The following is a 72089-nucleotide window of genomic DNA, read 5'->3' as shown; positions in this document are numbered from 1 at the left end:
TGTCATTTCCATGACAAAGCTGTGTAACATGAAAATGGTCAAGCCTCTTTCCGTCACAGGAGGTTGGTGGCACCTTAATTGGGGGGGACGGGCTCGTGGCAATGGCTGGAATGGAATCAGTGGAATGGTATCAAATACATCAAACACATGGTTTCCATTCCATTCGCTCCATTTCGGCCCTTATTATGAGCCGTCCTCCCCTCAGCAGCCTCCACTGCTTTCCGTGCATGAGTTCAGACTGTTACTGGGAAGCATCTGTGGATCTTATGGTGAACCCAGTCACTGAGGACAAAGAGCTGTAGTGATGATGATGGTCTATATGAAAAGGCCATTGGATTTTAGAGAGGGATGCAAAGTGAAATAGTGTTGAGAAAGAGAAAGAGCACATGAGGCATGTTAAGTCATCAAGCAGTCATCATCCCCTTCAAGTCATCAAGCAGTCATCATCCCCTTCAAGTCATCAAGCAGTCATCATCCCCTTCAAATAGCCCTGAAATGCAGTTTTATTGAAGTCTTCTCAATGTGAGATTTGTGCCTAAGAGCTACAATTTGTATGCACAGAGCTGGGGTAGGCCGTCATTGTAAATTAGAATTTGATCTTAACTGACTTACCTAGTTAAATAAAAAGGTTAAAGAAGAAACCTTTTGTGCACAACATTTTAGATAAATAAGCTTTTTGTGCATAATGAAAATATTCTGGGATCTTTTATTTAAGCTCATGAAACATGGGACCAACAATTTACATGTTGCATTTATATATTTTGAGTATAAAGTCATCAGGAATGAGCAGGGTCAGCTGTACCATAAGGACCCCTTATTCATGTCCTCATTGCATATAGTGCAACAAGACCACTCATGGTCTGGAAAGTTCTCTACTTTTGATAGATTTAAAAAGACAATATTGGAATCACCATGGTTACAATCATAAACTGTCAACATAATCTGCCTGCCTGATAGATAAAAATAGAATATGAATTTTGGTTAAAATATGTTACATTTAATTAGGTTTAAGAGTCATAAAGAAATGTAGGAAAATGAAGGTAAGAGACCTAGTCAAAACTAAATGGCTACTGTGGATACTACTTGAATGAAGAAGAAAAAGGTCAAAAAGGCTTCTTAACAGCTTCTACCCCCAAGCCAAAAGACTATTGAACAGTTAATCAAATGGCTACCCGGACTATTTGCCTTGTCCCCACTCCACCCCCCATTTTTACGTTACTGCTACTCTCTGTTTATTATCCATGCATAGTCACTTTACCTCTGCCTACATCTACAAATGACCTCAATGACCTCCGCACATTGATTCTGTACCGGAATCCCCTGTATATAGCCTCGCTACTGTTATTTTATTGTTGCTCTTTAATTATTTGTTATATTTCTATTTTAATTGTATTTTTCTTAAAACTGCATTGTTGGTTAAGGGCTTGTAAGTAAGCATTTCACTGTAAGGTCTACATCTATTGTATTTGGCACATGTGACAAACAAAATTTGATTTGACTGATTTGAAAAATGCAACTTCTGTCAACTCCATAAAACCAACTCAGTCAGATTTTAGTCTAATTTCAACTCTGTCAGAGTGCTGAAAGATCTGATAGAATGGTTGTTTTTATTGGGGCTTTTCAAATGAATTATTTTCCATATTTGACAAATGTTTGTATTTAACTTTTATTTTTAGAGGCTGTTTTGAGTATCTGTTGTCTTCTCCGTCAGTGGCTTATCAACTCATTCACTGATCGCTAATCCCCTAATGATGGATTTTTCTTGTCAATATTCAGAAATAAATATTGTATTCACTGTTCTGAAATGATTACAATAAACATTTCCTGTGCTAGACCTAAGGGGTCATGTTAGCTTTATAAATGTTGTTTTATGCTCTATATCTAGAAAAACATGCCAAACGCTAAAGAAATTATCCTGGAGCATTTAACAGTGTTATAAATCATAAAGAAGTTTGGAGATTTGTATTACATATTTTAATATTCTAATGTTTGAATTAAAATAATCTATGCCTTTAAACACTTGTTGGACAATAATTGTAAAAATGTAATGGTGTCTGACAGAGTTGACATAAATCCAGTTAGTTCTTATTTAGTAAATAAATAAGTTGTTCCTTTACACGGTGAGATAGCTGATACTTTGGTCTATCAAAATATATATTTCACATGTTGTTAATAAATACTTGTGAGAAAAAAATTGGAGGGCCCCATCTTTCAAGAATCCCTGCGCTCTAAAACACAACATATGCTGTATGTATGCAGTTTCATGTCATTTATGAAAGCGCTACAATGTGATATACATTGAAAGAAGATTCTTACTTCTTCGAAGAGATGTCAAACAGCTCTGACATATTTAGTCTTCCCTAGAAGAACGACCAGAGCCCACAAGGCCTCCTATTCGCTTAGGTTCATATTAAGCACTGCAGTGATGTATGACATTCCTGATCAAGACAAAAGCAGTCAATGAGGCACTACTAATATGGCTGAAATAGACCAATGTAGCATTCATTATCAGATCATACAAAAATCCAAACATACTGTAGTATTGGAAATGTTTTTGTGATTTGCTTGGCAACATGATGCTGTACCGGCTTAGTATCGACCTAGACTCTGCTTCCACCATGTGGCTAAAGTATATAACTTAACATTTTACTAAGAACTGCATGGAAATCAAATTGTTTTTGCATCTCATGAAAGTATACTGATAATAAATGCTGTCCTTGAAAATTAATTCAACGGGATTTGCTTATTGACAAAACTACAGTTATTGCATTAATGTGTCTGTGCTTCCGTCAAACAATCCCACTAACATCTAAACCAGTGGCAGAACTATAGTTTTAGACATGGGGTGGCCAAGTCTAGACCATGACAGAAAATGAGTGTGTAACCCTAACCTGGCATCTAAGGAGCATGAATGAATCCTATGATTGCTGATTGGAGGTAGAAGTGATAATTCACTTAACCCGGAGTTCTTCAATGTGACAGATAGTGTGGTCCAAAAGGGTTATTTCACTAGAATTCTTTAACAGTGTCTCTACCTTAGAACTGCAGCTCAATTTCTCTCTCTCTCACACACACACACACACACACACACACACACACACACACACACACACACACACACACACACACACACACACACACACACACACACACACACACACACACACACACACACACACACACACACACACACACACACACACACACACACTCTGGGTCACTCTGTTTTCATGAATATATAATCTGGGTCTATAAGTGTTGAACATCCACAATATTTTCAGAAAATAAAGCTCATGCACCAAGCAGATAAGATAAATGACATAAATTGCATAGTTTATTTATAAAAAAGTACAATTACAAAAAAACACACTGCAATTTCACATACCAGGTAACAAGCAGAAATGGACTTCAAAGATATAAATAATGTTTGTGCCCTTCAATATTACAAACTTAAATTATCATAATAATGTGCATATATATTATGTTAAATAATAGCAATGAAAAGTTTTAGAATTGGCCTAATCAAGACCAAATTAAACCTGTGTGACATGATACCCTTTTAGATTTATCATTTTAGAATGTCAGTGTACTAGCTAGGACAGTGCAGGTTTAAACATGACCAGAGGGACCGCCTAAGAGCCAAATTGTCCTAGACAGATTTAAAACTGCATAATTCTGCGGTTCTGGTGAGAACTGGCAAAATGTTTCACAAACTCATCCATGAGCGTGCCCTCCTTGACACAGCACTGAGAATTCCGAGGTGACTTAACCTGTCATCAACCATTGTTGTCCTAAGGTGGGTTTTAATCCGTTTTAAAGCTGAGAAGCTTCTCTCGCAAGAAGCACTGCTGACTGGTGTAACAACAGAAATCTTACAAAGTCGAAATAGCTCATGGAAGACCTCTTTATAAGGCTCTAGAAACACAACAAAGTCAAGGACAGTAGATGGTCTGTCCCTTCCACTTTTCTCTCTCCTATCAAGAAGCCGCTTGGTTTGATGAATCTCATGTTTGAGGTCCTCTAAATCTGACTCAAATGTCTGAGCAAAGGCAAACAAAGGCTCCTCATTCAAAAATGTTGTACTCTTTGGGTTGAGAGACTGGACCCCTTGCATTATCTCGCAATTCTTCTTTGAAAAACGTCTCCGCAGCTCAGCTGTGAGACTGTCAAGCACCTGATAAAAGACAGCTCTTTGGAAGCTCTCACCATCACTTTGGTCACTATTTTTCTGTTCTACAGTGCTCATCATCAATGAGTTGTGCAATCTTAAGCTTGTTTTAGGCTGTCTTTTACACACTGTTTGTACACTTATTTCACAATGCTCTGCCATCTCTTCAACCTCTTTCCAAAGTTATCCAAAATAACCCTCACTTCTGTAGTCCTGTACTGTGTCTGTAAAGGCACCTACTAGATCCACAGCCCTTGCTTGGTCTAGAGAGCTTGATTGGAGCATGTCAGAAAGACATTTGGCATCACCAAGCACTTTACAAAAGGTAACCAAAAGCCCTATGAAATGTAAATCTGAGAAAGAAGGCCCCCTTGCGTCCACTGATCTACCACCACTATTTTCAAGTGTGAGATCCTGTAGCACTCTCAGAACTGCTGGAAGCCTGTCCTTCAGATTACAGCATGCCATGTACAGTTGAAGTCAGAGGTTTACATAGACCTTAGCCAAATACATTTAAACTCCGTTTTTCACAGTTACTGACATTTAATCCTTGTAAAAATTCCCCGTCTTAGGTCAGTTAGGATCACCACTTTATTTTAAGAATGTAAAATGTCAGAATAATAGTAGAGAGAATGATTTATTTCAGCTTGTATTTCTTTCATCACATTCCCAGTGGGTCAGAAGTTTACATTCACTCAATTGGTACTTCAAATATGATGCCTTCACCAATCATGAAAAGAGCTTGTGGAGCTGTGGAAATATTCTCTATTCTTCTTCTGTATGTTCTTCTTCTTCTGTATCTTGCAACCAACGTTAATATTCTCTCTTCCTCGTCCTCGATTTGAAAAATGCGCCACCAAACGTCAAAATAAATGCTCTTTCAATAAGAGGTGAAATGAGATGTCAATCAGCATGAAACTACCAGTAGCGAATTACATTTTGGGGTGGCACCCCGGACACCCCTCTGGCTCTGCCCCTGATCTAAACACAGTATCATTCAGAAGTGCTTGTGTGCATACCGGTATGTGAATGCAAACAGTCAGCCACCTAACTGTACGTTGGCTATACCCAATCTTAGGGTTGAACTTTACAAGGACTCTGAAGCACTTGGCTTGATCTTTGATTGCTTCAGGACTCTCGCCCATTAAACACGATATACGATTTCAGTTTGTGAGTGTGTAATATGGGGGTTGGAGACAGAGAGAAATACAAACTTGTATAAATAACGGCAACACTTTGATCTGAGCCTTGCTGTTGGAAAACCACAGTGTCTGACTTTCAACTGTTGTACCACCCCTGATTTCACACCTCGACTTTCGTCTACAGTCGGTTGCTTAAGCCACCCTTACCACTCAAACGTGCCCACTTGTATGACCTAATGGGGCGCCAGGTCTATTTCTCATACCAGTGAAGCGAATTCAGGGGGGTTGTGTACAGGTGTCCCCAAGCTAGCTAGCAGCCTCAATGGCAGTGGGCGTGACATGTAGTGATGCGTAGTGGGCGCGGGAATGTAGTGGGTGCTTTACTACTCAAACGAGCCCACTATTGGTCTCGTTCCCCTGCTCAATTACATGCATCTACCAATGGTTGCATGCACGTCATAGACTGCTTCATCAATTGACAGATTTCTGTATGATGTGGTTAGCTGATACATAAAATACCTATCCAGCCATTGTAACGCCTCGCTCAGACCGACAGGGTCATTGCGTTTTGGTACACCAGAAGAAGTAGTGGTAAAAGGACCCAATTGTCATACTTTAGTAAAAGTAAAGATACCTTAATAAAAAATGACTCAAGTAAAAGTAAAAGTCACCCAGTAAATACTACTTGAGTAAAAGTATATAGTTTAAAATATACTTAAGCTCAAAAGTAAATGTAATTGCTAAAATATACTTACAGTAAGTATCAAAATTAAAAGTATAAATGATTTCAAATTCCTTATATTAAGCAAACCAGATGGCACCATTCTCTTGTTTTTAAGATTACGGAAAGCCAGGGGCACACTCCAACACTCAGACATAATTTACAAATGAAGCATGTGAGTTTAGTGAGTCCGCCAGACCAGAGACAGTAGGGATGACCAGGGATGTTCTGTTGATAAGTGCATGAATTGTACTATTTTCCTGTCCTGCTAAGCATTCAAAATGTAATGAGTACTTTTGGGTGTCGAAGAAAATGTATGGAGTAAAAAGTTAATTATTTTCTTAAGGAATGTAGTGAAGTTAAAGTAAAAGTAGCCAAAAATATAAATAGTAAAGTCAAGTACAGATACCCCAAAAAAACTACTTAAGTGGTACTTTGAAGTATTTTACTTAAATACTTTACACCACTTGACCAGAAGTAATTTCCAAAAGTTTGGACACACCTTCTCATTCCAGTGTTTTTCTATATTTTTACTATTTTTGACATTGTAGAAAAATAGTGAAGACATCAAAAATATGAAATAACACACATGGAATAATGTAGTAACCAAAAAAGTATTCAACAAATCAAAATATATTTTATATTTGAGGTTCTTCAAAGTAGCCACCCTTTGCCTTGATGACAGCTTTGCACACTCTTGGCATTCTCTCAACCCGCTCATGAGGTAGTCACCTGGAATGCACTTCAATTAATAGGTGTGTCTTCTTAAAAGTTACTTTGTGGAATTTATTTCCTTCTTAATGCATTTGAGCCAATCAATTGTGTTGTGACAAGGTAGGGTTGGTATACAGAAGATAGAACTATTTGCTAAAAGACCAAGTCCATATTATGGCAAGAACAGCTCAAATAAGCAAAGAGAAATGACAGTCCATCATTACTTTAAGACAGGAATGTCAGTCAATACGGAACATTTCAAGAATTTAGAAAGTTTCTTCAAGTGCAGTCGCAAAAACCTTCAAGCGCTATGATGAAACTGGCTCTCATGAGGACCGCCACAGGAAAGGAAGACCCAGAGTTACCTCTGCTGCAGAGGATACGTTCATTAGAGTTACTGTAACTGCACCTCAGATTGCAGTCAAAAAAGTTATTCACAGAATTCAAGTAACAGACACATCTCAACATCAACTGTTCAAAGGAGACTGAGTGAATCAGGCCTTCATGGTCAAATTGCTGCAAAGAAACCACTACTAAAGGACACCAATAATAAGAAGAGACTTGCTAGGGTAGGTGAACAGATGATCTCCGCATGTGTGGTTCCCACCTTGAAGCATAGCGGAGGTGTGATGGTGTGGGGGTGCTTTGCTGGTGACACTGTCTGTGATTTATTTGAATTCAAGGAACACTTAACCAGCATGGCTACCACAGCATTCTGCAGCGATACGCCATCCCATCTGGTTTGCACCTAGTCGGGCTATCATTTGTTTTTCAACAGGACAATGAACCAAAAACACACTTCCAGGCTGTATGAAATCTATTTGACCAAGAATGAGAGTGATGGAGTGCTGCATCAGATGACCTGGCCTCCAAAATCACCAGACCTCAACCCAATTGAGATGGTTTGGGATTTTTTTAGATTTTTTATTTAACCTTTATTTAACTAGGCAAGTCAGTTTTGTTGACTCAACATCAACAAAACAAAGGAGATGATCGTGGATTTCAGGAAACAGCAGAGGATGCACCCCCCTATCTACATCGACGGGACCACAGTGGAGAAGGTGGAAAGCTTCAAGTTCCTCTGCGTACATATCACTGACACACTAAAATGGACCACCCACACAAACAGTGTGGTGAAGAAGGTGCAACAGAGCCTCTTCAACCTCAGGAGACTAAAGAAATTTAGCTTGTCACCTAAAACCCTCATAAACTTTTACAGATGCACAATTGAAAGCATCCTGTCGGGCTGTCTCACCGCATGGTACGGCAACTGCACCACTCCCAAATGCAAGGCTCTCCAAAGGGTGGTGTGGTCTGCCCAAAGCGTTACCAGGGGCAAACTACCCACCCTCCAAGACACCTACAGCACCCGATGTCACAGGAAGGCCAAAAAAATCAACAAGGACATCAACCACCCGAGCCACTGCCTGTTCACCCCGCTATCATCCAAAAGCCGAGGTCAGTACAGGTGCATCAAAGCTTTGACCGAGAGGCTGAAAAACAGCTTCTATCTCAAGGCCATCAGACTGTTAAACAGCCATCACTAGCACATTAGAGGCTGCTGCCTATAGGCATAGACTAGAAATCACTGGCCACTTTAAGGAATGGAACACTAGTTACTTTAATAATGTTTACATATATGGCATTACTCATCTCATATGTAAAACTGACGAATCATCCAGCGATCATACACTGTTTACCAGGGGGCAGGGCTACCGACGTTAAGGCTAATCTGAAGATGGTGCTGGCTAAAGCTAAAACTGGCGAGTGTAGAGAGTATACAGATATTGTTATCCACGTCGGCAGCAATGATGTTAGTATGAAACAGTCAGAGGTCACCAAGCGCAACAAAGCTTCAGCGTGTAAATCAGCTAGAAAGATGTGTCGGCATCGAGTAATTGTCCCTGGCCCCCTCCCAGTTAGGGGGAGTGATGAGCTCTACAGCAGAGTCTCACAACTCAATTGCTGGTTTAAAACTGTTTTCTGCTACTCCCAAAAGATAGAATTTGTAGATAATTGGCCCTCTTTCTGGGACTCACCCACAAACAGGACCAAGCCTGGCCTGCTAAGGAGTGACGGACTCCATCCTAGCTGGAGGGGTGCTCTCATCTTATCTACCAACATAGACAGGGCTCTAACTCCTCTAGCTCCACAATGAAATAGGGTGCAGGCCAGGCAGCAGGCTGTTAGCCAGCCTGCTAGCTTAGTTGAGTCTGCCACTAGCACAGTCAGTGTAGTCAGCTCAGCTATCCCCATTGAGACCGTGTCTGTGCCTCGACCTAGGTTGGGCAAAACTTAACATGGTAGTGTTTGCCTTAGCAATCTCACTAGGATAAATACCTCCTCCATTCCTGCCATTATTGAAAGAGATCGTGATACCTCACATCTCAAAATAGGGCTACTTAATGTTAGATCCCTCGTTTCAAAGGCAGTTATAGTCAATGAACTAATCACGGATCATAATCTTGATGTGATTGGCCTGACTGAAACATGGCTGAAGCCTGATGAATTTACTGTGTTAAATGAGGCCTCACCTCCTGGTTACAACAGTGACCATATCCCCCGTGCATCCCGCAAAGGCGGAGGTGTTGCTAACATTTATGATAGCAAATTTCAATTTACAAAAAAAAAATGTTTTCGTCTTTTGAGCTTCTCGTCATGAAATCTATGCAGCCTACTCAATCACTGTCACGAATCCCACCGAAGATGGTGCCTCTTCCTGTTCGGGCGGCGCTCGGCGGTCGTCGTCGCCGGCCTATTAGCTGCCATCGGTTCCCTTTCCTTTTGTTTCTGTTAATTGGGTCTAATTGGGTACACCTGTTTTGAGTTAGTTTTGTTTATAGGCTATTTAAGAGCACTAGGCCCGTTGGGTATTGTGCGGGTTTGTTCTCTGTTTATTTGGTGTTGGTGTATTAGTACGATCGCTATTTTTCCGGACAGTTTTAGTCCTGTGTATTTTGGACGGGTTGTTTCATGTGCCCTTGTGTTTTGCATGTCCATGTCTCCTCTGTCATTGGAATAAAGATCAACGTACAGAATTACCTGCTCTCTGCGCTTGACTCCTCCACTCACCATTCATAGAAGTCGTAACAGAAGCCCGCACCACCTGAATGGAGTCAGCAGGAGCAGCGACCACTCCTCTACCAACTATGGAAGAGCGCGTACAACATCATACAACTGTCCTCCATCGGATCGGTTCAGCGATGGACCAGATGATGGAGAGGATGGAGCGATGGGAGAGGAGTGGTCTACCGACGTCTACCCCAGCTCCCCTACAGACGACGCCACCCACTCCACCTACGTCATCGTCTGGGTCCAGCACATTGCGTCTCTCCCCCCCGAAGGAGTACGATGGAGCGGCAGCTGGGTGCCAGGGATTTTTGCTCCAGCTCGAGCTCTACCTGGCTACCGTGCGTCCGACTCCCTCGGGTGAGGAGAGTGTGAGCCTCCTCGTCTCCTGTTTGTCGGGTAGGGCCCTGGACTGGGCCAACCGCTGTCTGGAACAGCCCAGACTCGGCTCGGGACCACTACCCGGAGTTCACCCTCCGTTTTCGAGCTGTGTTCGACCACCCATCAGAGGGCAAAGCGGCGGGTGAGCGACTGTTCCACCTCAGACAGGAGACGAGGAGTGCGCAGGACTTTGCGTTGGAGTTCAGGACCCTGGCTGCTGGTGCTGGGTGGAATGACAGGGCCCTGATGGACCATTACCGTTGCAGCCTCAGGGAGGACGTCCGCCGGGAGCTAGCTTGTCGGGACACCACACTCTCCCTTGATGAACTGATAGACATGTCGATTCAACTGTACAACCTGCTAGCTGCCCACGGGCGTTCAGAAGGGGTCCTGTCAATTCCACCTTCCAGAGAGGACACACTTCGGACCGGTGCTGGAGGAGTTCCTCTGGGAGTCGAGCTGGCAGGCGGAACACTTTTCGGCCACCCCAGGTGAGTAGGCACCAAACTCACTCAGAGCTTCCTGTTGGTCACATGTTTTTGTTTATTTTTTTTCCTGAGTTTTTTCCCTCTCTCCAGCATAAGGCGCTAGTCGATTCAGGCGCAGCTGGGAGTTTTATGGATCGCGGACTCGCCCGTAAGTTGGGTATTCCATTAGTGCAGATAGACCCACCTGTCCCCGTGCACTCCTTAGATAGCCGACCGTTAGGGTCAGGGCTGGTCAGGGAGGCCACGATTCCGCTGGATATGGTAACGCAGGGGGATCATAGGGAGGAGATCAGTTTCTACCTTATTGATTCACCTGGATTTCCAGTGGTGTTGGGGGTTCCCTGGCTGGCTATGCACAATCCCCACATTTCCTGGAAACAGGGGGCTATTCAGGGGTGGTCAGACGAGTGTTCAGGTAGGTGTATAGGAGTTTCCATCGGTGCCACGACGGTGGAGAGTCCAGACCAGGTTTCCACCATGTGCATTCCCCCAGAATATGCCGATTTGGCTATCGCTTTTAGTAAGAAAAAGGCGACCAAATTACCACCCCATCGACGGTGGGATTGCGTGATAAACCTCCAGGAGAACGCTGCACTTCCCCGGAGTCACGTGCACCCATTGTCACAGGAGGAGACGTTGGCTATGGAGACATATGTCACGGAAGCTCTGAGACAGGGATACATTCTGCCCTCCATGTCACCCGTCTCCTCAAGTTTCTTTTTTGTGAGGAAAAAGGAGGGAGGACTGCGTCCGTGCATTGATTATCGAGGTCTCAATTCGATCACAGTAGGATTTAGTTATTCGCTACCTCTCATCGCTGTGGCGGTGGAATCATTCCATGGAGCGCGTTTCTTCACAAAACTGGACCTCAGGAGCGCGTATAATCTGGTGCGTATTCGGGGAGGAGACGAGTGGAAAACAGCGTTTAGTACCACATCAGGCCACTATGAGTACCTCGTCATGCCGTATGGGTTGAAGAATGCTCCAGCCGTCTTCCAATCCTTTGTAGATGAGATTCTCAGGGACTTATCTCAGATTTTTCGCTGGGCGCGCAATATCAAGTACTCTTATAGGCTATTTTGTGTGGTCTCAATTAAATCCAAAGCCTGTAAGCTAGAGGCTACGAAGTGCATGCATGGAGAATTTGGAGCATGACCTATACGTCAAGGCTGAGAAATGTGTGTTCTCCAAACAAGCCGTTTCCTTCCTGTGTTATCACATTTCCAGCTCGGGGATGGTGATGGAGAGTGACCGCGTAAACGCCGTGCGTAATTGGCCGACTCCGACCACGGTACAGGAGGTGCAGCGGTTTTTAAGGTTTGCCAATTACTACCGGAGGTTTATCCGGAGTTTTTGCCAAGTAGCAGGTGCCCATTACCTCACTGCTGAAGGGGGGGCCGGTGCATCTACGGTGGTCGGCCGAGGCTGATGGAGCCTTCAACCAGTTGAAGGCGCTGTTTACTGAAGCTCCCGTGTTGGCGCATCCGGACCCTTCGTTATAGCATTCATAGTGGAGGTGTATGTGTCCGAGGCTGGGGTTGGAGCCGTGCTGTCACAGCGCACGGGCACGCCACCCAAGCTCCGTCCCTGCGCTTTCTTTTCCAAGAAGCTGGGTCCGGCGGAGCGGAACTATGATGTGGGGGACCTGGAGTTACTAGCTACGGTAAAAGCCCTGAAGGTGTGGAGACACTGGCCAGAGGGGGCTAAACACCCTTTCCTCATCTGGACTGACCACCGCAATCTGGAGTATATTCGAGCAGCGAGGAGACTGAATCCGCATCAGGCTGGGTGGGCCATGTTCTTTACACGCTTTAGATTTACGATCTCTTACAGACCAGGTTCCCTTAACACAAAGGCCGACGCACTGTCCCGTCTCTATGACACCGAGGACCGGTCCATCGATCCCACTCCCATCCTTCCAGCCTCTCGGCTGGTGGCCCCGGTGGTATGGGAGGTGGACGCAGACATCGAGCGGGCGTTGAGGGTTGAACCTGCGCCTTCACAGTGTCTGACCGGTCTTAGGTACGTGCCGCTTGGTGTCTGTGATAAATTGCTACCTTCTTCGGGTCATCCGGGGATTGATAGGACAGTGCGGAGTCTTAGGGGGAAATACTGGTGGCCCACCTTAGCTAAGGATGTGAAGCTCTATGTCTCTTCCTGTTTGGTATGCGCTCAGAGCAAGGCTCCTAGGCATCTGCCTAGAGGGAAGTTACAACCCCTCCCGGTCTCATCTCTCGGTAGATTTCCTTACTGATCTTCCCCCATCTCAGGGGAACACTACCGTTCTGGTCGTTGTGGATCGGTTCTCTAAGTCCTGCCGTCTCCTCCCATTGCCTGGTCTCCCTACGGCCCTACAGACTGCTGAGGCTCTATTTACCCACGTCTTCCGGCACTACAGGGATCCAGAGGACATCGTATCTGATCGAGGTCCCCAGTTCACGTCCCGGGTTTGGAGTGTAACAATCACTTTTTATAGCTACTGTTTACCGGCCTCCTGGGCCATATACAGCGTTCCTCACTGAGTTCCCGGAATTCCTATCGGACCTTGTAGTCAAAGCGGATAATATTCTAATTTTTGGTGATTTTAATATTCACATGGAAAAGTCCACAGACCCACTCCAAAAGGCTTTCGGAGGCATCATCGACTCAGTGGGGTTTGTCCAACATGTTTCTGGACCTATTCACTGTCAGTCATACTCTGGACCTAGTTTTGTCCCATGGAATAAATGTTGTGGATCTTAATGTTTTTCCTCATAATCCTGGACTATCGGACCACCATTTTATTACGTTTGCAATCGCAACAAATAATCTGCTCGGTCGTTTTGTTAGTTTGTTTAGTGTTCGTCTTCATTAATAAATAGAAGATGTATTCATATCACGCTGCGCCTTGGTCTCCTCCATTCAATGAACGTGACAGAATAACCCAACATGAAAGGACCAAGCAGCGTGATAAAGAGGAACAGGGCTTTGTGGAATCGAGGACTCGGGACGAAATACTGAAATCCTGGAAGGAGGTAATGGCAGGGAACAAGACCCTGCCATGGAAGCAGGTGGAGAGAGCACAGGAGGAACAGCGACGATATATGGGTACACGACTAGCACGGAAGCCCGAGAGGCAGCCCCAAAAATGTATTGGGGGGAGCACACGGGGAGTGTGGCGAAGCCAGGTAGGAGACCTGCGCCAACTTCCCGTGCTTACCGGAGAGAGAGAGAGACCGGGCAGGCACCTGTTATACGGTGAGCAAGTTGTCCCGTGCTGTGCATAGCCCTGTGCGGTACATTCCAGCTCCTCGTATCGGCCGGGCTAGAGTGGGCATCGAGCCAGGTACCATGAAGCCGGGTCTACGCATCTGGTCTCCAGTGTGTCTCCTCGGGCCGGTGTACATGGCACCAGCCTTGCGCATGGTGTCCCCGGTTCGCCAGCACAGCCCAGTGCGGGCTATTCCACCTCGCCGTACTGGTCGGGCTACGGGGAGCATTCAACCAGGTAAAGTTGGGCAGGCTCGGTGCTCGAGACCTCCTGTGCACCTTCTCGGTCTGGTCTATCCGGTGCCACCTCCATGTACAAGCCCTCCGGTGGCAGCCCCCCGCACCAGGCTTCCTGTGCGTTTCCAGAGCCCAGTACTTCCTGTTCCTGCTCCCCGCACTCGCCCTGAGGTGTGTGTCTCCAGCCCGGTACCACCAGTGCCGGCACCACGCCCCAGGCCTATAGTGCGCCTCAGCAGTCCGGTACGCCCTGTTCCTCCTCCCCGCACTCGCCCTGAGGTGCGTGTTCCTCAAGGTTCCGTTTTAGGACCACTATTGTTTTCACTATATATTTTACATCTTGGGGATGTCATTCGAAAACATAATGTTAATTTTCACTGCTATGTGGATGACACACAGCTGTACATTTCAATGAAACGTGGTGAAGCCCCAAAATTGCCCTCACTAGAAGCCTGTGTTTCAGACATAAGGAAGTGGATGGCTGCAAACTTTCTACTTTTAAACTCGGACAAAACAGAGATGCTTGTTCTAGGTCCCAAGAAAGAAAGAGATCTTCTGTTGAATCTGACAATTAATCTTGATGGTTGTACAGTCATCTCAAATAAAATTGTGAAGGACCTCTGCATTACTCTGGACCCTGATCTCTCTTTTGACGAACATATCAAGACTGTTTCAAGGACAGCTTTTTCCATTTACGTAACATTGCAAAAATCAGAAACTTTCTGTCCAAAAATGATGCAGAAAAATGTATCCATGCTTTTGTTACTTCTAGGTTAGATTACTGCAATGCTCTACTTTCCGGCTACCCGGATAAAGCACTAAATAAACTTCAGTTAGTGCTAAATATGGCTGCTAGAATCCTGACTAGAACCCAAAAATTTGATCATATTACTCCAGTGCTAGCCTCCCTACACTGGTTTCCTGTTAAGGCAAGGGCTGATTTCAAGGTTTTACTGCTAACCTACAAAGCATTACATGGGCTTGCTCCTACCTATCTTTCCGATTTGGTCCTGCCGTACATACCTACACGTACGCTACAGTCACAAGACGCAGGCATCCTAATTGTCCCTAGAATTTCTAAGCAAACAGCTGGAGGCATGGCTTTCTCCTATAGAGCTCCATTTTTATAGAATTGTCTGCCTACCCATGTGAGAGATGCAGACTCGGTCTCAACCTTTAAGTCTTTACCGAAGACTCATCTCTTCAGTGAGTCATATGATTGAGTGTAGTCTGGCCCAGGAGTGTGAAGTTGAACGGAAAGGCTCTGGAGCAATGAACCGCCCTTGCTGTCTCTGCCTGGCCGGTTCCCCTCTCCACTGGGATTCTCTGCCTCTAACCCTATTACAGGGGCTGAGTCACTGGCTTACTGGTGCTCTTTCATGCCGTCCCTAGGAGGGGTGCATCACTTGAATGGGTTGAGTCACTGACATGATCTTCCTGTCTGGGTTGGCGCCCCCCCTTGGGTTGTGCCGTGGCGGAGATCTTTGTGGGCTATACTCGGCCTTGTCTCAGGATGGTAAGTTGGTGGTTGAAGATATCCCTCTAGTGGTGTGGGGGTTGTGCTTTGGCAAAGTGTTTGGCCCTGTCCGGGGGTATCATCGGATGGGGCCAAAGTGTCTCCTGACCCCTCCTGTCTCAGCCTCCAGTATTTATGCTGCAGTAGTTTGTGTCGGGGGGCTAGGGTCGGTTTGTTATATCTGGAGTACTTCTCCTGTCTTATCCGGTGTCCTGTGTGAATTTAAGTATGCTCTCTCTAATTCTCTCTTTCTTTCTCTTTCTTTCTCTCTCTCGGAGGACCTGAGCCCTAGGACCATGCCTCAGGACTACCTGGCATGATGACTCCTTGCTGTCCCCAGTCCACCTGGCCGTGCTGCTGCTTCAGTTTCAACTGTTCTGCCTGCGGCTATGGAACCCTGACGTGTTCACCGGACGTGCTACCTGTCCCAGACCTGCTGTTTTCAATTCTCTAGAGACCGCAGGAGCGGTAGAGATACTCTTAATGATCGGCTATGACAAGCCAACTGACATTTACTCCTGATGTGCTGACCTGTTGCACACTTCGACAACTACTGTGATTATTATTACTTGACCATGCTGGTCATTTGTGAACATTTGAACATCTTGGCCATGTTCTGTTATAATCTCCATCCGGCACAGCCAGAAGAGGACTGGCCACCCCTCATAGCCTGGTTCCTCTTTAGGTTTCTTCCTAGGTTTTGGCCTTTTCTAGGGAGTTTTTCCTAGCCACTTCTACACCTGCATTGCTTGCTGTTTGGGGTTTTAGGCTGGGTTTCTGTACAGCACTTTGAGATATCAGCTGATGTAAGAAGGACTATATAAATAAATTTGATTTGATATGTATATACTGTTTTCAATTTTATTCTACGGTATCTCAGTTACTTAATAATGTTTACATATCTTGTATTACTCAACTCATATGTATATACTGTATTGTATACTATTCTACTGTATCGTAGTCCGTTCAGCTCTGGCATCGAACGTCCATATGTATATAGTCTTAATTCATTCCTACTTAGATTTGTGTATATTGGGTATCTGTTGCGTAATTTGTTAGATATTACTTATTAGATACTACTGCACTGTCGGAGCTAGAAGCACCTGCAATAACATCTGCTAATCATGTGTATGCGACCAATAACATTTTATTTATTTGAAAAACAAATTCTTACTTACAATGACGGCCTACCAAAAGCAAAAGACCTCCTGCAGGGGCGGGGATGGGGGCTGGGATTAAAAATGAAAAATTATATAAAAAGATAGGACACACATCATGACGAGAGACCCCACAACACTACATAAAGAGAGACCTAAGACAACAACATACCATGGCAGCAATACCGCAGAGTGAAGCAAAAGCAGCCAACGAGTGCTCAGCATATTTGGGAACTCCTTCAAGACTGTTGAAAAAGCATTCCAGGTGAAGCTGGTTGAGAGAATGCCAAGAGTGTACAAAGCTGTCATCAAGGCAAAGGGTGGCTACTTTGAAGAATCTAAAATATATTTTGATTTGTTTAACACTTTTTGGGTTACTACATATGTGTTATTTCATATATATTCTACAATGTAGAAAATAGTTTTAAAAAATAAAGAAAAACCCTTGAATGAGTAGGTGTGTCCAAACGTTTGACTGGTACTCTATATCCAGCAAACATTTTTGATTACATAATGAAAAAAGTTTTACTGCAGAATTTATTATGGCGCATGATGCAATGACACAGGTGTCTGATCCAGGTGTAAGATCTGGCAGGCATCAGCAAACCCTGGGCAGAGGAACTGGGCGTATTTGAGTGGTAAGGCGAAAGCAACCGACTGCAGCTGAAGGTGGAGGAGTAAAGTGGAGGAGTAAAGTCGGGGGAGGAGCATCTGGACAACCAAAAGTCAGACACTTTTGTGGTTTTCCAACAGCAAAACTCAATGCAACATGGCAGTACAAGTTTTTCTTGTAATGTCAAAATAAACATTCAACTCCCATGTCACAAACTGGACATATATGTGTGTATATTTTACTATCAATTTGTGAGAGAGCCTCAAATAGCACATACATTTGTACACTATATTCATGAATCATGGCAAAGTTGATTCCGCTTTCATTTGTCTTTGGTGACATTCGGTTAGCGTGGGTCAAACAGAAACACCCCAATGATTGGTTGACAATAGAGCCTCCCACAATGCAAGTGGGATGAAGGATGAAGTTGATGAAGAGCAACTGCAGAAACTTGCAGTCGACTGCAGTCAAAACTTCATGAGCTTTGATCACATGGTTTTTGTAAAGTTCATGCATGCGACTTCTAGGTCGGTTATTTGTTTTACCCCATAATACAACACACTGAAAAGTGGTGACCAACGATAGTCACGACTTAACAAAAATGATTCGCTCAAACGCGCCCAATGTTTAAAGTCGGCTGCAATGTCAAATGCGCCCCCTGTGATTGGGTAACCAGTCCGTCCATCATCTTTTCCTGTTCTCAAACGTTTTGTGATTGATGAGAAAAAGGACATGGTGTAGTCCTCCTATACAATTGGTTTAGAAAAACTAGGTTAGTAGTGCGGCAGTCATGACAGAGGGGCTAAAGTAGGTCACAGACTGAGTACCGTATATCCCAGTTTTTGAAACAGAGGGTTCTATCATTGAATGTAGATGGCCTAGCTGATTTATCTAATGTAAGTAAGTCATGTTTTCTTATGCTTTATGTTCATTATATCATGATGACAAATGGGTAGTTGGTTAGCTAGCTAGCACAACAACGACTTGTTTTTCCTGGTCATACTAATTTTCTAGAGGGGCATTAGGTAATGTTAGCAACCTAGCTAGCCAGCCCAATACAATAGCAACGTTATCGTTCTGCAGCCCCGCAGCAGTAGGCTGTGACTAGAACTAGCCTGTCTCTAAAACCAATACTATCGCCAGCTACTGGCCGTGGTTACCACATACATGTGAACTCCTTTTCTTTCCTAGATTCCTTTCCTTCTTAATTTCCTCTCTACTTGCCGTGGTTAATCTCGACCACATACATGTGAACGCCATGGTTGGGTGAATTCCATTTCAATTCCAGTCAACTCAAAAAGTTAACCAAATTCAAAATGTTCCTAAATGAAAAACATTCAAGAGAATTTGAATTCTAGTGTACTTACTGAATTTAAATTGAACTGACCCATGTGGCTCAGTTGGTAACGCATGGCACTTGCAACGGAAGGGATGTTGGTTCGTTTCCCATGGCGGACCAGCACAGGGAGAAAAAAAAAAGTGTGAAAATGTATGCACTCACTACTGTAAATCGCATTGGATTAGACTGTCTGCTAAATAACACATGTAATTGACCCCAACCCTGGTGAATTCCTCCTTTTCTTTCCTAGATTCCTTTCCATATTTCCTTTCCTCACTCATGTCATAGATTCCTTTGCTAACTTCCTTTCCTCTACTGGCCATGTGGACTGCTTTTCTTTCCTAGATTCCTTTCCTCTCTCCTTTGTTTCCTCTTTTCCTAGCTTCCTTTCCTACTTTCCTAGCTCCCATTTCTTGTTATTTTCCTTTATTTCCTAGGAAATTTTCCTTGTGCCCTTCCTCCTTTCCTAGCTTTCATTCCTCCTTTCCTAGCTTCCTTTCCTCCTTTCCTAGCTTCCTTTCCTACTTTCCTAGCTCCCATTTCTTGTTATTTTCCTTTATTTCCTAGGAAATTTTCCTTGTGCCCTTCCTCCTTTCCTAGCTTTCATTCCTCCTTTCCTAGCTTCCTTTCCTTCTTTCCTAGCTTCCTTTCCTTCCATACCTCCTTTTCCTTGCCTCATCCTTATTTCCCTTTCCTTGTGTTCTTTCCTTTCCTAGCTCCTATACCCTTTCCTTGCTCCCTTTCAAATTTTTGGGGACCACCTTTGGCAGTGGACTCTACTTTCAGAACTACTGGCTAAAAAGTATACAAAAGTACCAGAGAATATCAGTCATTAGAGATGAAAATAAAGTTAGATGAGGGAAAGAAGGGGAGCTTGGAAATGAAGAAAGGAATTTGGAGAAAGAAAAGGAGTTGTTCACATGTACAGGTTGTGGTAGGGATGAACCACAGCCAGTGGAGATGTATCTCATGTATCATGTTCACATGTATCTGGTAGGGATTAACCACGGCCAGCAGATTGAATTTAATAACTTTATTTTGGCAAGTCGGATAAGATAAAGCTATATAGTGAACATAAACAGCAACATTTACACATGACAGATACCAATTCTTAGAAGGTATATTGGTTTCCATGTGCCATATTTTTCAATTGTACTGTGATGTTTTACATTAGTTTTTTTAACCTTTCTAATCGTATAGTATCCACAGATTGTGAGCTAAAGATGAAAACCTTTCCTACGACTATTATTATATTATTTATTGACTATGGCTTTCCAAATCGCCCAACACTGCTATTTGTAAGGTTAATATTATGTGATTAAATATATTTTTTTTTATACCATTCCTAAATAAATAATCTATTGATTCTGTTTCTTCACAGCAACATCTACAGAGCTGAGATTGTTGTATGCCCCATATATATAGCATTCTGTTGGTGGCAAGAATTGTATATAATAATTTAAATTGAAAAACTAAGTGTTGAATCAAGTGTAGTTTTTTTTTGTACTAATTCATAAACCATATGCCGTGGAATGCGTACATCGAATATCTCTTCCCATTTATTTTGTAACTTACATGGCGCAGCTGTCAACATTTTTGTTCTCAAATGAAACTGGTATATTTATGCCAGTTTCTCTCAGTCAATTTGTATCTTTTAATATATGGCAGGCAAACAAGTTCCACTTGCCGCCTCCATTTTTATGGTAGTGCTGCAATCAGTTGGTTGTAAATGCAGATTGAAAAGATATTCCCATATATTTTTGATAACTGCATATGTGACAACTCCATTTCTATTCATAATATAAATATTCCATAAATCATTTATTTTGATTTTATTAATCAGTATATTTGAGTTTAACCATAACATTTGTTGTAATATTTGTTCTAATCTTTTCTGGAGGATAAAACTGAAATTGTAACCACCTTTGTATGGCTTGTTTAAGAAAGGGCGATACTTTAAACAATTTCATTTTCAATTAGTTGGAAATGAGAAGTTGTAATCTGTATAAAGGCAACAACAAAGGATGAACCTTTCTTAATAATCTACTGGAGAACCATTTTGGGTTTAAGTATCATTTATGTATGAGTGAAGCTCTCTGAGAGGTTTAAAGCTTTAATATTTAATCATTTTAGTCCCCCAAACTCATATTCATTATATAAATAGACACGTTTAATTTTGTCTGGCTTAGCATTCCAAATAAATTGAAATATTTTTAGCATTTATGATTTAAAAAGAGTAATCTGGAATAGGCAGTGCCATTAATAAGTAAACAAGCTGATAGGACCAAAGAGTTAATCAACATGATTTTTCCTCCATATTTACCTCCATAGTTGCAGAATCGTATCTATTTTTACTAACTCTATTGAAATGAATTTTGGTAAATTAATTTCTTTAGTTGTGAATACCAAGTATGTCTACTTCACCGTCCGCCTATTTGTTTGGTAAACTGCAAGGTAGTGTAAAGACCTTTTTTTTTTTAAACAATCCAATACGTAATATGGTACACTTGTCATAATTAGGTTTTAATCCAGAGAGGCTAGAAAAGTGATCAAGATCTTCAATGAGACTGTGCAGGGATCCAGATTGGGGACTTAAGAAAAAAAGTCATCGGCATACATTGATACTTTCGTTTTTATCCCCTCGATTTCTAACCCCTTGATGTTCTTCTTGGATCTAATTTTAATAGCTAACAATTCAATTGTCATAATAAATAGATATGGAGACAGGACAGCCTTGTTTTACTCTTCTTAAAATCTCAATACTTTCTGAGAAGTAACCATTATTTACTATTTTAAATCTGGGGTTGCTGTACATAACTTTAACCCATTGTATAAGATATTTACCAAAATGTAAAGTAATCCAGGCATTTATATATAAATTCTAGTCGTACTTTATCAAACGCCTTTTAAAAATGTCTTCGATGTTTTATAATGTTCAGTTTCAAGTAATTGTCATATATTATCTCCAATATATCGTCCATGTAAAAAACCTGTCTGATCAGGATGAACAATATCTGATGAAACCTTTTTTTAAATTCTATGTGCTATGCATGTCGCCAGGATTTTTTTTGTATCACAACATTGAAGTGTTCGAGGCTTCCAGATTTTTAAAAATTGACTGAATCTTTATACTTACTACCTGAGTCCTGTTTTAGTAGTAATGAAATCAGACCTTGTTGAGTACCTGAAAGTCTACCATTTGTATAGGAGTAATTAAAACATGCTAATAATGGATCTTTGAGTACATCAAAAAAAGGTCTGATACACATTTGAACTCGGAAGTTTACATACACTTTAGCCAAATACATTTAAACTCAGTTTTTCACAATTCCTGACACTTAATCCTAGTAAAAATTCCCTGTTTTAGGTCAGTTAGGATCAACACTTTATTTTAAGAATGTGAAATGTCAGAATAATAGTAGAGAGACTGATTTATTTAATCTTATTTCTTTCATCACATTCCCAGTAGGTCAGAAGTTAACATGCACTTAATTAGTATTTGGTAGCATTGCCTTTAACGTCTCTGGGATATGTGGGACGCTAGCGTCCCACTTAACCAACAGCCAGTGAAATTGCAGGGCGCCAAATTCAAAACAGAAATCTCATAATTAGAATTCCTCAAACATTCAAGTATTAGAAACCATTTTAAAGAAACTTCTCTTTAATCCAGCCACAGTGTCTGATTTCAAAAAGCTTTACGGCGAAAGCACACCTTGCTATTATGTTAGGTCAGCGCCAAGTCACAGAAAAACATACAGCCATTTTCCAAAGAAGGAGAGGTGTCACAAAACTCAGAAATAGCATTATAAATATTCACTTACCTTTGATCTTCATCGGAATGCACTCCCAGGAATCCCAGTTCCACAATAAATGTTTGTTTTGTTCAATAAAGTCCATCATTTATGTCCAAATACCTCCTTTTTGTTTGTGTGTTTAGCCCAGTAATCCAAATGCACAGTGCATGAGCAATTAGTTCAGACGAAAAGTCAAAGTTATATTACAGTTCGTAGAAACATGTCAAATGATGTATAGAATCAATCTTTAGGATGTTATCATAAATCTTCAATAATGTTTCAACCAGACAATTCCTTTGTCTTTAGAAATTAAAAGGAACGCAGCTAGCTCTCACGGCCGCGCGCCTGACTGGGCTCATGGCATTCTGCCAGACCTCTGACTGAAACAGCTCTTATTCTCTCCCCCTTCACAGTAGAAGCCTGAAACAAGGTTCTAAAGACTGTTGACATCTAGTGGAAGCCATAGGAAGTGCAATATGACCCCATAGACACTGTATATTGGTTAGGCAAAGACTTGGAAAAACTACAAACCTCAGATTTCCCACTTCCTGGTTGGATTTTTTTCTCAGGTTTTTGCCTGCCATATGAGTTCTGTTATACTCAGACATCATTCAAACAGTTTTAGAAACTTCAGAGTGTTTTCGTTAAAGAGCTGTGCTATAGACCTTTTTTAGAATGTAAACAATAACAAAACCCTTTAGAACGCCAGGCCCCACTACATCCGGCTAGCTAACTGCCTCAGAGAACTCAACATGTCAAGTGCATGTTACAAAAATGTTATTCCCCACACGTTGTCCTGTATCAACGAACCCCAACACAGCACTCGACCCTTAGCTGTCCCTAGTAGCTAAAGATGGCTAGCTAGCTAAACTTCTTCTTGTTGCAGCTTTCCGGCAGACTAGAGGCTTTGTGGCGTATTACTGCCTTTAACATGTCAGAATGAAAATTACTACACAGTTGGGATGCAGAAAAAGGAGAGGGGAAGGCAAGTTGGCTACAACTTGTTGACGGCGGTCACAACAATTTTAAAAAATGCAGCGCAACAGGAAGTGGTCAGGGGCCAAGATTCAACAACCATGGTCTATACAAGATAAATCACACAAATGTTCACTTAAAAGCCGCACTGACACTAGTACACTGACACCGCACTGACACTAGTACAAAACTATTAATCCTTAATTCTATTGACGCACCCGTGCATCAATCTAAGTAACATAATAAAAACACCCCGTCAAAATCTGTCAGGTTTTAAGCTAGATGTTTTTTGTTGTTGCATGGGCTGCGTCTCAATCCGCCTATGTCAGCCTTCTGCATCTGCGGTGGAAGGTGGCTGTGTTTTTCAGACCATGAGACATCACGAAAATGTCTGTAGCGTCCAAATGGTTTGGCCTAAACTAATATGAACATTCTGGAAAGATGAGACTCATGAACAAGATGGTGTTCTCTGTTTTTTTTTCTACGACCCCCTACAAATGTCACGGGACTCGCCTGATGGTAACCCATACAAATTTATGGAAATATGGAGGTAGTTTTGTGCCAACAAAAATAAGGGGTCCAAAAAAACAAAAACATTTCCTTAGCTTTCTTATGTCCTAGATCTAAGACAGACACTTCAAAACATTAGTCAAAAAATAAGTAATGTATTTTGCCATTTTATGAATGTTATTCAATGCATTCCTATGGGACAAGCATTTCGCTACACTTGCATTAACATCTGCTAACCATGTGTATGTGACAAATAAAATTTGATTTGATAGTAGTAAAGGCCAAATCAATTATTTTGATACCTAAAGGGGTCCTAAAATTCAAAATAAAGTAGCTAAATGATCCATGGTATGACCATCTTAAAACAATTCCATATGTTAGCTTAGTAGAATTTCCCCACTCTCTACAGTTTTCTGACTTGCCCATGTGACGGAACCAAACCAGGCAACTACACTAAATGTTAAGGCAGGTTCAATAAAACATCTGTAAAAGGATTAGAGGTTGACCGAGTAATCGGAATGGCCGATTTAATTAGGGCTGATTTCAAGTTTTCATAACAATCGGTATTTTAGGACACCGATTTGGACGATATAAAAAATGTAAAAAACGTTATTTAACTAGGCAAGTCAGTTAAGAACACATTCTTATTTTCAATGACTGCCTAGGAACGGGGGGTTATAACTGCCTTGTTCAGGGGCAGAACAACAGATTTTTACCTTGTCAGCTCAGGGATTCAATCTTGCAACCTTACAGTTTAGTCCAACGCTCTAACCACCTGCCTCTCATTGCACTCCATGAGGAGCCTGCCTGTTACGTGAATGCAGTAAGAAGCCAAGGTAAGCTGCTAGCTAGTATTACACTTATCTTATAAAAAACATTCAATCAATCATAATCACTAGTTAAGTACACATGGTTGATGATATTACTAGTTTATCTAGTGTGTCCTGCGTTGCATATGATCGATGCGGTGCGCATTTGCGAAAAAGGACTCGTTGCTACAACATGTACCTAACCATAAACATCAATGCCTTTCTTAAAATCAATACACAAGTATATATTTGAAAACCTGCATATTTAGTTAATATTGCCTGCTAACATGAATTTATTTGAACTAGGTAAATTGTGTCACTTCTCTTGCGAGAGTCCGGGTATATGCAGCAATTTTGGCCGTCTGGCTCGTTGTGAACTGTGTGAAGACTATTTCTTCCTAACAAAGACGGCCAACTTCGCCAAATGGGAGATGATTTAACAAAAGCGCATTTGTGAAAAAAGCACAATCGTTGCACAACTGTACCTAACCATAAACATCAATGCCTTTCTTAAAATCAATATACAGAAGTATATATTTTTAAACCTGCATATTTAGCTAAAAGAAATCCAGGTTAGCAGGCAATATTAACCAGGTGAAATTGTCACTTCTCTTGCGTTCATTGCACACACAGGCTATATGCAACAGTTTGGGCCGCCAGGCTTGTTGCGAACTAATTTGCCAGAATTGTACGTAATTATGACATAACATTGAAGGTTGTACAATGTACCAGCAATATTTAGACTTAGGGATGCCACCCGTTAGATAAAATACGGAACGGTTCTGTATTTCACTGAAATAATAAACGTTTTGTTTTCGAAATGATAGTTTCCAGATTCGACCATATTAATGACCAAAGGCTTGTATTTCTGTGTGTTGTGTTATGTTATAATTAAGCCTAATTTGATAGAGCAGTCTGACTGAGAGATGGTAAGCAGCAGCAGCAGGCTCATAAGCATTCATTCAAACAGCACTTTTGTGCATTTTGCCAGCAGCTCTTCGCAATGCTTCAAGCATTGAGCTGTTTGACTTCAAGCCTATCAACTCCCGAGATTAGGCTGGTGTAACCGATGTGAAATGGCTAGCTAGTTAGCGGGGTGCGCGCTAATAGCGTTTCAAACGTCACTCGCTCTGAGACTTGGAGTAGTTGTTCCCCTTGCTCTGAAAGGGCTGCGGATTTTGTGGAGCGATGGGTAACGATGCTTCGAGGTTGGCTATTGTCGATGTGTTCCTGGTTCGAGCCCAGGAATAGGGGGCGAGGCGAGGGACGGAAGCTATACTGTTACACTGGCAATACTAAAGTGGCTATAAGAACTAGAAGTCGGCCGATGATGGTTTTTCAATACCGATACCGATTATTGGAGGACCAAAAAAGCTGACACCAATTAATAGCCCGATTTATAAAAAATACAAATTTAAATTAAATATTCAAAAAATGTATTTGTAATAATGACAATTACAACAATACTGAAGTAACACTTATTTTAACTTAATATAACACATCAATAAAATCAATTTAGCAGCATTTTAGCAGCATTACCAATCAAATCAAATCAAATGTATTTATATAGCCCTTTGTACATCAGCTGATATCTCAAAGTGCTGTACAGAACCCCAGCCTAAAACCCCAAACAGCAAGCAATGCAGGTGTAGAAGCACGGTGGCTAGGAAAAACTCCCTAGAAAGGCCAAAATCTAGGAAGAAACCTAGAGAGGAACCAGGCTATGTGGGGTGGCCAGTCCTCTTCTGGCTGTGCCAGTTGGGGATTATAACAGAACATGGCCAAGATGTTCAAATGTTCATAAATGACCAGCATGGTCAAATAATAATAATAAGGCAGAACAGTTGAAACTGGAGCAGCAGCACTGTCAGGTGGACTGGGGACAGCAAGGAGTCATCATGTCAGGTAGTCCTGGGGCATGGTCCTAGGGCTCAGGTCCTCCGAGAGAGAGAAAGGAGAGAATTAGAGAACGCACACTTAGATTCACACAGGACACCGAATAGGACAGGAGAAGTACTCCAGATATAACAAACTGACCCTAGCCCCCAGACACATAAACTACTGCAGCATAAATACTGGAGGCTGAGACAGGAGGGGTCAGGAGACACTGTGGCCCCATCCGAGGACATCCCCCGGACAGGGCCAAACAGGAAGGATATAACCCCACCCACTTTGCCAAAGCACAGCCCCCACACCACTAGAGGGATATCTTCAACCATCAACTTACCATCCTGAGACAAGGCTGAGTATAGCCCACAAAGACCAATGCAGAGCAAGGGAAACAACCACCCCAAGGCGAGTGAAGTTTGAAACGCTATTAGCGCACGCTAACTAACCAGCCATTTCACTTCGGTCACACCAGCCTCATCTCGGGAGTTGATAGGCTTGAAGTCATAAACAGCGCAATGCTTGACACACAACGAAGAGCTGCTGGCAAAACGCACGAAAGTGCTGTTTGAATGAATGTTTACGCGCCTGCTTCTGCCTACCACCGCTCACTCCGATACTTGTATCTTGTATGCTCAGTCAGATTATATGCAACACAGGACACGCTAGATAATATCTAGTAATATCATCAACCATGTGTAGTTAACTAGTGATTATGATTGATTGTTTTAAATAAGATAAATGTAATGCTATCTAGCAACTTACCTTGGCTTACTGCATTTGCGTAACAGGCAGTCCGTCTCCTTGTGGAGTGCAACGAGAGAGAGGCAGGTCGTTATTGCGTTGGACTAGTTAACTGTAAGGTTGCAAGATTGGATCCCCCGAGCTGACAAGGTGAAAATCTGTCTTTCTGCCCCTGAACGTGGCAGTTAACCCACTGTTCCTTCTTTAAACATAAGAATGTGTTCTTAACTGACTTGCCTAGTTAAATAAAGATTGAATAAAGGTGTAAAAAAGAAATCGGCGCCCCAAAATACCGATTTCCGATTGTTATGAAAACTTGAAATCGTCCCTAATTAATCGGCCATTCCGATTAATCGGTCGACATCTAATAAGAACATCCAATAGTCAAAGGTACAGTGGGGCAAAAAAGTATTTAGACAGCAACCAATTGTGCAAGTTCTCCCACTTAAGAAGATGATAGAGGCCTGTAATTTTCATCATAGGTATACTTCAACTATGACAGACAAAATGAGAAGAAAAAAAATCCAGAAAATCACATTGTAGGATTTTTAATGAATTTATTTGCAAATTATGGTGGAAAATAAGTATTTGGTCACCTACAAACAAGCAAGATTTCTAGCTCTCAAAGACCTGTAACTTCTTCTTTTGAGGCTCCACTATCCTCCACTCGTTACCTGTATTAATGGCACCTGTTTGAACTTGTTATCAGTATAAAAGACACCTGTCCACAACCTCAAACAGTCACACTCCAAACTCCACTATGGCCAAGACCAAAGAGCTGTCAAAGGATACCAGAAACAAAATTGTAGACCTGCACCAGGCTGGGAAGACTGAATCTGCAATAGGTAAGCAGCTTGGTTTGAAGAAATCAACTGTGGGAGCAATTATTAGGAAATGGAAGACATACAAGACCACTGATAATCTCCCTCGATCTGGGGCTCCACGCAAGATTTCACCCCGTGGGGTCAAAATGATCACACGAACGGTGAGTAAAAATCCCAGAACCACACGGGGGGACCTAGTGAATGACCTGCAGAGAGCTGGGACCAAAGTAACAAAGCCTACCATCAGTAACACACTACGCCGCCAGGGACTCAAATCCTGCAGTGCCAGAAGTGTCCCCCTGCTTAAGCCAGTACATGTCCAGGCCCGTCTGAAGTTTGCTAGAGAGCATTTGGATGATCCAGAAGAAGATTGGGAGAATGTCAGATGAAACCAAAATATAACTTTTTGGTAAACTCAACTCGTCGTGTTTGGAGGACAAAGAATGCTGAGTTGCATCCAAAGAACACCATACCTACTGTGAAGCATGGGGGTGGAAACATCATGCTTTGGGGCTGTTTTTCTGCAAAGGGACCAGGACGACTGATCCGTGTAAAGGAAAGAATGAATGGGGCCATGTATCGTGAGATTTTGAGTGAAAACCTCCTTCCATCAGCAAGGGCATTGAAGATGAAACGTGGCTGGGTCTTTCAGCATGACGATGATCCCAAACACACCGCCCGGGCAACGAAGGAGTGGCTTGGTAAGAAGCATTTCAAGGTCCTGGAGTGGCCTAGCCAGTCTCCAGATCTCAACCCCATAGAAAATCTTTGGAGGGAGTTCAAAGTCCGTGTTGCCCAGCAACAGCCCCAAAACATCACTGCTCTAGAGGAGATTTGCATGGAGGAATGGGCCAAAATACCAGCAACAGTGTGTGAAAACCTTGTGAAGACTTACAGAAAATATTTGACCTCTGTCATTGCCAACAAAGGGTATATAACAAAGTATTGAGAAACTTTTGTTATTGACCAAATACTTATTTTCCACCATAATTTGCAAATAAATTCATTAAAAATCCTACAATGTGATTTTCTGGATTTTTTTCCCTCATTTTGTCTGTCATAGTTGAAGTGTACCTATGATGAAAATTACAGGCCGCTATCATCTTCTTAAGTGGGAGAACTTGCACAATTGGTGGCTGACTAAATACTTTTTTGCCCCACTGTATATGAAATACAAATGGTATAGAGAGAAATAGTCCTAGAAATACTATAACTACAACCTTAAACATCTTACCTAGGAACCACCAGCGTTCATATGTTCTGAGTAAGGAACTTAAACGTTAGCTTTTTTACTTGGCACATATTGCACTTTTACTTTCTTCTCCAACACTTTGTTTTTGCATTATTTATACCAAATTGAACATGTTTATTTATTTGAGGCTAAATAGATTTTTATTTATGTATTATATTAAGTTAAAATAAGTGTTCATTCAATATTGTTGTAATTGTCATTAAAAAATTGGCTGATTTAATCGGTATCGGCTTTTTTTGGTCCTCCAATAATCTGTATCGGAGTTGAAAAATCATAATCTGTCGACCTCTAAAAGGGATTGTAAAACAGATTTGACATTCAGCCTTCTAAGATTACGCAGGAAGTACAGTCTTGACTGTCATTTAGATAACACTCGCCTACTGTTGGCTTGAAATGTTCATCTTATTGTCAACTATTGTACCAAGGTACTTGTACTCCACCTATGCTCTGGTCACAAATGGTGATTTCTTTCGGAGCTGATTGCTTCCTAAAGTCTATTCTAAGGTCTTTGGTCTTGGTGGCATTCAGATCCAGGATGTTCTCCTTGTACCAAGGTCAAACTCGTCCATTGTAAACTGAATCATGTAATCAGAATTGGATGTGTCATCGGAGTATTTAATATATGTTATCTCAGAGCAGATGCTCCTACTGTCATCTGTACAGAGTGATCCAGTTGAGACGGTTTTCTTTGTGCTGCACTCACTGTTGAATGTCACCCATTGTGGTCTATTTGACAATCTCTCCTGTTCTGTTGGTTTTCATATTAACTTTATTTTATTGTCCAGAAGCCAAAGGCACAATCCTAGTCAACCCAGCCTAGTTGTTGCCCCCCTTCGATGTTTGTTTTAATCTCTGTCACATATGGAACCATTATCAGGTGCTCTGTTTAGAATGGTGTTTTCCTGCAAATTGTGTTTTGACAAATATTTAAATTATGTTTTATTGGCTGCTTCATTACATGAGTTTGATGTTCTGTTAAGAGCATTACCATAATCTAAATGTGACTTCTGTCATTCTGAGCCCAATGCATATGGGTCGGGTTAATTTCTGAAAGGGACGTTAAATTCAAATCTTCCCAGTCACATTGTTCGGGGCGCCACATTTTCCTAACGGAAACCCTGGGACATGTAAACCAGCTTAATTGGAGTTTGAGCAGTGTATTTGATTTGGCATGTGCCAGCAGTGCAAGCCTCCCTAACGAGTGACGTGAGTTCGGGGGGAAAAGTATCCATCATAGAAATGTTCGCATACAAACTTTATATACCCAAACTCCCAAAAATAACATGGTCGCTGTGGTAGAGCGTTTATTTTGATTGGTGATTTTTCTACATGTATCCCATCAGGATTTCAGATGTCCATGTAAACAGGATTATTAGGGAAATTGTTCTTCTTGCAAAGCATGTAAATATTTAAATCAAACTATTTATATAGAGCAGACACTCTTATCCAAAGCAATTTACTGGAGAAATGAGGGTTAAGTGCCTTCCTCAAGGGCACATCGACAGATTCTTCACCTAGTCAGCTCGGGGATTTGAACCTTTCGGTTACTGGCCCAATGCTCTTAACCTCTAGGCTAACGGACGCCCCATCGCACAGGTCATGGGTTATACATGCAGTTGAACAGGGGATTATATATTTCCTCTTTCACAGTGCACGTCAATCCAGTGTTTCTATGTCACATTCTTTTCTATGTGGGCTATCTAGCTAGCTAGTGTACTGTAACAACCCAACAATGCTGCTTTGTGACAACTTTGGGAGGTGGGTTTTTTGCTCCCTAAAGTCTGTCCTTTGCCAGTGATTTGTACATGGGCAGAGTCCAATATTTCCTAGATCTTGATCGTTGTCTGAATGCCAGTCCTTAATTTGGTAATGTTACATTCAAGTAATGCTCCAAACTGCCTTTTTGGATATTGAATATGCTCACAAGTGTATTGAAGTGTATAAATGATCCAAGATATCTGTCAAGAATGTTGGTTGTAAATAGAGGTCGACCGATTATGATTTTTCAACGCCGATACCGATTTATTGGAGGAACAAAAAGCCGATGCCGATTTACTCGGCCAATTTTTAAAATAAATAAAAATATTTTTAAAACATTTTTACTTTTTATTTGTAATAATGACAATTACAACAATACTGAATGAACACTTATTTTAACTTAATATAATACATCAATAAAATCAATTTAGCCTCGTTTAAATAATGCAAAAACAAAGTGTTGGAGAAGAAAGTAAAAGTGCAATGTAAGAAAGCGAACATTTCAGTTCCTTGCTCAGAACATGAGAACATATGAAAGCTGGTGGTTCCTTTTAACATGAGTCTTCAATATTCCCAGGTAAGAAGTTTTAGGTTGTAGTTATTATAGGAATTATAGGACTATTTCCCTCCTATACCATTTGTATTTCATTAACCTTTGACTATTGGATGTTCTTATAGGCACTTTAGTATTGCAAGTGTAACAGTATAGCTTCCGTCCCTCTCCTCGCTCCTCTCTGGGCTCGAACCAGCAACACAACGACAACAGCCACCATCGAAGCAGCGTTACCCATGCAGAGCAAGGGGAACAACTACTAGAAGGCTCAGTGATGTTTGAAACGCTATTAGCGCGCGCTAACTAGCGAGCCATTTCACTTCGGTTACACCAGCCTCATCTCGGGAGTTGATAGGCTTGAAGTCATAAACAGTGCAATGCTTGACGCACAACGAAGAGCTGCTGGCAAATCGCACGAAAGTGCTGTTTGAATGAATGTTTGCGTGCCTGCTTCTGCCTACCACCGCTCAGTCAGATACTTAGATGCTTGTATGCTCAATCAGATTATATGCAACGCAAGACACCCTAGATAATATCTAGTAATATCATCAACCATGTGTAGTTAACTAGTGGTTATGATTGTTTTTTATAAGTAAGTTTAATGCTAGCTAGCAACTTACCTTGGCTTACTGCATTCGCGTAACAGGCAGTCTCCTTGGAGTGCAACGAGAGAGAGGCAGGTCGTTAATTGCGTTGGACTCGTTAACTGCAATGTTGCAAGATTGGATCCCCCGAGCTGACAAGGTGAAAATCTGTTGTTCTGCCCCTGAACAAGGCAGTTAACCCACCGTTCCTAGGCTGTCATTGAAAATAAGAATGTGTTCTTAACTGAATTGCCCAGTTAAATAAAGGTATATAAAAAATTAAACGTTTAAAAATCGGCACCCAAAATTACCGATTGTTGAACTTGAAATCGGCCCTAATTAATTGGTTGACCTCTAGTTGTAAATTCATAAGCCAAGGAAACTGCTGTACAGTGAACCACTGTCCTCAGCTGCGCTGCGAGCCTTATTGTGATCATGTCCTCAGAATGTTTTAATCAAGTAATGGAGGGAAATTAAGCCAGGCAAAACTGACCATTTTGTGCTTCACGTTGTGCTGATCATGACAGTGGTTTTCCCGGGGCTTTGTCCCACTCCCACAGAAAAGAGACTAACAAGAAGTGCTTTGCTTTTTCAGGCCAGGAGGGAATAACTTTCACAAGCCTGAAGCCTTTTAACAAAAAGGCCCATGAATAGTATGGAAGATTAACAGAATATTATTCTACATCAACAGTATGCCTATGCTCTGCAACACTTATGATTTAATGATAGCCTAAATATCCATATTATACCTATGTGATTTTAATTTGAAAGAGGGCGTTTTTGTTTTTTACTGTGAAATTGCTTCTGTTACTGTCCTTGATTTTCCAACATAGTATTGCGTGAGTTTCTGTGATGTGTAACCTAGGTCTAGGATGTTAGAATTACTGCCGTAGTCAGACCACATCTGACAGTACTCTTCTCTGTACAGGTAGAGCACCTAGCTCCGTGTCTCAGAGAAGGAGTACCAGACCAACCAACCAGGAGGTGCACATAGATACTGTGACATGATCCTGGGGCCCATTGTTGTGCCATTCATCCGCCGCCATCACCTCATGTTTTCAGCATGATAATGCACGGCCCCATGTCGCAAGGATCTGTACACAATTCCTGGAAGCTAAAAATCCCAGTTGGTCCATTGTCCAAATACTCACGTCACCCATTGAGCATGTTTGGGATGCTTGACGTGTACGACAGCGTTTTCCATTTCCCGCCAAGAACCAGCAACTTCGCACAGCCATTGAAGAGGGATGGGACATTCCACAGGCCACAATCAACAGCCTGATCAACTCTGAAGCATTGCTCTCAACCTTTGCCTCTCCCGAGTCCCATCGCTGCAACTCCCCTACGGACAAGACAAAGTTCAAATTGGATATCCCGAGATTGGGGAGAAAAAGGGGTAAAAAGTACAAAAAAAAAAAATATGCAAAAGAAATCTTGCGCTGCATGAGGCAAAGGGTGGTCACACCAGATACTGACTGGTTTTCTGATCCACGCCCCTACCTTGTTTTATTTTTTTTAAAGATATCTGTGACCAGCAGATGCATATCTGTATTCCCAGTCATGTGAAATCCCATGATTAGAGCCTAATTAATTTCTTTCAATTGACTGATTTTCCGTATGAACTGTAACTCAGCAAAATCTTTGAAGTTCTTGCGTTTCAGGGGTGCAACTTTGGTTTTAGAAGTTCGGAGGGGTCATAACCTGGCAGGGGATCTGGGGGTCCTTCCTCAGAATTTTTGGGGCATGTAAAGCTAATTTCCTGCATTTCTAAACAATCTAATATCACCATTTTGGGGTAACTTTTATTGTAAATAAGAATAGCATATGTTCAGGGCCTAAAATGAACACCCACCACCTGCCAAATGTGTGTCGACTTTGACATTGGTGGGAAAGATGTCTATTTCACTAGTCACGTTGGCTGGTGTTCACGGCTCCACAGTGCAAGCATTTCACTCGCCTGTGTCAATATAAATAGTCAAGTATGATCACATTTTATAGCTGTTTCTGCCATTTTTGTTTCATAGATGTTAAATTAATCGCACAAAGTCAAAGAACTACGAATCGTATGGAGCCTATCCCACCTTGCTCTGCATCCCTGGCTGGGGGCTTTGCGCACATGAAGATCTGAGTGAAAGATTCATTTTTAGAAGTGCTGCGCACAGGCTTAAATGTTTATAAAATTTACTTTAAACAAAATTCTGCTGAAGTGAGACTTTGTCCTTCTGTTTCTTGGCTATTTGCATTGTTTTGTTCACAAGCTAGAATTGTTTTTCAATGTTTGAGATTCAACTGCTAGGGAAGTGAAGACGTTAGCTATTAGTCAGACTCTCAATCTCACAGGCACAAACATGACTCCAGTCACGTTACCATGGTAACCTTTCATTGTATATGCGAAAGTTCACCTCAGTGCCGTCAGACTGGTTTTCCCTGGTTGCCTGACCTGCTGAGACCCCTGTCACCATTTGATCCTGCTCAGATGAGGCATGACAGAATTACCTTGGTGTAGATTCATACATTATATTATCCAAGAAGAGAATCAATGGTTAATTTACTGAAATTACCATTATTCTCAGACTCTCAGTCTACCCATCAACTCAAGACGGAACTTTGTATCCATTCACTGATTGTTATAATATACTGCAAAATTCACCTGGGCTCCATAGACTGGTCTTCCCTGGCTGTCTGACCCTGCTGGGACACCTGTCACCACCTGATCCTGCTAAGACATGATGAACATACTGTAGTGTTGTGTACTGACTGCACCATGACAATGAAGCCTGTGGAGCTGTTTAATACCGTGTCAGTGTGAAAAGTAGAGAACTAGCTAGGGAAACTGACAAATCAATAACGTTACATTGCTATACTGACTTTAATTAGGGCAAAAATAACATCTAGCGTTAGCCAACTTTTGGCTAGCTCTAATGGTACATCAACTGGCAGAAACGAGCCAAGTTAATTTACTTCTGTTAAAACGGGACAAAACAAAGGCTACACAACAGCTGTTAGGCACTGCTACCTGATGGATATCTAGAGGCTAGCTAGAGCTGAACTGGCTGTGGTAGCTACTTGCTAGCTAGTTAGCTCATTCACTTCAGACAGAACTTCAGTCGAGGGGATGAAACACGAGCTAACGTTACATGTCAGTTATACAGTTATACTACTAGCTCAGCACTAGGAATAAATGCTTTTTTTCTGTTAAGTCAAACAGCATTTACCTTGCCAGCTACATCAGTCAAATAAAGAGTAGCCAGTTTCTGCTCTGCTTGCTTTTACAACTCAGAGAAAAAGCACAACACACAAAGCCCTCACCTGTTCGCACTCTGTGGCATGGTCCTAAAGTACACCGATGCTGGTGTACTTTGTAGCATTTCTGAATGTGGGGGTTCATTGCACCCCCCTGTACCCAGTAAAAGTTGCGTTTTATATTTTTGTAAAGTGTAATAACAAATGCATCCCAGATCAAACTTGCAAAGACTAGGTTGCCTATCATATACACCCCAGATTTTGCACTTCAGCACCATAAATTTGACGTTTTCTTTTTAGTGGTACTATGGCTAGCAATGATGACGGAATAAAATAACGTTTTTAATGCATATGACTGTGGGAATATCAGACGTGTCGATGGCAACCTCGTAAACAATTCATTTAGACCCAGCGTTTTTATTTGAAACAGGCATTTATTTGCTGAAATGTGTGCCAATGTTCAGCTATTAAAGTTTTACGGTATACACTTTTTTTCATCCAGAGCAATTGCAAATGGATGGAAGGAAATTCCAGAAGCTGGAATGAACATTTGTGGTGAGCGTGACCCTTTTTGTGCCTTGCTTTGTCTGGCATTTTTCTAGAATTCCATTTGAATTATCCTTCCTCAAAATAGTACAAGTTAGTAACTTTAATTCATATTTCTGTTTCAGATTGTCTAATGGCAGACCAAAGAATGGACATTACCTCTACAATGAATGAGTTCATGTCCCCCAGCTCCAGCGACCTGATCAGCAGCTCCGTCAACACCCCAGGCATGGACTACACCCGCAAGAGAAAGGGCAGCACCTCCGACTACCAGTAAGCATCACCACACTGTGGCCCACTGTGCACAGTCAGTGCTGGAGATGAGTTCACTGAATTCTAAAGCTATGAATGAATAATTAACCCAACCCACTTACTTTGCACATTTTCTCAGAATTATTGCAGGCAATCTGCAAAAATAAATAATTTAGGGCAAATTGCTATATTGACTAATTTGTATGTCTGCTCAGAAGTTTTCCTGCAGTCTGTCATTGATCCACATTAATCAGACAATGGAATGATTAACGCATTATTTTCTTTGCAGAATTGATGGATTTTCTTTCGAGTAAGTATGGTTTAATTTTTTACCTTTGGTTGCAGTTAGCTTTTTTGGATAAATACTTTGAATATTAAAGGTTTGGAAACAAGACTTGTAGACAGAACATTTGCTAGGAAGGATGGTTAATGATGGCATCCGATTAACTTCCATAGCAGTATAGATACAGATAAGGAAAAACTTAGGAGAGAATTTTTGCAGCAAATGGCATGAATTACCCTACAGTGAGGCTTATTTGTTTTATTTATTACATGTAACTGGTTCTATATTGTACATGGGAGGCATAGATGTTGAGATGGTATAGGGCTGTGTATGGACTTGTACCATTTACATAACCTATGTGGACCAGTGGTGAATGGGTTGTTATTGTAACAGGATCCATGTTGCGTGTGTGTGATTGGTGCAAGACAGTTTTTTTATTTCAACTTTATTTAACCAGGTAGGCTAGTTGAGAACAAGTTCTCATTTGCAACTGCGACCTGGCCAAGACTAAAACGTGTCTCCTTTTCCCCCTTCTTCCAGGGAGTGTGGTGATCCCCAGCGCCGGATAAAAAATGCCAGGTACCCAGACTCATTCTTGAATCCTCATGATTCACTTTTAAACGTCTCTGTCGGCTGCTACCCATGGTGTTTCTAGTGACCTGGCAAGCGGTTGAACTCCAGGATCAAATATATTCTATTCTCTCTTGCAGGGTGAATTTTTGTATTTTATTAGAGACAGAGAAAGCCTTGTGTCCCATCGATCAATAGGCACTTTATGTAGTCTATAGATTGCGCTGTGTAACAGAAGGACTAGGAGTTGTTCTGACTCTTTGCTTACTGCTACACTGCCAATAGGGAGGCACACAGTCAGATTGAGAAGCGGCGCAGGGACAAGATGAACAGCTTCATAGACGAGCTGGCTGCACTAGTCCCTACCTGCAACGCTATGTCCCGCAAGCTGGACAAACTCACGGTCCTACGCATGGCTGTCCAGCATATGAAGACATTAAGAGGTGAGAGAGACCGCAGGCAAATTGTCACTGGACATCAGAGGAGGGAGAAGTTGAGACTTGAGAATTCAATGACAATGTTTTGTGTTTTTCTACAGGAGCAGCAAACCCTTACACAGAGGTGAACTACAAGCCGTCTTTCCTGACCGATGATGAACTGAAGCACTTAATATTGAGGGTAGGTTCAAGCCCTCTAACTCCTCTTTGCTAAGTTGCTCTCTGGGTGAGCCTGACGACACAAGCCTCAATGTTTTGTGTGTCTTCCTTTAGGCTGCTGACGGCTTTCTGTTTGTTGTTGGATGTGATCGTGGGAAGATCCTTTTTGTCTCGGAGTCAGTTTACAAGATCCTCAACTATTGCCAGGCACGTCTCCATTCCTGTCAAATGTCCTACTGTAATTCATGTTGTACTATACCAGACCAAATCTGAGTTTACAAATGCTAATTTCCAAAGTCAATCTCCCTTTCCTCAGAATGACCTAATTGGCCAGAGTCTGTTTGATTACCTGCATCCTAAAGACATTGCCAAAGTCAAGGAGCAACTGTCGTCATCGGATACAGCACCTCGGGAGCGGCTCATTGATGCTAAAAGTAAACTCTCCCTCCTGTCATGTCCTCATAAGGGCAGGTCAAGTCAGGAAAGTAGTTTGACACGGGGTGAAAAAGTCAATACAGCATTATGTCTCATTAAATACTGTATACCAATTACCTGGCAGTTTACCTGCGATATTAAGTATATAAACAACATGACATATAAGATTAATGCTTTTAACATTATATACAAGTTATTGGGAATATTTAGCTCACAATGTTCAGCAGATGCAATTGTTCTCCCTCAGCCGGTCTACCGGTTAAGACAGACATCACCCCTGGGCCATCTCGACTGTGCTCCGGGGCCAGACGCTCGTTCTTCTGCCGAATGAAGTGTAACCGGCCCTATGTCAAAACAGAGGACAAGGACTTCCCCTCCACCTGCTCCAAAAAGAAAGGTACCCATCTCAAGATCTAGGCCAGCCTCCTTCCCTGATGCCTTTTTATTTCAGTACTCAAACCTGGCATCACAGATCATTAGCATCATACTAGCATTACAATTAGAGTACAGGATGTATGCTTCTCTATGTACCAAGTGGCTTGGCTAATAAACAATATGCTTATTTTAGAACTTTGAAACTATCGAGGTTTGAAAACTACCTCGTTACTTTTTTTTCTTTTTAACCCCTCGTTTTGGACTCGACATGTCAATGTATGGCTTATACATGCAAACTAAACCATCTGCAGTCCTCTCCCAGCCGAGAAAGGCAAAAATGATTGTTCTAACCTGGCATCATTTAGTTCACAAGATCTGCGCGCTCGTTCCTGTCACGTGGAGCAGGGATAGTTAGATCTATTAGACATCGGTAGTAGTTTCATTTCTCTTTCAATGTGTATCTCTAGAAACCAAGAAAAAAATGATGTGCACTGAAGATGGCATTGTAGCCTGACATACATTAGAAGATAATTCATTGTCAGCCAGATCAGAAACGCTATGCTCACAACCTGTATATCCTAAATGGTGTCACTGGTGTACTGTGTTAGTATAGTGTTGCACCCTGTACCGAAACTCTTTGGTACTTTTTTTGATACTAGAACATGAAACAGTTTGGTAATATCATTTTTGGTACTTCTGTCAAATGTCTCACGTTACATACAGATTTTTATTTAACTAGGCAAGTCAGTTAAGAACAAATTCTTATTTTCAATGACAGCCTAGGAAGAACGACAGTTCAGGGGCAGAACGACAGATTTGTACCTTGTCAGCTCGGGGGTTTGAACTTGCAACCTTCCGGTTACTAGTCCAACGCTCTAACCACTAGGCTACCCTGCCGGATTGAGTCTGTCTAGTAATTTGTCAACTTCTCAAGGAGGCAGTTGTAAGCAGTGGCATAAAAATACTTTAAAGTACTACTTAAGTACTTTTAGGGGGTATCTGTACTTTACTTTACTATTTGTATTTTTTTTAACCATTTTTACTTCACAACATTCCTAAAGAAAATGATATACTTTTTACTCCATACATTCTCTCACACCCAAAAGTACTTGTTACATTTTGAATGCTTAGCAGGACAGTAAAATAGTCTAGTCTAATTCACACTTATCAAGAGAACATCCCTGGTCATCCCTATTGCCTCCACTCTGGCGGAATCACTAAACACATGCTTAGTTTCTAAATTCTGTCTTAAGTGTTGGAGCATGCCCCTGGCTTCCCGTAAATGTATTTAAAATGAATTAATATAAGCAATTTGAAATTATTTATACTGGGTGACTTTCATGTTTACTTGAGTCATTTTCTATTAAGGTATCTTTACTCAAGTATAACAATTGGATACTTTTTCCACCACTGTTTGTAAGCTAGCTAGGCTACTTATGCCTGCAGCTGACACAGCGTGAGCAGTGATGCCAATTTACCAACTTTTCAGACTACCCTGGCAACTTTTTTTTCAAACAGCACCTAGCAACAAATGTTCCTACTTTTAAAAATGTATCGAACTTTTAGCAACTTTTGAAAAGTGACTCAAATGCTAAAATGCACGCATTTTCCCTCCAAATGACACAAACTATTTTCTCTGTCACACACTCAGTCACAACACACGTGCCTGGCTGCAAAAGTGCATTGTGAGTGATGTCAGCAGCAGGCGCTCAGTTCGTGCACAGGCAGTAGCAGGCCAGGAACAATTTCAGAAAATTGCAAATCATTGTTGGCTGACTGCAGCAGCAGTGGTAGGGGTTCGACGAGCCAAACCCAATGAATAATAGTTAGTCACGAATGTTTGATCTTGAACAGAACTTACAACATCAATCAACAATGACTGCCTAGGAACAGTGGGTTAACTGCATGTTCAGGGGCAGAACGACAGATTTGTACCTTGTCAGCTCGGGGATTTGAATTTGCAACCTTCCGGTTACTAGCCCAACACTCTAACCACTAGGCTACCCTGCCGCCCCATCATAATATGATAACAACCCAAAAGTAATGTGAAATGCATTCATAACTTAGCTATGACCACAATATATTTAGACTACTTTGTGTTTGTCTGGGCTTTCTAGCAGTAGCCAGCCAGTAGCCCTGGGCGAAGCATTGCACCCTGGGAATCGAAATGTATTAGCACCATTTAACACACTGCATCTGTTAAGCTCAAAGTCTTGGAGAATAGATACTATCCAAAACAAATACTTTGATTTAAAAAAAATATTTTACTGCTTATACAATACACTCCTACCATGTATTCATTACATACTATTTGATACAGTTGTCAATGGGGATATCCAACTAGGAAAACCATTTATGTAGTGTAAAAGCATCAAAACACTAAAGACCACATGACGTGATGACGTTGTACGGAATTGTGCACAGTTTTCGGTACTTTCAGAACTACTGGCTTAAAAGTATACGAAGCCTCTGTTCAATCTTTTAAAATGTGCTGTGATTTAAAACCATTTAGTAAGCAAAGCTGTGCAGGTTATGCAAAACAGCATGCAAATGTCCAGCGAAGCCCTCGTTGAATATTTTATCTAGGAAAACGTTGTTCTCCCCTTGATTGACCACTGATTTCAGATGGCTGGTTTTACTTGTTTGGTTAGCTTTTGGTTTTCTCATTAAATCAGTCATTTAGACTTGACTTAAAGTCATGGACCACCTGTAAACAGAACCATTGTATGGGAGGAAATATATTTACAATTTTCTACCTACAGCCGACCGCAAGAGCTTCTGCACGATCCACAGTACTGGCTACCTGAAGAGCTGGCCGCCCACCAAGATGGGCCTGGACGATGACAACGAACCCGACAATGAGGGCTGTAACCTCAGCTGCCTGGTGGCCATCGGCCGGCTGCATCCCCACATCGTCCCCCAGCCCTCCCACAAGGACATCCGCGTCAAACCCACCGACTACGTCTCCCGCCACGCCATCGATGGGAAGTTTGTCTTTGTTGACCAGAGGTACGATGACGGAGCTTATAACTTCATTTTACTATGACATTGTTGGTTTATGATTAGATGTGAGCTAGTTGTTCATCAAGTTGGCCAAGAAAACACACATTCTAGAAGTATGGTTTAAACTAATACATGAAGAGGCAACAAATCGTCAGTAAATTTCTCCTCTTCACCCAAAATGAGCCTATGTACATAGGCTTGTCAAGGCAGGTTCAGCCTCTGTATATTTTATGAATTAATCTCCTGCTCACAGCTTGCCACCTCACAGGCCATTATTACTCATGGCGGTAATTTAAACTATCATAAAAATGTCAGTGAACTGATTAAAGTTCTCTTCTCAAAAACAAAGAACAGCACGGATAAGAAACTCTATCTTTCCTCTCTATTCAGGGCCACAGCCATTCTTGCATACTTACCCCAGGAGCTTCTTGGCACCTCTTTCTACGAGTATTTCCATCAGGATGATATTGGCCACCTGGCAGGATGTCACAGACAAGGTATTGGATCAACTGTCTGACGTGACAACATTAATTTGTGATTTACATCTTACAATATTTAGTCACCACATTTTGTTCTGTGATCTTACATCCTGGGTATCTTGTGTTTTTAACAGTGCTTCAGATGAGAGAAAAGATCAACACAAACTGTTATAAGTTCAAGATTAAAGATGGCTCCTTCATCACTCTGCGAAGTCGCTGGTTCAGTTTCATGAATCCTTGGACCAAAGAGGTGGAGTACATCGTCTCCACAAACACAGTGGTCTCGTAAGTCACCCTTCTCTCTACCGCAGATTACATTGGAAAAAACTCAACTGTTCATGTATCAATGGGGCTCCATTGATCATTTTAGAGCTAACTGGCAGTACGTATTCAGTGGTTGTACTGTTTTTGTACTTGAAACTGGTCCTGATGTTGCTGTGTGACTCCATCTCTAGGTGCAGTATGCTGGATGGTGCAGACTCCAGCTATCCTCAGTCTGCCGTCTCTCCCACTGCCTCTATGGATGGTGTGCTGATGTCAGAAGGTGACATTTGAGTGATGTGAAAGAAGGCATGCTTTTCTACATATCAGATGGGCTTCCTTTAGGGCTTTGGAACAAGATCTGAGATTTGTCAGCTGATTCTCTCTGGACGCAGAGATGCATGCTATTTATATTTAACTAGGCAAGTCAGTTAAGAACAATTTCTTATTTTCAATAACGGCCTTGTTCAGCGGCAGAATGACAGATTTGTACCTTGTCAGCTGGGGGATTCGAACTTGCAACCTTTCAGTTACTAGACCAATGCTCTAACCACTAAGCTAACCTGCCGCCCCAAATATAATGAATAGCTTTCTTTGATTAAATAATGTATCTACGTGTACAAAATGACAAAACATCTGAGATCTTGAAACAAGATTATAGGAGAGTTGGATCAAATGTGAAAATGCAATGATCTCAGTCAGTCTAGAAGCAGTCAGTGTGATTGATATGTTTGATTGCAGGTGGAGGGAGACGGGCCCTTCAGACGGTGCCAGGCATCCCTGGGGGAACACGTGCAGGTGCCGGTAAGATCGGTCGCATGATCGCAGAGGAGGTGATGGAGACTCAGAGGTGAAGAGAGTGAAGGCAGAAAATGGATGACAGGTTAATAGCTGTAGAACCAAAAGAATAACACCCAGACCATGAAGCCTGGCTTGTTCGGTGATTTACTTTTCTGTACACATCCCTTCGTGGGTGAATTCCCTGCTCTGATATTTATGCACCCTTTATCAAAAAAGTGACGGTCTTTGCAAATGAGTCTGTTCAGTTGTGCTATGTCAGCAATGATGAATTACCTGTTCAGTCTCTCAGCGCTATGAGACTAGGGCTCTGTCTGTTCTTCTCTCTGCCAGGACCAGAGGCTCGACCCCCTCCAGCTGTGGCTCTAGCCCCCTGAACATCAGCACCCCTCCTCCAGACTGCTCTCCAGGGGGCAAGAGAGTGAGTCTTGAGGGAGCCACACGATAAAGAACATTGGGATGGTTGAAAGATGACATTGATGGATTTTTATTTTTAATTGGTTGGATCTTGTGCTTGAATCCAGTATTGTCTGTTTGCTTACTTAGGCCTGTGATTGAAAGCTGACCTATTTGTTCTGGCAGATTCAAAATGGAACGCCACCAGGAGGACCCGACACCAACCAGTCTATTATGAGTAAGTAGCTGTGCACACAAAGGCAACATGTTCTAAGAATTTCAAACACTGTATCCTGCCCATTTCAACCAAAACCGTATCAAAAACCAGTGTGAGACTGACTACAGCATTTTCCTTCAACACCCCTCCAGGTGACAACTCGCACCTCAGCATTGACGAGGCAGCCATGGCTGTGATCATGAGTCTCCTGGAGGCTGATGCAGGCCTCGGTGGCCCTGTAGACTTCAGTGACTTACCCTGGCCCTTGTGAGGACAGCCCCAGCAGGGCTGTTGGAATCCTTGGCCTAAGGCCCAGAGAACCCTGAATTGACCATGCAGTCATATCAACAGGAACCATGCTACTGTAGGACTCATTGGAGCCAAGAGCAGGACAGGACCCCTCAGTGTACCTGTGTCTGCTGATTGACATTCCCCACAGGATGATTCAGTTAGCATTTTCAATGTATATTATCCTACCAGGGATGTCTTTAGTGTTTATGCTTTTACACTACAATGGTTGGACATCCCCATTGACAAATGTAATGAATACATGGTACCAGCAGTAAAATATTTTTATGTTAATGAATAAGTAGTATCCATATTTAAAATGTTCGATGAATCACAGGTTATTGCATATAATGGAAGCAATTTGTCTCATGTGGCAGAAAATGTCAGCTAGAGAACAGGAGACACCCAACGACAGCACAAGGATTGGAGGTAATATACAACCGGTATAACCAGTTAAGAGACCGGAGATTCGTATACCTGGGCCTCATTGCTAAATTATGGAATTCCATTGAGCCTTTTTGGAAAAGTTTGTTCAGCTTACTGGTCCCTTCAGACACAGTAAGCTGATGACAAGGTGCAAATATGTTAGGCTTTCTCTCCAACTGAAACAGATTCAATGTTGCACCATTGACTGAGTAGTAGCTAATGAACAACATGTAAGCTTAGGTCCTTTCCAGCACAAGCAAACACTCAAATCAAGTGGAGTCATTATTAAATACATCTTTATTGAGGCCAAAGCATCAGTGAGGCTCCCCAGGTGCTCTGGTGGTAGACTGTAGTAAGTCTCACCCGCACCAACAGGCAGAGCAAGCAGAAGTGGATAAAACCAAACCCTTTAGGAACTGCAGCACCACCACACCCACAGACAAGTTTGTGATTAAAATATTCTTGATTTAAAAAAAATCTCCTTTGGTCAGTTAACAGTACAAGGAGGCAATTGTTTACTGTGTGCTTTGCTACTCCTTCCCAGGTTGTTGACAATGTATACCAGTTTTTTGTTGCCTTAAGGCTGCACAAGAGTAGCAACAGCAATTTGGTTTCTGCTGTCAAACTCGCTCGTCACTACAGTGTTCTGAGGGGGCGTCTGGGTCTGGCTCGTAGTGGTAGCTTGGCTGAGGCTGGATGTCCAGTTCGTCCACCTGAGGGCCAGGGTGCATGTTGACCAGCTGGTCCTGGGGAATGTCCGCAGCGGCGGCTGCTAGGTTTGTGATGGACTTGCTCTTCACACACTGGAAGTCAACATGGCGGCTCTTGCCCTCCTCCTTCTCCCAAGACATGCGGATGAAGGGCCGCTGCACATAGTTGTAGATGACCTCTGGCCGGCCGCCGGGACGCTTCTTCACCTTCTCCTTGTAGGTGGGGTAACCTGGGAGGGTAAAGAGAGACAGTGACGCATGTTTTCTGTTCAAACACTTCGTCGAAATACCTTCTATTAAATACATGTATTATATTTATACATCAACTGTACTTAATTTTTTTACCAAATTGAGGTAACCCTTTAGGTGATATCGAGTTGCTCTTATACCTGTAATAAGTTACTACTCTTCTAGTAACTGCTCTTATACCTGTAATAAGTTACTACTCTTCTAGTAACTGCTCTTATACCTGTATAATAACAGTTACTACTCTTCTAGTAACATTGACACATGCTGTAATGTAGCAATAAGGATTGCATAATAGTGAGTGATTCTGGTAATTACAGGATTACTATGCAGGTTTAAGAACTTAGTGTTATCAAATTGTAAAGACATGAAAGCAAACTTCTTGATTGACATTTTGTGGAAGGAAATTCAGTGATCCAGCATACCTTCAATTCCAAGTCTGATTTTCTTAAGTCCTCTGTCTTTTAATACTGATTTGGCAACGTCTCGATTCTCTATGTACTTGAAGAATCTGTACAGTTTTGTGCTGTATATAACTGTAAATAAAAGTCATACATATTACAAGAAACTGCACAGGCATTCAGCAATACATAACTATTAGGTGTTGGATTTAAAGGCCTACTGCACTCATTCTTAATTTCCAGGGTTTGTATCATATAACAGCTGATGAAACTTGTTTCTTTTTGACCATTAAGGAAAAACCACTACAGTAAGTAACTTGTCCAGAACTGACGCACTGGGCCTTTAACATTAGGGGTACACATCATACCAGCCAAGGGAAATTCTTTACACAAGGATATAAACTACTTATAGATGATTGTTGAAATGTCTTGCTTGTACAGTATTCCACATATACTATATCAACATAGCCAGTGAGGCGAATGACCTAACTCACTCTGTGAATACTCCTCTCCCATCTGCGGAGGGTACTCCTCGTCCCAGTCCACCACGTCGTCGTCAGTCAGGACCACCACGTGACACTCCCTCTCTCCGTTCTGGGCACTGGCGACCATCAGCGGCACCACCATCTCCTCCAAGTAGAACTCAAACTGACGCCTCGCTCCATCGTTGGACAGCTCGTGCATGAGTGCACCTAGAAGATGTCAGTGGGACAAGGTCATGAAAAGTGCATCATAGTTCTTGCGCTGAAATGTAAAGTGTGTTCGGAAAGTATTCAGACACCTTTACCTTTCCCACATGGTTACGTAAAAGCTTTATTTCAAATATGTCCCTCATCCACACACACACACACACACACACACACGACCCCATACTGAAAAAAAGCAGTTTATTTTTGTTAATACATTTGCTAAAGAATTGAAGTATTCAGACCCTTTACTCAGTACTTTGTTGCAGCACCTTTGGCAGTGATTACTACCTTGTCTTCTTGGGTATGACTACAAGCTTGGCACTCCTGTATTTGGGGAGTTTCCCCCATTCTTCTCTGCAGATCCTATCAAGCTCTGTCAGGTTGGATGGGGAGCGTCGCTGCACAGCTACTTTCAGGTCTCTCCAGAGATGTTGTCCTGAAGCCACTCCTGCGTTGCTTGGCTGTGTGCTTAGGATTGTTGTCCTGTTGGACGGTGAACCTTCACCCCAGTCTGAGGTCCTGAGTGCTCTGGAGCAGGTTTTCGTCAAGGATCTACTTTGCTCTGTTCATCTTTCCCTCGATTTTGACTAGTCACTCAGTCCCTGCCGCTGAAAAACATCACAGCATGATGCTGCCACCACGCTTCACTGTAGGGATGGTGCCAGGTTTCCTCCAGATGTGACATTTGGCATTCAGGCCAAAGAGTTCAACCTTGCTTTCATCAGACCAGAGAATCTTGTTTCTCATGGTCTGAGTCCTTTAGGTGCCTTGGCAAACTCCAAGCGGGCTGTCATGTGCCTTTTACTGATGAGTGGCTTCCTTCTGGCCACTCTACCAGAAAGGCCTGATCAGTGGAGTACTGCAGACATGGTTGTTCTTCTGGAAGGTTCTCCCATGTCCACACAGGAGCTCTGTCAAAGTGACCATCAGGTTCTTGGTCACCTCCCTGACCAATGCCCTTCTCCCCGGATTGCTAGTTTGGCTGGGCGGCCAGTGGTAGGGAGAGTCTTGGTGGTTCCAAACTTCTTCCATTTATGGAAGGCACCGTGTCCTTGAGTACCTTCAATGCAGCATAAATGTTTTGGTACCCTTTCCCAGATCAATCCTGTCTCGGAGCTCTACAGACAATTCCTTCGACCTCATGGCTTGGTTTTTGCTCTGACATGCACTGTCAACTGTGGGACCTTAATATAGACAGTTGTGTGCCATTCCAAATTATGTCCAATCAAGTTGTAGAAACATCAAGGATGATCAATGAAACAGGATGCACCTGAGCTCAATTTTGATTCTCATAGCAAAGGGTCTGAATACTTAAGAAAATAAGGTACATTTATGTAAATAAATTAAAAATATTTAATACATTTACAACAAACAAAAAAATCGAATAACCGTTTTACCTTTGTCATTATGCGGTATTGTGTGTAGATTGATAAATTCTATTAATCCATTTTGGAATGCGGCTGTAAGTTAACATTTTTTTTAAAAAGGGAAGGGCTCTGAATACGTTCCGATTGCACTGTACATGTTCACACACACTGGCTCACTCGCAGCAAGTCAACAAAACTAGGCACTCATCCACATTTCAAACAATGTCAATCAATGGCTAGAGCAGTCAGTGACCCACATTGTGGAAACCTGCGATCATCTGAGTTGCATCAAATCTGTAGGCTAATATTGACCTGGTTTCAGAGCTGTGCATCATATCAACAACCTCACGACACTGAACACAGGCTAAATATTGCAGCTAATACAGAATGATATGGCATTAAATATTACACAATAATATTCTGCCTAAAATGTAATAACCCATTATCAATTTACAGCAATGAGGGAAAGAGGGCATCATACAATATATACACACTCACTGAGGTCTCTACACTTGATGGTGCTGTAGTCAAAGGAGATGCAGAGGTAGTCACATGCTTCTCTCAGCTCAGGAATGGGGATCCCATCAGGACAGCAGATTATCCCAGATTTGTAGTAATCCTGCCATTTAAAAGTCACACAGGAAAAACAAAACAGGCAGCCATTACTAAGGCTGGTCTGCGCACACAGAACAGAGCCTTCCGACAACAGCAAATGTCAGCGACGTCACTCCGCCCCCCCCCCCACATAGCTATTTACAGCCAGTGAAATATTGACAAGAGTTCAAGTATAATGATGAAAATAAAAGGTATCGAGGCAGCAGCAGCGACGCGCAGCTATTCACAAGACAGCGTCGTAAACGGCTGTTAGCTTGCTCTGTGCCCTAAATGCTAATGCTGCCAGCCATGTTTTTTTCTTTCCCTGCTATTATGGTCGGGTCGCCTTTGATAGAAGAACTCTTCACAATCACAGAACGGATCGGTACTACGAGACATTCAATACTGAAAATCCAAGGTAAGCATTGAAATCAAACACAGAAATGCTTGCAGCAAACCCGAGTCCTGACTATCCACATTAGCATTTCTCTCCCCCATACAAAGAAGCACACGGATGTGAAATTGCTACTCTGGCACGCTAGAACACAGTACTACCTCGGAGGCACACAGAGAGCTGCCCCTGATACTGTAATAAAGCACAGAAATCTTATGATACACGCAAAAAAACAGATGCTATTACCTGGTTGTTCTCCTGCCCTGTGTCTCTGGAGACTTAAGTGGAATACCGGGGCAAACGGACACAAAAATGAAAGCACTAGCATGTTGTACAGTATTAGTAGCTCTGATCCCTGAAAATCTGCTTTACGTAACACTGCACAGATTATCTGCCCAGCATTTCCACACTTCCCCAAAAATACACAATGTCGGATGGATAACCGCGGAGATGTTTGTCAACGTATCACTTGACAGTAATTGCATACAAACGCAATACAAGTGTTTGAATAATAAGAAAATGATGCCGCAATAATGTGCTAACAGAAAACAATGTATTGACCCCTATACATATGGCCACTCATCTGTGGCCATAACTCCACAACATAATTTAATAAATACATTGAGATACTTCAGGATTTTGGCAATGAGGCCCTTTATCTACTTCCCCAGAGTCAGATGAACTCATGGATAAAATGTGTATTTCTCTGCGTGCAGTTTGAAGGAAATTGATAACTATCACCAGCGGAATAGTTATCTAGCATTAGCGCAATGACTGAAAGTCTATTGGTATCTGCTAGCATGACTTCCAGTCATTGCGCTAACGCTAGTTAGCATTGGCTCACGAAACTACATACATATATACACTGCTCAAAAAAATAAAGGGAACACTTAAACACAATGTAACTCCAAGTCAATCACACTTCTGTAAAATCAAACTGTCAACTTAGGAAGCATCACTGATTGACAATAATTTCCACATGCTGTTGTGCAAATGGAATAGACAACAGGTGGAAATTATAAGCAATTAGCAAGACACCCCCAATAAAGGAGTGGTTCTGCAGGTGGTGACCACAGACCACTTCTCAGTTCCTATGCTTCCTGGCTGATGTTTTGGTCACTTTTGAATGCTGGCGGTGCTTTCACTCTAGTGCTAGCATGAGACTGAGTCTACAACCCACACAAGTGGCTCAGGTAGTGCAGCTCATCCAGGATGGCACATCAATGCGAGCTGTGGCAAGAAGGTTTGCTGTGTCTGTCAGCGTAGTGTCCAGAGCATGGAGGCGCTACCAGGACACAGGCCAGTACATCAGGAGACGTGGAGGAGGCCGTAGGAGGGCAACAACCCAGCAGCAGGACCGCTACCTCCGCCTTTGTGCAAGGAGGAGCACTGCCAGAGCCCTGCAAAATGACCTCCAGCAGGCCACAAATGTGCATGTGTCTGCTCAAACGGTCAGAAACAGACTCCATGAGGGTGGTATGAGGGCCCGACGTCCACAGGTGGGGGTTGTGCTTACAGCCCAACACCGTGCAGGACGTTTGGCATTTGCCAGAGCACACCAAGATTGGCAAATTCGCCACTAGCGCCCTGTGCTCTTCACAGATGAAAGCAGGTTCACACTGAGCACATGTGACAGACGTGACAGTCTGGAGACGCCGTGGAGAACGTTCTGCTGCCTGCAACATCCTCCAGCAGGACCGGTTTGGCGGTGGGTCAGTCATGGTGTGGGGTGGCATTTCTTTGGGGGGGCCGCACAGCCCTCCATGTGCTCGCCAGAGGTAGCCTGACTGCCATTAGGTAACGAGATGAGATCCTCAGACCCCTTGTGACCATATGCTGGTGCGGTTGGCCCTGGGTTCCTCCTAATGCAAGACAATGCTAGACCTCATGTGGCTGGAGTGTGTCAGCAGTTCCTGCAAGAGAAAGGCATTGATGCTATGGACTGGCCGCCCGTTCCCCAGACCTGAATCCAATTGAGCACATCTGGGACATCATGTCTCGCTCCATCCACCAACTGTTGCACCAGACTGTCCAGGAGTTGGCGGATGCTTTAGTCCAGGTCTGGGAGGAGATCCCTCAGGAGACCATCAGCCACCTCATCAGGAGCATGCCCAGGCGTTGTAGGGAGGTCATACAGGCACGTGGAGGCCACACACACACTACTGAGCCTCATTTTGACTTCTTTTAAGGACATTACATCAAAGTTGGATCAGCCTGTAGTGTGGTTTTCCACTTTAATTTTGAGTGTGACTCCAAATCCAGACCTCCATGGGTTGATAAATTTGATTTCCATTGATAATTTGTGTGATTTTGTTGTCAGCACAGTCAACTATGTAAAGAAAAAAGTATTTAATAAGAATATTTCATTCATTCAGATCTAGGATGTTATTTTAGTGTTCCCTTTATTTTTTTGAGCAGTAATATATAATATACACACCTTCAGACAGGACTGGTAAAAAGTGCTCTTCACGGACGAGTCGTGGTTTTGTCTCACCATGGTTGACGGTCGGATTCGTGTTTATCGTAGAAGAAATTAGCGTTACACCGAGGCCTGTACTCTGGAGCGGGATCGATTTCGAGGTGGAGGGTCCGTCATGGTCTGGGGCGGTGTGTCACAGCATCAACGGACTGAGCCCGTTGTCATTGCAGGCAATCTCAACGCTGTGCATTACAGAGAAGACATCCTCCTCCCTTCCTGCAGGCTCATCCTGACATGACCCTCCAGCATGACAATGCCACCAGCCATACTGCTCGTTCTGTTTGTGATTTCCTGCAAGACAGGAATGTCAGTGTCCTGCCATGGCCAGTGAGGAGACCGGATCTCAATCCCAGTGAGCACGTCCGGGACCTGTTGGATCGGAGGGTGAGGGCTAGGGCACTGACATTGACAACACTGACATTCCATCCACCAGAAATGTCCAGGAACTTGCAGGTGCCTTGGTGGAAGAGTGGGGTAACATCTCACAGCAAGAACTGGCAAATCTGGTGCAGTCCATGAGGAGGAGATGCACTGCAGTACTTAAAATCTGGTGTAGTCACCAGCTGCATTGACTTACTTTGACTTACCTCAAATCTGGGTTTGGCAGATGGCAGGAGAACACTACCTGCCCCAATGCATAGTGCCAACTGTAAAGTTCGGTGGAGAAGGAATAATAGTCTGGGACTATTTTGTATGGGTCGGGCTAGGCCCCTTAGTTGCAGTGAAGGGAAATCTTAACGCTATAGCATACAAGTACATTCTAGACGATTCTGTGCTTCTAACTTTGTGGCAACGGTTTGAGGAAGGCCCTTTCCTCTTTCAGCATGACAATATCCCGTGCACAAAGCGAGGTCCATAGAGGAATGGCTTGTCGAGATTAGTGTGGAAGAACTTGACTAGCCTGCACAGAGCCCTGACCTCGACCCCATCAAACACCTTTGGGATTAATTGGAATACTGACTGCAAACCAGGCCTAATCACTCAACATGGCTGATTGGAAGCAAGTCCCTGCAGCAATGTTGAGTGGAGGCTGTTATAGCAGCAAAGGAGGGACCAACCCCATAGTAATACCCATGATTTTGAAATGTTCAACAAGCAGGTGTCCACATACGTTTGGTCATGTTGTGTACCTCTTAACATCCTTCATACTGGACACAGAGACGTAAATATGGTATCCACGAGTTCAACTGACTATGGGGAAGTAGATAAAGGGCATCTAAGTCAAAATCCCAAAGTATCCCTTTATTTTGGTGCAATAATCAAGGTCTTTGTTTTAGAAAGATGGTGTTCTGACCTGAATGCCTATTCTTCTTCCTAATAAAATAAATAGGGGATGGATATAGAATCTGTGAGAGAATGCCTTTCCCATTCTAGTCATGAAGATTAATGACGCAGCAGCGTAATCCTTCACTTCGTCAATACCAACCCGTCTCTGGGTACATTAGGTGAAAAACAATGACATTATCAAACGTGAATGAGATCTTATTATAAAGCCAGAGAGTGTCTTACCAGGATGGCTCTAAAAACCGTTGAGCTGATTCCATCTGCCACCTCAAACTCTCCTTTGTCATTGGGCCTAGTGAAATTGTATTCTCTCCCGGATCCAAACATTCTATGAGAGAAGAAAACATTCGGATTGAAATTAATTTGTTTTAATATCCCTTTTAGATGTCACTTTAATTTGTGGTGATACAATAGTATGCTTTATACCTTCCCAGCATGGTGTTAGGCTGGGCGGTGAAGATGGCTGGGTCCACCAGGAAGCGGGTGTTGTCCACTATCAGAGTGACCCTCTCGGCGGTCCGTAATGTGCGCGTCCCCTCCTTTGCATTCTCATAGACGTAGAGGTGGTCACAGGGACCATGCACGTGTCCATGGCCCAGACTCTTACAGTGGGTCTCAGTACTGAAAAGGCTGCTCCTGCTCGCTGCGATGCAGCTGGGCCCCACGGAGATTAAGGCCCTGGGGGGCCGAGGACTCGACGACCTGGAGGAAGAACCACCCTCGCACCGCTCACGATCTGGGAGACAGACAGGCAGAGTACCGTAATTAAAAGGTGCCAACACTGCTGTGTCATCACACTGGATGAAAAGGGACATTGTTAACACTGGTCAAGTAATTGAAAGCTTTCGCAAGAGTCAAAATGCTTTCCTTTCAAGACTACTATTCAACTCTTACTGTAGCAATTTAAACATTCAGTTTAGTTATTGGCTTAATTCCCTGAGTGGGTACAGACAGTGGGAGTAGTATGACTACCTGGCTCCGCCTCCGGGTGAGGATTTAAGGCGATTTCAACACGATGAAACCACATTTCTGAGAGCTCTGATTCAGTCACTGCTTTTATGTAGTTAGAAAGGGACTCAATCTCCCAGCTGTACCGGAGGCATGAGAAAGCGTTGTTATGCCAGAGTTGCATCAAGCACCCTGTGTGGTCTCAAAGCAGTAATTGAGTACTCACCGCTGTTGTGCTGTCGGGTGGGCGAGGTGACGTTCCTGATGCAAGGGGTCAGCTGACCCTCGCCCCTCTCGTGGGAGGAGTCTCGGGAGCGGTCGCTAGACCTCCGGCGATCACTGTCCCTGCAGCGTTCGAGGCCTCCACTGGCGCCATGCAGGTTCATGTTGACCAGGTCGGCCTCTAGTTGAGGGACTGGGACGCGGGGCTGGGCACTGAGAGGAGCACACCACACACATCCACAGTCAGACACACACGAGCACAGAGGGGAAAGGGTGTCTTTTGTATGCTTCTCTGCAGAGTAGTGGGTAAAAGCCTGCAGTAAACTCATATGAACCCTCTGTGAGAGAAAAAAATAGCAGCGCCGACTGCTGTAGAAAGATGGCCAATACAACACTACTGCTTGCAGCCCTATACTTTGAGAAACCCATTAGGGAGTGAAAGAACACATAAATAGGACTATTACTCCTCTTGTAGTGGCATTGGTAAAATATGAAATATTACACTGATGGAGCATGAAGTTACAAACGCACCTTGAAATCATTTTTTTTTTTTTTTTTTTTTTTTTTTAAATACTTCCACAGGATAATAGCACTATTATCCATCGCAAAAGAGCCCATCTGTAGGGAAACTGGAGAAACTGGTCATCCCATTGAGACAGGCAGAGAAGCCGAATGCATCCACGAGAGCTGTTATGTTATCTGCGGCAGCCACTTTACCTCTGAAAGCTCTCACACTGTCTGGTCTGTCTAGTCTGACTAACATGCCATGCAGCAGGTCTCCCTAATAAAGAGCGCGTCCCTCCCGAGGGAAGTGATGATCAAATATGATGAGGCTAAAGTGAATGGACTGGAGAGAGCAGCACAAAAGAGGAACTCAGACGGGAGAGCTCTAGAGAAGCTGCCTTTATAGCCCCTCAAATGGACGACATCCATCCACCTTCTAGCTCCCGATAGAAATAGTCAACCCAGTCAACCGTTAACAATGTCTAACTGAGGCGCCACCTCCACTGATGAAGTCCCAGAGAGTGAGAGAGATGGCTCACTGACTGAGTAGGAAAAATCTAAGTCATTCCACTACATGTGGACAACTTCATTTCAGCAGACATGTCGTAAATAATATAAATTTAAAGGATGTGGAAAGATTGTAATATGAAATATCTTATTCATAGTGTTTACGCTTATTGAAACAAATAATTGTCTACATTTCGACAGCAACTGAATGGATGCTAATGACTGGTCCAGAAACGGGAAGATCTAATCATATTGTATGCAGGTCAGGGACCGCCAGGCCTGCCCTACAGTATGTGGGTCCTCTGATCTTTGTGCAGCTTGTCCTCGTTACTGCACCTGCATTGAATTCTGTACTGCTATGAGACCTTCAGCCATGTAAATAAAAACAACAATGACAGGACTAAATGTCCTGTGTGTCCTCACATGACTTGTGGACTTCATAAGAGCCTTTTTCAATAGTTTTTATTGAAAGACAGTTCTTGACATGGAGCAAACAATTGCTCTACAGGCTCATGAGTTTCTCTCAAAAAGAGAAACTCTTCAATAGAGTAATGATTCTCATCAGGTTGGGGAATGTGATTAAGAGCTTGAATGTAGAATCAGCACTAGTTATGGAGTGATGCCCCCATTGCACTCAGCAGAAATTCAGGTGTGGAAACAGCAGTATCAATCCCTCTTTCTATTCTACAATATTTTGGTTCCTTTAGCATAACTGCAATTCTGAATATAAAGTAGAATGTCAAAACAGGAAAAGTTTGATCACCAGATTTTATTTATTTTAATTTTAAATGTATATAACAAATCTTCCCCCAGTGCATGAATAAGGCAAATCTGGCAGGATTAACAAACAAAGGGTCAGCGAAAGCGATAGAGCTCATCTCATCTTTCATGCAGGCAGAAATGCAAAGCTATATCCATCCACATATCAACTCAATGGCTGCCGCTATTACCTCACATAACCTCTTGGAAAAGGCATCGATTTCCACGAAATGATCAAATGCAAATTGCGATGTTTAATGTTAAGTTTAGTCATTTTAAGACTATTACTATGACTGTGAGAATGGAGGCAAAGCATAGATGAACTGGTGTTATAAATAAGCGTCTGCAGCATTGAGTCCCGTTCCTTAAAGAAAAGGGTCCCATCAATAATTTAGAGCACTGCTGACACTTTCCCTATGATATTAAAACAGAGAGAATGCACGCTAGTGTCGGGAGTTTAACCCTCCACAAAAGGTAAACCCTATTATGCGTTCTGATCGGCAAACCCAATGAAAGGACACACTTCATTTTAACAAGACCCGTAGTCTTGGTTCTTTTCCTCTTGCCATTCATAAGAATGCGTGGGAAAGCCACAAAAAGCCGACCGTTGAAATAAATATTTACAAAAACATAGGTAATCAACATATGCTATAATAAATGCAATGGATAGGATGCTTCGCAGACCTACCCGTTTGTATCGCACGGCAAATTAAAGACAAAGCAGCACGGGATGAGCTGAGGAATGAAAGCACAAAGGACTTGGGCTCCTCCGAACAATGCAGCCTTCCCAGCCGGTTTAGCATCCTTGGGCATTACTTTCGAACTTCAGCATTATTTCGTAGACTGTTCGACTTGCTAGCTGTAAAATTATCTTTCGAAAGCCTCGATCGCCCCAATTGGAACAAAAAAGAAGAAAAAGAGCGAGGACCAGTCATTCAATTCAGACAGGGAGACCCGTAGAAATGAATGGCTGTGCGCTTTTTTTCCACGACACTGAATCAGACTCACAGAGCAGCCCTTCTGACGTAGTGCGACCTCCCAGTCTACTGTCCTGATATCGCCTGACTCGACAGGGGAAGACTATAAGGACACAGTTGACGCTTAAACCCACGAGCAAAAACCTAAATCGAACCCTTACCTTAACCTCATTGTGAAGAATTCTAAAATGAAATATCGGTTTGGGCGTAAGGCGTGTCCTTATATAGCCTTTTCCGACTCGACACGATTGTCTTCAGCAGAATTGCTTGGTTGATTAAATAAAATTGCTGATTTGCGAATGATGAACATGACAGCACCAATTGACTTCGGTTTTACTTGGCTGTAGATTACAATGCCAATATGTGCTAAAAATGTGTTTTGTTTGTTGATATTAATAAAAAAATTAATTTGAGCTAGAGATTCATATAAATGATTGGTTCCCCAGATAAGGGCTTTGGTTGAGAAAGTCAATCCAGAGGTAGGATTACAAATACAGCAACCTGGTCTCAGAGAATTTTGTATGATTCTGTGCGTAAATACAGGAAACTCAATTTATTCTGAACAAAAATACTTTTAAAAAGACAAGTGTTGGTCCCATATTTCATGAGTTGAAATGTTAAAATCCCAGAAATGTTCCATATGCACGAAAAACTTCTCACAAATGTATTCTACAAATTTGTTTACATCCCTGTCAAAATAATCCACCCAACTGACAGATGTGGCATATTAAGACTAATTAAACAGCATGATCATTACACAGGTGCACCTTGTCCTGGTGGAAAAAAAGGCCACTAAAAATGTGTAGTTTTGTCACATAATGCCATAGATGTCTCAAGTTGAGGGAGTGTGCAATTGGCATGCCGACTGCAGCAATGTCCACCAGAGCGGTTGCCAGATAATGTAATGTTAATTTCTCTACCAGAAGCTGCCTCCAAGATCTTTTAGAGAATTTGTCAGTACATCCAACCGGCCTCACAACTGCAGACCACGTGTAACCACGCCAGCCCCGGACCGCCACATCTGGCTTCTTCACCTGTGCGATTGTCAGAGACCAGCCCCCCGGACAGCTGATGAAACTGAGTATTTCTGTCTGTAATAAAGACCTTTTGTGGGGGAAAACATTGATTGGCTGGGCCTGGCTCCCCAGTGGGAGGGCCTATGCCCCCCCATGCCTGCGCCCCTGCCCAGTCATGTGAAATCCATAGATTAGTGCATAATTCATTTCAATTGACTGATTTCCTTGTATGAACTGTAAACTCAGTAAAATCATTGAAATTGTTTTAATATTTTTGTTCAGTATAGTTTGTTACATTTCATATGGTATGTATTAATTTGTGGATATCCATCACCCATTTCATATGATGTTACAAATCACAATTTGTATGATATGTTTAGAATTTGCAAAAAACATGTTACAAATTCTAGCTAGGTGGCTAACGCTAATTAGTATTGGCTTGCAAAACTACCTCCAACTGTGGGTTTCCTTTGAACATGATAATTCGGATAGCCATGCTAGCGTCACCCCCATGTGGGGGCTAGCAAGCAGGCTAAATAGTGAGGTAACGGCCAATCCAGTAGGGGATAGAAAATAGTGAGTTTCGATTGGTCAATAGACTTGTGGTATAAATTCAGCTTCTTCACGTCACCCACTGGTCCCCCGACCACGTCGCTTCCCTCCATTGAAAATGAAGGGCTTTCAAAATGTAATCTCCACTTGTCATCTTCTATGGAAAACCACTAACTTCCTTCATACTGGACGCAGAGACAAAAATAGTATCCACAAGTTAATCTGACTCTGGGGGAGGTAGACAAGGGGCTTCCTTGCCAAAAGCTTGAACGACCACTTTAAGGAAGTATATGACATGATTAACAGTCCACAATATGTATCTGAGCGTGTCAAAAAGACATAGGCTATCTGATGGACCAGAATAGCCACACCCTAAAAATCCTGATCCTGGTCTACTAGACTAGACACAACATAGTAAAAGAAAATCCAGGATACCCAAATTAGTATGATATGTTACATTTGGCATGGTTACGTAAGACAGGTGGTTACTTAAGGCAAAAAATGAAAGTAGGGTGGTTGGTCGGGTGGGCGTATAACGCAAACTTCTAGCTGCGAGTTCGAATACTTACTACTTTTTAGCTACTATGCATTTCTGCTAACCCTTCCCCTAAACATTAACCTTTTTTTTTAGCTAACCCTTAAACCTAACTCGTAATGTAACTTTAAGACTAATCTCTAACACTAACGCTTAGCTAGTGTTAGCACTAAAATTGTATAAAATCAAAGCCAGGAATATAGATGAAGTCGGAAGTTTACATACACCTTAGCCAAATACATTTAAACTCAGTTTTACAATTCCTGACATTTAATCCTAGTAAAAATTCCCTGTCTTACGTCAGTTAGAATCACCACTTTATTATAAGAATGTGAAATGTCAGAATAATAGAGATTCATTTCAGCTTTAATTTCTTTCATCACATTCCAAGTGGGTCAGAAGTTTACATACACTCAATTAGTATTTGGTAGCATTGCTTTTACATTGTTTAAATTGGGTAAAAATGTTTTGGGTAGACTTCCACAAAATCCCTACAATAAGTTGGGTGAATTTTGGCCCATTTCTCCTGACAGAGCAGATGTACCTGAGTCAGGTTCGAGGGCCTCCTTGCTCACACACGCTTTTCCAGATCTGCCCAAAACTTTATGAGATTGAGGTCAGGGCTTTGTGATGGCCACTCCAATACCTTGACTTTGTTGTCCTTAAGCCATTTTGCCACAACTTTGGAAGTATACTTGGGGTCAAACTTCCTGAATGATGTCTTGAGATGTTGCTTCAATATATCCACATTATTTTCCATCCTCATGATGCCATCTATTTTGTGAAGCGCACCAGTCCCTCCTGCAGCAAAGCACCCCCACACATGCTGCCACCCCCGTGCTTCACGGTTGGGATGGTGTTCTTCGGATTGCAAGTCTCCCCCATTTTCCTCCAAATATAACAATGGTCATTATGGCCAAACAGTTCCATTTTCCTATCATCAGACCAAAGGACATTTCTCCAAAAATGATTTGTCCCCATGTGCAGTTGGAAACTATAGTCTGGCTTTTTTTAATGGCGGTTTTGGGGCAGTGGCTCCTTCTTTGCTGAGCGACCTTTCAGATTATGTCAATTTAGGACTCGTTTTACTGTGGATATAGATACGTTTGTACCGGTTTCCTCCAGCATCTTCACAAGGTCCTTTGCTGTTGTTCTGGGATTGATTTTCACTTTTTGCACCAAAGAACGTTCAACTCTAGGAAACAGAACGCTTCTCCTTCCTGAGCGGTATGACAGCTGCGTGATCCCATGGTGTTCATACTTGCGTACTACTGTTTGTACAGATGAACGTGGTACCTTCAGGCTTTTGGAAATTGCTCCCAAGGATGAACCAGACTTGTGAAGGTCTACAAAAGAAATTCTGAGGTCTTGGCTGATTTCTTTTGATTTTCCCATGATGTCAAGCAAAGAGGCACGAAGTCTGAAGGTAGGTCTTGAAATACATCCACAGGTACACCTCCAATTGACTCAAATGATGTCAATTAGCCTATCAGAAGCTTCTAAAGCCATGACATCTTTTTCTGAAATTTCCCAAGCCATTTAAAGGCACAGTCAACTTAGTGTATGTAAACTTCTGACCCACTGGAATTGTGATACAGTGAATTATGAGTGAAATAATCTGTCTGTAAACAATTGTTGGAAAAATTACTTGTGTCATGCACAAAGTAGATGTCCTAACCGACTTGCCAAAACAATAGTTTGTTAACAAGAAATTTGTGGAGTAGTTGAAAGACGAGTTAATGGCTCCAACCTAGGTGTACGTAAACTTCCGACTTCAACTGTAGTTGTAGCCACCAGGCAGACAGTCGGAAACCGTGCATCGGTAAATCAAAAGCTGTAGGCCTTTAGAAGAAAGAGCAAGCTAGTGAGGAAAGGAGGTAGGAAGGGGGTACAGCCAGGCATATGAACTGTAGGCAGTGCTGCATCTCGCAATTTTGGGACTTGCAATGGCTTGTGAATTCACTAAAAGTAGAGGCTATCAATGAGGAGGCTGAGCTATTCTACACGCAACAGGCCAAAAACTGAACACACCTTTCTTTGAGAAAAGAAAGAGCAGGCAAGCTAGCAAAAGGAGGTGCCGGCATATAGTCGGAACCGTGCACATAGGCTATATCTTGGTCATCTATATCACAATATCTTGTCTTGCAATGCCTAGTAAGTTCACTAAAAGTATATATTAGGCTATTACTGAGTATGGCTAAGCTATTTTACATAGTGCCAGTGAATTGAAGTTGATATTACCAAATTAGTCAGTTTAATTAGGCCTAAATGTGCAACAAGAAAAATAGGCCTATTGTACCTATAGATTATTTAAAATAAAACCACAGCTGGCTGTTGATGTCCTAGGCAATAGATCTTAAAGCAGGGCATCCCCGCTAAATGTTTTGTAAATGGCAAGTTCACTTTCTGGGCCATTAATGCATGAAGCGCAGCTACTGTTCAGCACCACAAATCAGAAGAGGGGGGTCATTTTTGTTAGGAAGGACATCTTCCATTGATAACTGAAATAATGACACTTCCTCAATTTTAAAATATTATGGGAACACCTATACATTTGGCAGCCAAATACTGGCACATCGAATAAAAACCTCCAGGTTTCCAGCAATTTTTAAATGACCAGGGGGCAGTTTGGAAACTGTGTGAATCGGCATCTGGAATAATGCACATGCTTGGATAATTACTTAACCAACATCTCTAGTAATAATAGTTTCATCCAATAGGGCTATATAACACAGAAAATAATAGTATTTCCAGCGTAGAGTGCGCCACATGGGATCTGTCAAAGCGGCGCACGGCAGAAATATTCTAGTTCCTACAAATCTACATTCAAACAAAATAAGCCTTTTATAGGCTAAGTTGATAAGCAAATACAATGCTTCATGCCAGTCCTCTCTAGAACACAATATTAGTATTGGTAGGACTGCAATAATGAGGTGGTGTGTACGTATGCACAGCCGTTTCAATGTGTTTTGGGCGTCAAACAAGAGACGCCTGTGCTTAGCTCAAGTGGGTTTATTTTTTATCCTGAAAAACTCCACAGCCCTTAACGATTACAAGCGTACTCATAACCTGATGCAGTCACCACTATACTTAAATATAGAGAGTGGTACTCAGTAATGTGTTGTATTTGCCCCAAACACTATGTATTCAGGACAAAAAGTGAATCGCTTCATCACATTCTTTGCAGTATTACTTTAGTGCTTTGTTGCAAACAGGATGCATGTTTTGGAATATTTGTATTCTGTACAGGCTTCCTTTTCACTCTGTCAATTAAGGTAGTATTGTGGAATAACTGAGCCATCCTCAGTTCTCCCCTATCACAGCTGTTAAAGTCTGTTTTAAAGTCACTATTGGCCTCATAGTGAAATCCCTTAGTGGTTGCCTCCCTCTCCGGAAACAGTTAGGAAGGATGCCTGTATCTTTGTAGTGACTGGGTGTATTGATGCACCATTCAAAGTGGAATTAATAACATCACCATGCGCAAAGCAATGTCTACTTTTTTTCTCTATTTTAACCCAGGCATTGGGTATTTTTACTGAGGCATTGGAGAACCTCCCTGGTCTTTGTGGTTGAATCTGTTTGAAATGCACTGCTCAACTGAGGGACCTTACAGAAAATTGAATGTGTGGTACAGGAATTAGGTTTTCATCCACAAATTATGTTAAACTGGGGTGGCAGTGGTCAGAGCGTTGGGCCAAAGGTTGCTGTATTGAATCCCTGAGCTGACAATGTCAAATCTGTCGTTCTGCCCCTGAACAAGGCAGTTGACCCACTGTTCCCCGGTAAGCCGTCATTTAAACAAGAACTTGTTTTCGTCCTGCCAACATTGTAAATAAAAAAATTAATTAAATTGAAACACTATTATTGCACACAGAGTGAGTCCTCGCAACTTACGTGACTCAGTACTCAAATATTTAATCCTGAACTTATTTAGGCTTTTAACAAAAAGGTTGAATACTTGACTCAAGACATTTCAGTTTTTCATTTTTAATACATTTGTAAAAGTGTAATCAATTTTAAATTCAGGCTGTAACAAAATGTGGAAAAAGTCAAGGGGTGTGAATACTTTCTGAAGGCACTGTATATAAAATAGTACTAGACAGTTGTCTTGAATGTTGAACAGTCAATAACAATCAAGCACATTCAGAAGTCTTTCTAAAGTGATGTCCTTGTTCTACAATTCTTTTTGTAAGTAGCAATACAGTACTTTTCCCTAATGAGAGCTGTTTATTACCTTGAGTGTCTGTGAAGATTACTTTCCCAGTTCTCAGTGTCACTAGAGTTGTCATCTAAATGTGGACATTCAGCCATCACAGGTAAGTAGTTAGAGGTGTCAATAGGGAATATGCCACCATCAGCACTCATGACGTCCTGTTAATAAGAAAACAAACGTTTGTTGTTCTCTTCACATTAGTTGAAGAAATTTAAACATCATTTATAATGGAACGCTAGATAACATCCAAAACCTTTATTGGCAAACGTAACAAACTTACTCTCTATCTAGCCAAGTTAGACTTGACTAAAAATAACAAGCTTGTGGTAGTACCACCACCAAGCTAGCTAGATGGGCCCATTGTTTGTTAGCTAGCTAGCTAGACGTGGAATAACTTGAGTAGAGGTAGCTAAGTTATTTACCAAATGGGTAACTGAAAACATTGATGTGACATGGCTGGCTAGCTAGCTAGCTAGACTGAACCTCTTAGATGTGTCAGCTATTAAGTGCAGGAGCTTGCAGGGATTTGTAGTCTTGCTAGCCCAATATTCGACTAAAGGAAAATAATGTTACTCCTTTGTCCAAGTTACATGTTCTAATTAAATGGCGAATTGGTTCTGGAAGAGGAACAGCCAAATACTCCAACTAAACGTGAATAGATGGACTCGCGGTACGGTCCTGGAAACATTGATCACTCTTTCATAACATCAAAATAATTTCACAAATGCAAAACACACACTTACTGTACGATGTTTTAACACAGTTACAGCCGGCAGTATTTTTCAGTGACAACAAGTTTGTGTCTTCTGTTTATACATAGGTGTAAGAAGACAGCTAATTAAAACAGGTAACGTTAGTACACCCTCGGTCCTTCTGACTGATTTCCGTAAACAAGCGATGTAACATAGAAATATGGCCGTTTGGGAACACTAACCATATAAAAAAAAGTACGTATCAATTTAAACTTAAACAAATATATTTTTCTCACCGAGGTCTTTAAGCTTCCAAAACAGCACCGAAAGCGCTGCGTGTTAATGTACAGACCGGGCGTCGTGGCGCTTAACGAACCAACCCCCCTACAAGACGCCTTCAACCAATGACTCATGTGTATGGAACCACGAGTCATGATCAAGGGCTATAGTCTTGTATGTCTACTTTGATGCTAATTAGAATTTCCGAATCTGAGAGAAAATAAAGCCGAATATAAGTCACCTTGTCTGAGAGAGAGTTATACGGTTATCAAAACGTCACGCCAAGGAAAGCCTACTATAGCTAACGTTACATGAAAAACAAACATACCTTGTTTGAAATGGTTCTAAAATCCCCAAATGAATGGAAAAAAAAACAATTGGAACAATTTCCATGTTTGACCACTAGGTTATGACTCATGCTAGTAAGCAATGAAGACAGTTTAGACAAACATAAACTGCTAGCTCGATATCAAACAGTTTTAACCAGTAAACTTGTAGCTAGCGTTAACGTTAGTTGGCAGGATAAAATTACGCCCACGTTAGTTACATCTCGTTACCTCGCTGCCTGAAGTAGCCCGCTAACTATAGCATGGCGCTCCTTACCTCTTGGGATTCATTGTTGTCTGAGTTCTTTCCTAAAGCGAAAGTAAACAAATTCCTAATAAATATTTTTGCTAGATTGGTGACCGACTGATTACAGTAATAGTGACAGCCATGTTCCCCGGACAGCCACTAAAACAGGCCTAAGTGTAATCCCTTGTTTTGACTGTTGAGCAACTAAGGTGATAGATCGCGAGACTATATAACCTCGGCTTGTTCACGAGGGTCGGAATTGCTGCGCGCTGCGCAATCTGCAGTCTAAAAAACCCATCAGGCCCCCAAACAGTTAGGAAATTAAATATTTCTATTCATTGTTATATGTGTATATAACGGTTATATATCAATGTTTATGTTCATATAGGCTACTAATTATGATGAGTGAATATGCAGCTACCGTGTACATTGACCCCTGTGAACAACCACTGAGGCGCTAACAGTTATTGCGCTAACATCAGCAACCAATCACCTCCCGTCTGAGGTGTAAATTCATATTCATACGTAAGTGGTAATGATACAGTAACCTTCCAATTTCGGAATCATCAGGGTTGATACATTAAGTAGAAATATAAATTAATACATTAGCAGGCTAACTTGTAGGCATATCAACGTTCGGAGGGCTATTCAGCAGTTTAAAAAGCCAGCAGATGGAAGATGCAAATAAAAATGGAAGATTAACTTAATTGTTTATTGCGAAACATACAGAATATAGCTATTGTGATAATGCTATTTTATTTACAACAAACACTAACATTGCGGCACTTTGGAGTTGGTTGATATAAAACATATAAGTGACTACATTCTACAGTTAAAGTGCATAAATATTTAACATTTATGCTATAGCTCATCAACTGTAATGATCCCTATCCCAATTAGGCCTACTGCATATAAGTATCCATGCACAAGATACACTATTTACTAGTTATTTATACATACTACCACAGTTTTACACCACATATAGAAATACCATAGCACGTATAGAACACGAAAATACAATCACCATCAAGTTAATAAACAATTGCATAACGCTTACTTTTTTCAGATAATTAAAAACAATGTTTTGGTCCTAAACAGTATTCGCCCTTCCTTTTTATTTGGTTAGGATAAATAAATAGCGTGAACTACTTCATAATAAATACAAGTGCTTTAAGCTAAAACTGTGGAAGCTTAGCCACCTCACAACTTGATTTCTCCAGTACCATTTTAAAATCGCATGCCCTATACATAAATAAGAGTTGTTAAAATAAAACAGAAAAACTATAAAAGTCATGAAATAGAATGAAGTGTCAAACGTGGTAGCCTACAGTCCAGACTGCAAAAATCTAATTTCACTGAGCGTTGAGTAGCTTCTCCAAAATGTTTAAAATGTATTCAACTTCGTTTGGCGTTAACTCCTCCAAATCCAAGAGATCCTCGGGAAGAAGCCTTCTGGTTCTAACTTTCTCCCCCCTCTCTGCATTTCGAAGCGAGGCTGTATGGATGTCCCTCAGCTTCATTTGGAGCCAGTCTTGCCTCTCCTGCACGTGCTTGTGTTCCCCAAGGTTGTGCATTAGTTGTACTTCACTAATGGATCTCTTTCTGTAAGAAACAATAAATACTAAGTTATATGTCTTATTTTAAACAGGACATTATTATCATTTGCAAGTAGGCTATAATATGGTATCATGTCATATCCAATCATATTACAATACAATATCATATAGTATATAATATAAAGTTATTCCATAAAGTTATTGTCAGATTCAAGGTTCAATCCTACATCACTGGTCGTCCTTCAGATTGCGTTGAATAGCATAAAATGCAGAGTGATATGAGTACCACTTTTACGTCCAAACCTCTGATGGGAAACATTTTGATAACCTGTCAAAGTAAGAAAAGAGTTTAGAACATAAACTCATATCTGTAATACATTTGTGTTTGATAAGCAACCACTTTTACTACAAATAAAGTTACATAGGCTATATAATTAAACTTTGAACGTAGGATGTCATGCAGACAAAATAATGACAAATTTGATGAAGTTCAACTTGCCTCTTGTGCGATAGGCTCCTCTCTGGAAAGTTGTGATGTGGGGTGCAGAGGTGTAAACCCGGTTTGTAGATCAGCCTATCTGTTATGATTAGGATAAGTCTCCCAAAGTTCCTTTTATAGCCCTCTGCCCATTGATGAGCCGCCTTCATTATTAGTGCTGATGTCACCCCTTGCCTTGATGGGTATAGGCATGCGCATGAAAACACCTCCGCAACTCCGAGCTTTCAGCACCTTTGCCCGGGGATAATTAATTGCGCTGCATTTGAAACTCTGCGCTACTGGGGATAACCCATTTTCAATAGCAAATATTTATAATAGACTACATGGATCAGACTTTCAGTGGTAATGTTTTGTTACTGACATAGGCCTATTGCAACTTTTGGGTGGATACCTAGTATACATTTTTATATTAAATTGGCTTAGTTGGCTTGTCAAATTGTGTACAGCCTAAAGTATATATTTATATTGTATAGCTTTTAAAGTGGACTATACATTTATTGTATATTGTATTAAGTATATATTTTATATTTATTGTAGGCCTATATGACTTGTCAAATTGTGTATATATTGCTTATATTTTATATATTTATTGTATAGATTATCAATATTATGCAATACTTGTATTTCAGTCCTTATGAGTCTAAATAGATGGATGTCTTGATTTTTTCTGCCAAGACTCAAATGAGAAATTAACAGTAGACACATTATGACTATAGGGAATTATCAAGTTTCCCTGGGATACCAACTATCCACTCACTTTGAATCGCTTTTTTTTCTTCTCACTCCGACTATGACGTCAGAGTAACTTTCAGTGGGCCGGATGGTAATGAGTGAAATGTGACGGGAAAATACCAACGCACTTGGTTGATCATCCAAAGGGCTATGTTTTGGAAAGTTTGAAATGTACAGTTGGCGGCTCTGTGTGCAACATATTTTCACAGTGGGACATCTAGTACGGGAGACCAGGGTTGGTTGCAACACTTTTTACCCACATGTATTTCTCAGCACCATCTTACAATAGTTATTTTTAATATTATGAGAAAGAGCAAGGTCTTGGGTTGAAATGGGGACCCTTTTCTCCTCATATCTTCTTCCAACATAAGCCATCAAACACCCTGTGTGACAACCAGCCTCATCACAGGGTTGGATGTCACACAGTATGGGATTGGTTGTCACAATGTTTGCTGGTAACCTATTCCTTTTGTAACAGGACATAAAGCAATATAGCAAACAATCTTTTTAAAAAGTCAATCCTTTCTTTGATCGAACAATATTCCTAACAAAATTCAGCATTTTATGCCTTGAGAATTACATTTTGAGTAAATTTGTGTGTATGCATGTGTTGGTGTGTGACAGAAAAAAATATGTTTGTGAGAGAGAGGCAACAAAGGGGGCTCTTTATAGCACAAGCACAAAATAACTTGGGATTTATTGTATACCTGCAGTGGCAATGTTTGGTAGTGACAACCAACCTGACATTTCATGTGACCACACTATAGCTCTCCATTTCCTCTTTTCAAGATCCCACTTGGCACAGACATAGATAGATTACTTGTTCGTTATTACTGCATTGTCGGAACTAGAAGCACAAGCATTTCGCTACACTCGCATTAACATCTGCTAACCATGTGTATGTGACAAATAAAATTTGATTTGATTTGATTTGAATTCAATGTCTATTCCACGTTAATTCATTGAAATCACGTGGAAACAACGTTGATTCAACCAATGTGTGTGTGTGCCCAGTGGGATCATTTTTCATGGATACTCCCATTATTCAAACATTTACAAAGAAAATACCAATAAATTTTTTACTTTCACCTATGAAAAACACATACATTCCTCTCACCTCAATGTTTTATCATGCTGACCTGAATTGACCAGGTGGATGAGCTCTTTCAAAGAATTCACACATATTCACCTTAAAATTAGTACACAGCGCCATTTAGATTGGAAGTAATTAGTACTGTGACAACCAACCGTTGAGACAACCAACCCCGGTCTCCCCTAATTCATGACTTAACTCAGAGACATCGTTGCAGTGTTAAAGATTCAAATACAACTCAGATGGAAACATAAACCATAAAGCCTAATAAAATGTTTCATGCTATATAGATTTTTTAAATTTTTGTAATGCAAGTTCACTCAAATGTAAGCCTACACACCTCATTGATTCAACATCATTGCCTTATATGTCAAATTTTCTGTAAGTCATAATAAAATAATACCAATAATTCATAAACGTGGTTGAAAAATCATCTTCAAAGGTCAGTCTATCACATGCATCCCAAACCTGCAGAAACATTTTAAGAAGACCCCCCCACACCCATCCTGTCTGTCCAGTAATTTATGTGCAGTGTCAACTCCCTAACTAATATCAACTCTAGACCCCCTCCATCTTCCAGATGTATGGACAGAAGAAACCCCATTGGTCTTCATCTATCCAACTGATGAGCCACACATCAGCTCTATTGACACATGTTACACCATATAATAGCCATAAGACATTATAGCCATATGTCAAATCTCTCCCTTTCTGATGCCCCGGAGTCAAGATATCCTGCTGTAGCTACAGGTGTTTAGGATGATCCTTGAGACACGAGCAACCCTGTCCTACTTTTATGGGCGCTGGGCGGGCAATTGCACATTAGGTAACCATGAGGGAATCTTTCTAAATGTGGAAGAGGAATGGCTATGTCATGACACAGAGAATACATCCCAGAGAGGAACCAAACAGGTCCGACCTATAGATCTTCCCTCGTGGACTGGTTAGGGTTTCTGTCAAGGCTGCAGGCATGCATGCCCCCAAAAAGAACTTGCTGACAGAGAGCAGGCAGTCCTTGGCGTTATGTGAGGACATATGCAACTTTCAGGTGCTTCTGGGCAAAGAACATAATATTTGATATTGACTATGGGGGAGAAACAATGCAGCTTGGGTGTTGGAAAGTTCTGGAATATGTTTGAAGGTGCACTTTGGTTCATGCATAGTTGCACGCCTCAAGCAAGTTCAATGCACTCTTCCTTTTAAGAAAATTCTAATCCCTTTATTAGATTGGCATATCCATTTTAGTAAGTTACTTTTTTGTTGACCAAATCAATGTCCTGAACTGCTAATATTGATAATGATGCTTGGAGTCTGAAGCTCAATTTGCACAATGCACGTTTTTGATTTACTATCTAATCATTCTATAAAACAAACTTCCCAGGTGGTGGGCAATTAAAGTTGTTTACATACCAGTTCAACAAGATTGATGGCCAAGCTGACATGCACGTTAAAGATGTTGCCCTCTTACTGGTTTCTCTTGATACTATTATGGACCGCAGCAGGCATGTTTAGATGACACCCACCAAACAAAATGACCTTTGAACTTAGCATGAGATCCTAAACCATGTAGTTCTCATTACCTCATGTTGGTTCAATGCAAGCAATGTCACCGGTGGTATGTGACAGCATTGGGGTGCATGGAAATTCTACCGGGATTAAAGACAAGGCATTGCTAACGACATCTACCCATACAATAATGACAATCATGACTAGCAGGTGCTTACTTATTAATAATTCAATCAACACAGTAAATAAAATCAGTAATTAGCGTAGCAGTACTATTCATAGATTTCCTTTTGGTTTCATAGACTATTAAAAAAAAGCTGGAGTGGCCAGACTTAATGCATAACACCGCAGAGATACTCCTCATAAGTCATCAAAATAGTACATTATGGGTTAGTTTAAATTACACTTCATGATTTATATTGTTTTAATTTTAAAGAATCTATAGATGGTCTATAGATCTATAGATGCATGTTTTGAAAGATTTGCATCATAGCTATGATGGCAAAGTCTGAGTCCAACCAAAATCATACCATACTTAACCGTATGTATTGACATGAGATGATATTGATACCACAGGGAGTGACTATATGAGAATGTATACATGGAACGCACCTGTATGACTCAAAACGCGAAATGGTCATTTGTTAACTGTATGTTGATTAGTATAGCCTACCTTTAGGATTTGGGGTGCAAGGCAAAAGTGTAACCAGGAGAACCTTTCAACGTGAAAATACAGTCACTTATCTCTGACACTACAGACACCACATTCGTCTTGCTCTAGTTAAGTCTGAACCCCCCTCTCAGATCTGTCCAAGTGGCAATGCACTATGATGGGCATCACTGTAACTCACGGCAAGTCAGCATCGACTTTGGTTGATGGTCTGCACTCCATCACCTTCTCGGATCCGGTGCTCTCTAGTACTAACTCTAGTCTGCACACACTTTGAAGCATGTAAAGCAGCCTCCAGAAGTATTTTGTTGTGTGCAGTAGCATGTGGATAACCTTACACATTAGAGGATGTTTGCGGTTTCTCACCTTCATGGTGGGGGAGAAAGGTTTCATATCACGCATATAAATATAATTGATAGCTTTTTTCTTTAAAAAAAAATCTATTTCACCTTTATTTAACCAGGTAGGCAAGTTGAGAACAAGTTCTCATTTACAATTGCGACCTGGCCAAGATAAAGCAAAGCAGTTTGACACATACAACAACACAGAGTTACACATGGAGTAAAACAAACATACAGTCAATAATACAGTAGAAAAAATAAGTCTAAAAACAGTATGATGTGAAAATGAGGTGAGATAAGAGAGGTAAAGGCAAAAAAAAGGCCATGGTGGCAAAGTAAATACAATATAGCAACTAAAAACACTGGAATGGTAGATTTGCAGTGGAAGCATGTGCAAAGTAGTAGAAATAGAAAAAATAATCATATTTCACCTTTATTTAACCAGGTAGGCTAGTTGAGAACAAGTTCTCATTTACAACTGCGACCTGGCCAAGATAAAGCATAGCAGTGTGAACAGACAACACAGAGTTACACATGGAGTAAACAATAAACAAGTCAATAACACAGTAGAAAAAAAGAAAGAAAAAAAGAGTCTATATACATTGTGTGCAAAAGGCATGAGGAGGTAGGCGAATAATTACAATTTTGCAGATTAACACTGGAGGGGTAAATGATCAGATGGTCATGTGCAGGAAGATATACTGGTGTGCAAAAGAGCCGAAAAGTAAATAAATAAAAACAGTATGGGGATGAGGTAGGTAAATTGGGTGGGCTATTTACCGATAGACTATGTACAGCTGGAGTGAAGGAGGCTTTGTTGCGGAATAGAAAGCCGACTCTAGATTTGATTTTAGATTGGAGATGTTTGATATGAGTCTGGAAGGAGAGTTTACAGTCTAGCCAGACACCTAGGTACTTATAGATGCCCACATATTCTAGGTCGGAACCATCCAGGGTGGTGATGCTAGTCGGGCGTGCGGGTGCAGGCAGCGAACGGTTGAAAAGCATGCATAATGGGGTGCAAAGGAGCAAAATAAATAAATAATTAAATACAGTAGGAGAAGAGGTTGTTGTTTGGGCTAAATTATAGATGGGCTAT

At 41.8% G+C, this 72089-nt stretch overlaps 2 protein-coding genes and 1 long non-coding RNA gene across 13 annotated transcripts; 1 reads left to right on the top strand and 2 right to left on the bottom strand.

The window, feature by feature from the left end:
- Positions 1–18212: 18212 nt before the first annotated feature.
- LOC112252598 (aryl hydrocarbon receptor nuclear translocator-like protein 1) lies at positions 18213–44520 on the top strand. 7 transcript variants are annotated; one of them, XR_006083618.1, is made up of 19 exons: positions 18214–18351; positions 33413–33880; positions 36230–36282; positions 36399–36546; positions 36815–36835; positions 37349–37387; positions 37664–37821; positions 37917–37996; positions 38089–38181; positions 38291–38408; positions 38657–38806; positions 41547–41793; positions 42178–42284; positions 42401–42551; positions 42722–42810; positions 43269–43331; positions 43659–43746; positions 43908–43959; positions 44091–44165. XR_006083618.1 is itself a non-coding variant. In XM_024423963.2 (19 exons), the coding sequence occupies exons 3-19, from the start codon at positions 36270–36272 to the stop codon at positions 44207–44209; spliced, it is 1782 nt and encodes a 593-aa protein (XP_024279731.1). In that variant the 5' UTR covers positions 18215–18351; positions 33413–33880; positions 36230–36269; the 3' UTR covers positions 44210–44520. The 7 variants fall into 7 exon arrangements, 4 of the variants coding, with proteins under 4 accessions (XP_024279735.1, XP_024279733.1, XP_024279731.1 ...); XR_002953861.2 differs by having other exon boundaries at positions 43269–43377; positions 43872–43959; positions 44091–44135; XM_024423963.2 differs by having other exon boundaries at positions 18215–18351; positions 43269–43377; positions 44091–44520.
- Positions 44521–44931: 411 nt separating this feature from the next.
- On the bottom strand, positions 44932–64810 carry LOC112252599 (BTB/POZ domain-containing protein 10). 5 transcript variants are annotated; one of them, XM_024423970.2, is made up of 9 exons: positions 64624–64810; positions 63071–63207; positions 53991–54199; positions 53243–53552; positions 53042–53144; positions 48564–48684; positions 46504–46701; positions 46034–46144; positions 44932–45592 (listed from the first exon to the last, which is right to left on the bottom strand). In XM_024423970.2, the coding sequence occupies exons 2-9, from the start codon at positions 63199–63201 to the stop codon at positions 45273–45275; spliced, it is 1503 nt and encodes a 500-aa protein (XP_024279738.1). In that variant the 5' UTR covers positions 63202–63207; positions 64624–64810; the 3' UTR covers positions 44932–45272. The 5 variants fall into 5 exon arrangements, with proteins under 5 accessions (XP_024279738.1, XP_024279737.1, XP_024279739.1 ...); XM_024423969.2 differs by lacking the exon at positions 64624–64810 and adding an exon at positions 64038–64190; XM_024423971.2 differs by lacking the exon at positions 64624–64810 and adding an exon at positions 63793–63937.
- Positions 45643–46027, bottom strand: LOC112252600. Its single transcript, XR_002953863.2, has 2 exons — positions 45792–46027; positions 45643–45751 (listed from the first exon to the last, which is right to left on the bottom strand). It is a non-coding gene; the product is annotated as an uncharacterized LOC112252600 (long non-coding RNA).
- Positions 64811–72089: the final 7279 nt, after the last annotated feature.

This window comes from Oncorhynchus tshawytscha, linkage group LG06 (assembly GCF_018296145.1).
Source record: "Oncorhynchus tshawytscha isolate Ot180627B linkage group LG06, Otsh_v2.0, whole genome shotgun sequence".
Taxonomy (NCBI): domain Eukaryota; kingdom Metazoa; phylum Chordata; class Actinopteri; order Salmoniformes; family Salmonidae; genus Oncorhynchus; species Oncorhynchus tshawytscha.
The sequence above is the reverse complement of the archived record's forward strand: the minus strand, read 5'-3'. Positions and strand labels throughout refer to the sequence as shown.

Bases quoted from the DNA above. Each gene is read 5' to 3' on its own strand.
- LOC112252599 (XM_024423969.2), bottom strand. From the start codon at position 64,175: ATGACTCGTGGTTCCATACACATGAGTCATTGGTTGAAGGCGTCTTGT. The intron at 53,553-53,990 runs GTGAGTACTCAA...TCTGTCTCCCAG, and splicing joins CACCCGACAGCACAACAGCG to ATCGTGAGCGGTGCGAGGGT. The intron at 46,702-48,563 runs GTGAGTGTGTAT...GACATCTTCTAG, and splicing joins CATCAAGTGTAGAGACCTCA to GTGCACTCATGCACGAGCTG.
- LOC112252598 (XM_024423964.2), top strand. The intron at 37,388-37,663 runs GTACCCAGACTC...CACTGCCAATAG, and splicing joins CGCCGGATAAAAAATGCCAG to GGAGGCACACAGTCAGATTG. The intron at 43,960-44,090 runs GTAAGTAGCTGT...ACACCCCTCCAG, and splicing joins CACCAACCAGTCTATTATGA to GTGACAACTCGCACCTCAGC.